The sequence below is a fragment of the Ixodes scapularis genome, unplaced genomic scaffold (assembly GCF_016920785.2).
Source record: "Ixodes scapularis isolate PalLabHiFi unplaced genomic scaffold, ASM1692078v2 PGA_scaffold3__209_contigs__length_174095766, whole genome shotgun sequence".
In the NCBI taxonomy this organism is placed as follows: domain Eukaryota; kingdom Metazoa; phylum Arthropoda; class Arachnida; order Ixodida; family Ixodidae; genus Ixodes; species Ixodes scapularis.
Window position 1 is genome coordinate 67,357,072 of NW_024609868.1, and position 72,089 is coordinate 67,429,160.

The window sequence follows — 72,089 nt, forward strand, 5'->3', positions numbered from 1 at the left end:
CGTCAGGATATCCAGCGGGCCAATAGATTTATGATGTGTCAAAGGTCAAGCCCAAAACTGAATCGCCTGTTTGGGCCTGTATTCTTAGTACATCTAAGGTGATGTTAGCGGAAGATCATGCTGCGTGCGGATCGTCACCGTTGGATATATGTTGGGATTAATTAGAATATAATCAATCACCTACGTGTTTGTAAATCAAATAATTCAATCTAATATAGCCTGTATAAATGGCAGAGATTTATAATAATACTGAAAGGCGACATTAAAAAAGGATGCAGCAAAAACTGTGTAGTCAGCAACACAAGTATTCAGCATAATCTTAACCCTGAAACAAGCACAAATAAAATAACGGACAAGACGTCACAAAATCTCAAACGCGACTGAGTCTACTGGCAAAGGAACAGGCCATTATAGCCGTCCAGACCGACGGGAAAAGGAGAGTACAAAAAACACTCGGCTGCAATGTTGGTGGAACTGAGCCAGACTGACTGACCTTCATCCGGACACCACACCTCCAGCAGACACCCGCCGCCAAGCTACCCGACAAGAAAATCCATGTCAAGTCTATGTGAACCAAGTGAGAGATCGCACTTTTACCCCCACCCCTTCCCCACATTCGACCAGCCACCCCTCGACAACAATAACTGAAAAACATCACAACAAAATAAACTTTCTCACGGATTCGTTCAAAAACATAGACCGCTGGCTCAATCAATTTACGTAGACTCCTATACACAAGAGTTCATTTAAAATTCCTTTGAAACTATCGCTTTGGGAGGAGACTTCAATTATGGGAGGAGACTTCAATTTTGTGTGAAGTAAGCGAAACTTTCAAAATAATTCTCAAAGGAAGCCATATATCGTGTATAGGGAGGAACCACGGGAGTTGTGTGATCCAGGCGTCTATAGGTTTGAACGAACACGTGAGAAATTTACTTCTATTGTGAGATGTTGTCGAGGGGTGGGTGGTCGGAGGGCCGGAGAGAGTGCGGTCTTTTGCTCGCTTCACATACCCTTGACGGGGATTACCATGTCGGATACCTTGGCGGCGAGTGTCTGCTGGTGGCTTGGTGTCTGCGTGGAGGTCCGTCATCTCGCTCAGTTCCGCCAACTTTACGGAGGCGTGCTTTCTGTCTTTCCTCTATCCTGTTTGTGTGGACGTCTTTAAATTGCTGTTCTCTTGAGAATAAACTCAGCTGTGTTTGAGATTTTCTTCGTATTTTCCGTTATATTCTTTCTGATTGTCTTGGGGCTTACATTACAATGTTTCCTAGTCAGCTCGCCTGCGTACTTTTGGTCCTTACAAGGATTCACATTAATTGTGCCACAAAGCAAGGAAGACGCAAAGTAATGTTTCTAATTAACAATCAACTTTACATGCAAGAGCTCGCCTGCATAGAGTGCAGGCGAGCTGGCAAATAATCGACATTTTGTACACCCTGAGATGGGGAACAACAAAAAGTTGTGTTCGTCCGTTTTTTTTTTATCGTTCCCCATCTCAAGGTCTACAAAATGTCGTTTAAATGCAATTTATTTGAAGTTTTGTATTTTTTCTAATTTGTGTGTCTCACTGAGAAACTTTGGCAGTTGCAAATTAGTGTACCACCTTAATATTAAAACTACTTCCGTTCGCATTAATCAATAAAATTATAAACTTCCCGTTCATTCTAAAGCACATTTTCAACTAAAATAATATATTAGCAAAATATTAATGATATATTTATTTCGTATAATTGACGTATATGCGTATTCCTTCATGGCTCTATTTTAATTGCCATCTAATCTCACACTAAAGCATCATTAGTACATGTTTCCATCTGAATTTCCATGCGCATTCACACACAGCTGAACTCACCGTTTTCTTCTTCTATTTAAGGTTCTGAAATACATGGTATCATCTGATCAGCAATACTAGGCTTTTGTCATATTAGAGTGTAGCCTGAAACACGTGACAATGCGTTGGAGCGACACAGTTCACTTGGCGTCATGATACTATTCACTTTGGTTATTGGCCAGGGCGGACAACTTTCAGAAACAATGTATACCCTCCAACCAAGATTCATCATGCCCTTCTGCCCCGCTTCGTTTGGCCGTGCGATTTGAACGCACACCCGATAGCGGCACTTAGATAATGTGTTTGCAGCCGTGCACCATGTCCCATGTTAGAAAGATGATGGTTAAAAAAAGATCAAGTGTAGTTTCAAAACTTGTGCTTATAAAACTTAAAGTAAGGTGTACATTTTTCAATTCTAAAGTTTTGGGTGAGCTGCGAACGAAATAAACCTCCAAAAGAAAACGACAAACTGCTTTGAAGGGTTTTGTAGTGGGGTTTTTACAGCCCTTCTAGCGTAGTGTTTGATCTTCTTGCACTAGTCGCCAGTTCTGTCATTAACAGTTATTGTTATTGCTCGAAGCAGCATATAGAAACAGAAACAATCTTTCTCACTTTTAGAAAAAACAATACATAGATTAATTAACTAGGATTATTTTCTGGTGGTATGCTTCGAGGGAAGGGGCAAGTTACATTTTGGAAGCTATTTCTAAAATAGCTTCCAAAATCATGTAGCTTCCAACATGCACTAGGTACCAAAACTGGTCCAGAGTACATGTTGATTTTTTAGGCCCCTTTAGAGAAAAAATGATCTTGGTAGTGGTCGACGCACACAGTAAGTGGATCGAGGCCGTTCCTATGAAACAGGCCACAAGCGCAAATACTGTGTCGTGTTTGCGAGATGTGTTTAGCCACTTCGGGATACCCCGCACATTGGTCTCTGATAATGGTACACCTTTCACCAGTGCCGAGTTCTTGAAGTTCACGTCGAAAAACAACATAACGCACATTGGGACCGCACCATTTCACCCTCAGTCAAATGGTCCGGCGGAACGCGCGGTAAGAAATATAAAAGGTGGGCTGAAGAAAATACAAAACGATGACATTACAACCAGCCTGGCTTCTGTTTAATTATAGACGGACACCATCAAGCTCGGGAAAGCCACCATCTGAACTGCTGCTCGGATATCAAATTCGCTCGCGACTTGACACATGTTTCCCATCACACTCCACAGCATCTGCCCAAGACACAGACTGGGCGATCCAACCTGGCGACCCGGTGTACGCCAGAAACTATGGGACCGGAAACAAGTGGATTCCTGGAAACGTCACGGCGACAACGGGAGCATGCATGGCAACCGTCGAAACTCCGTCCAAAGTGATAACACGCCATGCGGACCAACTACGTAAACGGCCGCCTGACAACAACGAGGTCATCCCGGCTCCTCCACGATCGTCACCAGGCCCATAAGCCAAGTCGAAGGTGCATGATGACTGCAGCCCAGAACAACCACCGGAGACCTCGAGTGAAGTCTGTGAAAGTGCAGCCCAACGACGCTCCACTCGCGTGCGGAAGCCGGTACAGCGCTTTCAATGTTAAGGGGAGAGGAATGTTATATACTAGTCGGTGTCGCGAGATCTATAATAATTACGGAGTGGGTCCTCGCGACAGATGGAGCCGCGGGAAAAATAAAGAAGAAGACTGCTGTGTTCTGAAACCGCTACACGTCTCGATATTGTCTCGTCGGCTCCGCAGTCTTGGTTTATAACATTTCCTCTCCGAGGGGTACCACTAGCACGTAAACAACTAGTTGATAAAAGTAGTGGTATGCAATATTCGCAACTTCGAATACTTCGCGAATAACGCTTGCTATTCCATACGATTCGCGTCGCACGACGTTTCGAGCGTCCGCCCGAGACATATATTCGCGATTTCGTACCTACAGTCAGTACAGTAGCCAAGGGGCTATGGATTCGGAAATGGATTTATGGCTGACCTCGGTGATCAGCGACATCTGGCTTGTGCTATTTTCCGCTGGATTTTCCGGTTCATCAGTTTGCCAGTATTCCTTTTGTTATTTATTTCTACCCGTTTTCAGTGGTAAAAGTAAGACTTGCTCCCTCCGCCAAAAAACAGCAACAACAACAACAACAAAACATATTCTTAATTTATTGTGTCTTTGTGGCGTCCTCTATGGACAGAACTGTTGCACGCGGAAATAGATGGTGCAAAGTCAGAGCGGCTGCGCAGCGGGATCGCACAATCTCCAACTTTGCTGTGACCTGTCGACCCGCCTCCGCTTGTGTACTTCCGTTTACGCTCACTTGGTTGCGTGTACGCGCGTAACAAAGAGATCGCACAAAGTCGGTGCAGCTGCGAGACGCAATCTTCGACTTTGTATTGCAGCTTGCCGACCCGCCACCGCTTGTATACTTTCGTTTACGTTCACTTTCGTCCGTGACGTGATCTCCGACTGCGTTGTGGTTTGCCGACCCGCCTTCACTTTTGCATTTTTATTTACGTTCTCTAACTTCACTCATTGAACTTACTGACTGATCTTTTTTATCTGTTTTTTATCAGTCCCATGTGCGACATTTTTCTTATTGCAATAAAAGTAACCTGTGATAAACGTGTGTTGAAAAAAAATTCCAGTTGAGTTTTTTGACTGAGCATTCTTGTTTCATTCGCATCAAATAAAAAAATATTTGTTTTCAAAAATCTTCTTATTCGAAACTACTATTCGGATTCGAAAATATTCGATCGATTCGGTTCGTAACATTTATTATTCGATTAGATTCGCTTCCGAAGATGTTGATATTCGCACACCTCTAATAAAAATATAAACGATTCTCTACAACCTGCAGGCGAGCTTTAAATTCTGAGTAATAAATAAAATCACAAGAAAAGCACGCGGTTGTAAAGCAAAGAAAATTAAACAAAAGGCAGAAAAGCTGGGAATTATGGCAACCACAAAGAAGTGTCCGCCTCGCCCCCAGCGATTGCGAACAATGCCCGGCGCTTGCGAACGCCGGCACAGGTAAATTTTGTCCCGGTCTTTTTAAAATTTATACCGCGTTGGTGATGAGTATTTTGCAACATCTTTATTATAACCATATTGCAAGTGTATTCAAGAGGTAGTTAGACAGGTGAAGAGAACAGCCGGAATGGTGAATGGCTCTTTTGTAGTGAGAGCGGACAGGTGCCTGAATACACAGATAACAGGTATGCGAGTGCTCAGTAACAGTACTTTTAATTAAAATATTTTAAACAACAACATCTCTTCTCAACGAGACAGCCAAACACGCAACTGTAGCAAAGCAGCGACATGTGCAAGCAGCCACATGGAATGGAGCAATTTGACGGGCTATTTGCCAGTTAAACCTTCAACGTCATCAAATGCATAACTTGTTATTTATTAGAAAAAAAACGCATATATTAACAAGAAAAAAATTATCATCACTCAAAGCTGCAAATTATATCGTCATTTAAATGGTTTTCACACCCGACGACTTAATTTTGCCTTAACCAGGAATGATCAAAATAACGTAAATGAATTTGAAGATTATTTCCAAATTAAGTGGAAACAACCCTTCCGTGCCTTCTGCGGCAAAGGCCGCCAACCTGGAAAAGCAGTAGGTTAGATTTTATATGATATGATGCTTCAACCATTGCACGAGGTGACGGTTTTTTACATTCACAATCCTTGTAGCGAAACAAGGGCGACTATCAATGCTGTCTTTAGAGTCATGAGAAGCGAGAAGTGTTTATCGTATAAAAACGCTGGTCCAATGGCTTCAAAACTGAACATTTCACTTCATCTGGCACGTGACTCGTTGGCATCAATTTTGAAACCCATTCATTGAGCCGCCTTTCTTGGCTAAGAATTTCAAAGGTTTTCGGGAACGACTTGGATGACATTCACTCTTTATTAGATGTGCGAATATTTCGCTCATTACATTCTTCGTAAAAAAATCTAACATCAGCGACAAATTTAGATACTCCGAACGTACCCGCAGTGAATTTGTTTAATGCAGATACATATGCCCTCATCAAAGCAGCGTAAACTTTAAAACTAGACTTGAAGCAGTTCAGCTACGTCTTTCGCATCTGCTTCTAACGAAGAATCTGCATACTAGCAAGGCACTCACGAGAAGCAATGCATAAGCTGTTCACGTGAAAGTGGCTGCCGAAGGTATGTTATTTTTTTTTTGTCCCTCGAAACTGATTATAATTTCAAATTTCTTCGAACTCAAGAAAGAGTACGAACGAGGGAACAAGAAATGTATGCCTCCGGTTTAAATCTTCTCTGGCCTGCCATATGCTATGTAAGAAGCCACCGAAATGTTGGAATACCCTCCACTTATTATAAGAAGACTTCAATCGCCTGAACAGTACGTACATTGTAGACACTTAGCGATAGTCGTGGGTAATTACATTTCCAAAAGGTACACTTCGCCGCCGGGTAAAACTTGAAAAAAAATCAGGTAATACTTTCAGAAAGAGGGAGGCTTGAACATGAAATTAAAGGCTCCGTCAAGTGTATAAGGTACGCTACATTTTTTTGATTTGAGTGAAAACCATAAGCATGATCGTGTTCATACAAACCCCAGAAGTCACCCACGCGCTTTACTGTCTCGATAGCGCACGGGGAAGAGCAGTTTGGCAGTAGGCAGCTGCTGCAAGAGTTTCCTTTTTTATTATTTACCTTTGTGTGGCTTGTTTACAAGAAACATCGACATGGAGTATTTCGGGGATTTAACGAAAGACGGCTCACTGCGTCGTTTAAAAAACTTTACTTCCTGGTCGATTCTTCGGTTGTGAACCTAGAAAAAATTGTGAGCTGCAGCAGAGGCTTTAATAACGGCGTTTCGAGCGGAGCCTGCTTTTCTTCAAGAGCAGAGAAATACAAGTTGCAGGATGTTTTGGAGATCAAAAGAGAGAAAGAGGGAAAGGGGGGAACCAATAATAAACAGACGCACGTCGACCTCAAAAACAAACTCACGCACATGAGGTCATGTTTGGCACGACACACAAACACGCTAAAAAAAAAAAAAAAGATCACTTGAACATGGCAGCTTCCAGGGAAAGCAAAAAATATATTAAAAGGCAGCGTTCTCTTTATTCTCACGCCCACCCTAAAAACAGAAATAATAAGTACATTAAAAACTATCCGGGTCGCCAGAAAAAAAAATAACTATTTGTTAAGTGAACAGCGAGCGCCCAGGATGATCAGGAGTCAGTGGAAGCCGTAAAAAACCTTCTCAATGTAACTGGACACGCGACGTGGGGCGGCATGGAGACAAATCGCAACTTGGTGGAAGCGATAAGTTCGAGTAAGTTCGGTCCGTTAGCGGAGGTTGGCTCAAGATTATGTAAAAGGTAAGCTCAACAACTAAAAAAAAATGTTTTCCTTTTCTCCTTTTTTTCTTTCCCTTTTATCTTTCTGTTCCCCTTTTCCCTCCTTTGCCCCCCTTCTCTTCCGCTCTCCCACTCCGTTTCCATCTTTCTTTTCGACGCGACCGGCATTTGCCTGAACCTACACGAAGACTACAACCTATGGGGGTTTCCCTTTGAGATGCTGATGCCAAGTGGAGCCAACGAACTAAATTTAACTTATAATATGGCTTTATTTTTACGTGTTATATCATTCTTAAAATTACTTTCCAGGACGGTAATTTTCGGATTCGTATTCATGTTATGGTATACGTTAGAGTTGAAGTGTTTAGCAACTAGTGTATTTTCCTTATTTACAATGTTTCGACTTGTGGCAATAGAATCGCTCCTTCATGGAATTGTTAGTTTTCCTTACATATTGCATATTGCGGAGCGTGTAGTTAATAGTATATATCATGTCGGGAGTTTCGCAGTCAATACGTTGTTTACTATTATTGAAAAAAAGATGTTCCGTAGCTTGAAATACGATCAGGGGTCAAAAGGAATGGTCAGAGCTAGCTAGCATCGGGTATTCCGACAGGGACCGCAGCCACCGGATGAATCGGGGCTTTTTGTATAAGATAGATATAGCATTCTCCCCAGGCTTCGATGCTTGCGGAAAGTGGCAAAGGGTGATTCAGGAAATATCTTTTTGAGTCTGTTGTCAGCGTGCATGACATTTAAATGCCTCTTCAGCATGGGCGCGCCGACTGGAGGGGGGGGGGGGGGGGGGGGCGCTTGCCTTCCAGTTCTCAGAGTGGGGGGCAAGGCATGTGCTTTGCACCCCCCCTCCCTACTCCCCAACCTGAAACAGCCGCCACTGGGCAGAACCAACACTGGCCGGCGGCGCGGATACCAAGGGCACCGCCCCCTGGCCCTGTGTGTGTGTGTGTGTGGGGGGGGGGGGGGTTCTGGTTTGCCGCCGCCCCCCCCCCCCCTCCCCCTCAAGAACCCAAGTTGGTACGCTTCAGTATAAAATATAGGCTTGATATGTTCGAGTAGTAGTTTATTACCAATGGTACCCCTCCTCGGTTGGAGATGAGCTGTTGCGAAGACTGAAGAGTGTGCCATGTTCTAGAGCGAAAGCTTTTCTTGTGGCGTCATTAAAAATAGAGATGGGATATTTTCTCTTGAGTAGCGTGTTTTTGACTGAAATGATATTCTCTCTGAAATTTGAGTCCTCAGAGCGAATACTTCGTAACCGAACGAATTGACTGTATGGTATATATCGTAGCGAAGAATCTAGCGTCTTTCTGTAGGCTTCCTGTATTAAATTATTTCCCAGTTTTTTTGTTTTTTTTAACGTTAACATTGAGAAATTTGTGGTGTTCACGTAACTGCAAGTAAATTTAATTGTGTGGTGACAGCGATTAAGATAATCCCGAAATGAAAAAAGTGTATTTTCTGCGTCATTCCAGACTATAAAAATATCGTGAATATAATATTTAAGCTTCACAAAACTAAGACTGATTTCCAGTTTCACTGTGTCGATCATCAAGTAGGCTTATCGACAAAGCTCGCATAAGGACCAAGCCCGTTTCATTCCCACTCCATTCAAGGCCAAAAGGGGTTTAATTCGATTCCCATTCCATTCCGAGGTCACGAAAGTGCGGAATGATTCCGGAATGATTCCAACTCCGGGGTGACAACTCAGCAACACTGATTACAATATATTCCTGCACAACGGGAATGAGGAAACTTTATGCAAAAATTATCCACGCGATGTTCTAACACTTCTATGGCGCACGACATACGACCAATTGTATCGTATCAGTGCAAGTAATTTGTGAGATCTCGGGTGATACACGTACAACACGTATTTTTTGTTCATCGTATGCCTAGTCAAACATGGCACACGCTGCGATTTTCCATTCATCCCCTACTACTCGGGCCACTTCTGTGCACAGCCACGTTGACGTCACATGATCACTAAGGTAGAAAAAAGGCAAGATGGCGGCGACGGGGGGGGGGGGGGGGGGAGGGGAGGCATTTCTGTTGCAGGCCGACTTACCGCTCTATGTTCACTCAAGCTCGTCGGTTTATCGATGGCATGGTTAGACTTACAAATTTATTTGCGAGAGGGGAAATCGTATTGTTCAGTGATCATTAGGCGGAATATACTGGGCTGGGTTTGTAACATTTAGGGAGCCAACACATCACGATTTTACTTTGAAAAAAACTAACACTGAAATAGTTCACTGCCTTTCAAACAAAACAATGAAAACTGAAAATAACAAATATGTTTGTGAAACAGCGTTAAGCTTATTTAGCTTGGAGCCAAATAAATTGAAGCATGCAACTGACACGTGCCTTTTCAGTTTCTTACACAACACGGTTTTATCTAGTACTATATATTAAATCAGATATATGAGTATATCTCACTTCCTCGACTTTTTTTTCTCGTCTATAATGAAGGTTTAACATGCACATTCTTAAAACGGTTAACTAATACAACATGCCTCATGTTTCAGCCTCCGATTAATGAACGTCGATTTTCAAACTTAATGGCCCAAACGTTTAATATCTACGCAATATCACAATTAATTTAAATGTTTCAATATTTTTAAAATACAGAAATGAAGACTTTTTGGGGTGTTAGTGGTTTCTCTAATTTATTTTTTCAGTGAAAAATGAGGGCCCCATAAATTATTTTAAAAATCACACTCCTGAATTGTGCTCTTAATTTGTGGGCATCTCTACACATACATGTTACGAATACCTTGACGTATATGTTTTGTTTTAATACGAGTGCAACTAAAACGCTTTATGCTGTTATGCAAACTGGGTCAAAACAAAATATAGAAGTTAAAATGTTTGGCGTCCAACCGAACAACTTAGCACTATTACAAAACATGTTTTTAAGCACCTGCGGAGTTATTTATCCACCCACAAAGAGAACAGCTGAAGCAGTTTCTCACTTGTACATTCAGAAGTCACTCCGCATTCAAATAATACTTTAATCTCAGTGGCCTAGGAAGATGCTATTGCTATATAAGTTCTCTATAAGTTTCGCTATAATGTGCATGTTTCTCGGTGAGGTCGTATGGCTCTCTTCCGTGCTTCCGACGGTTATTTGGTACGAAGGAAACTGTCGGTAAAGGACGACATCGACATGCTCGACTAACTTGTTATAGCCCAAAGCCAAGAGCTACTTAACTTGGCAGAACGATAGAAACTAATCTCTGTTCTGGAGTCGCCGACGCGCCGACGCTAGCGAGCTCTGACCGCGAAAAACCTTTCGCGCGCTGCCCGAAATATAAACATCCGTTCCCCCGCTTCGCGCGTAAGAAAGAGGCGCCTTTCTTTTATTTCGTTTTATATTTAATAAACGAGACGTCAGTCTTCGGCCTGACTCCGGCACGAAAGGTTGTCTTGTGTTCTCTTCGCCAAAGAACGTGAAACGGAACATGGTGTCAGAAGTGGGATCATCCCGCGAGTCCACTAATAATTAGTAAAGCGCAGGATCGACTACAAACGAAGGAACAATGGACAAGCCCTCAACTTCTGCCGACAACGGTGCTACCTAATAAACGGTAACGGCAACTTTTCGCATCTCGCCACCCGAGGCCTTCAGATTTACAACACCTAACAAATGGCTGGCGTGGAAGAAGAGATTCAAGCGCTTCCACAGTGCATCAAGACTGGCATCTCAACCATCATCACACCAAGTCGACGCTCTTATTTGCATCATGGGACCCCAAGCTGAAGATGTCTTACAGACCCCTTCAAGCTATCCGACACCAAGGCTCAAGACTTCGACGAGGTGATGGAGAACTTCGAACGTTACTTCATTCCTCGTCGAAACGTGGTGTATGAGAGAGCCATGTTCAACACGAGATCGCAACTAGAGGCGGAAACCGTCGAGGAGTACGTCACTGTTCTTCATGGATTAGCCACTACGTGCAACTATGGATCACTGAAGGAAGAATTGATCCGCGACAGGCTGATTGTTGGTCGTCGGGACAGCAGGACTTCGGAAAAACCTTAACTGGATCCTGATCTGGACCTGCAGAGGGCCATCGCTGCTGCGCGACAGTCGGAAGTGATTAAGAAGCAGCAAGCAGAACTCCGACCGACAAAAGAAAAGGATGCCGACGTTGACCGTATAGCAGCGAAAAATGGGACAACAGCAGGACCTGCTCAGCGAGGAACTGGACGTTCAAATGTTCGAACTCCTACTAAGAAGACCGCGACACCCAAACCAAAAGGCAAACCTTGCCGTTGGCCTGGTCGAGAAGCTCACCCGAGGAGCGTGTGTCCGGCGAAGAACGCAGGCTGCAACAGGTGTAAGAAAAATAAAAATTTCCAACAGTCTGCAAATCTTCAACTACCCTGAACTCCCTCGTACACGAACAAGGATTCGTAGGAGCTGCAGCTTCTCCTCAAACAGCAAAATGGGACATCGAGATATTCGTCGACAGAACTCCTGTTGTTTTCCAAATAGACACTGGAGCAGATGAAACGGTGTTACCAGCTGCCATCTTTCAAAAGGTCTTCGCAAAGTGCCACAAGCTATCCGAACCCCAACGGCCGACTTCATGGTCCAGATGGACGACCCCTTAAAGTCATGGGATCAGCTTGTATGAAGCTAAACAGCCGTGGGCAACAAGCACTCGAAGAAGTTTACATCGTGAAATGACTTCGCAAGCCTCTCTTGGGTAAGCCAGCTATTGAAAAGTTTCGGCTTGGCCCTCAAATCTGCATGACTGCGAACAAAGCTTGCGAACCGAAGAAAGAGTTTTCTCACCTGTTTCAAGGACTGGGGTCTCTCGAAGGTGCTCATGTTCTCAAGCTGAAACCTAACGCGACGCCGTTTGCTATCACATCACCGAGAAGAGTACCGCTTTCGCTGTATCGTGGAACGCAGAAAGAGCTAGAAATCATGCAGTCGCAAGGTGTCATCTCTCCAGTAGAAGAACCTACTGAATGGTGCGCGCCGATGGTCATCGTCCCCAAACCGTCTGACAAAATTCGCATTTGCGTTGATCTCACACAACTGAACAAGCACATTCAACGCGAATATCACCCCATCCAATCAGTGGAGCACACGCTGGGAAGGCTAGCGGGAGCCGAGATCTTCTCAAAGCTGGACACGAGTTCTGGATTCTGACAGAACCCTATAGAAGAGAATTTTCACGACTCCTGACGACATTCATCACTCCGTTTGGAAGATTTTGTTTTAATCGCCTACCATTCGGAATCACGTCGGCACCGGAACACTTTCAGAGACATATTACACAACTTCTCAAAGGAATGGAAGGAGTACTTTGCCACATGGACGATATCTTGATATGGGCGTCATCGTCCGAGCAGAACGAGCAACGTCTGCGAGAAGTCCTCAGGCGACTCTCATCAGCAGGACTCACGCTCAACGAGGATAAATGTGTCTTTCGAGTGACAAGAATCAAGTTCCTAGGTCTACAAGTAGACAGCGAAGGTGTTCGTCCAGACGAGACAATCGTCAATGCAGTGAAACAGATGCCCATACCGACTTCAAAGCAAGAAGTCAAGCGCATCATGGGTATGGCCACATACCTTGGACGATTCGTGCCACACCTGTCTGACCTACTGCATCCACTATCGTCACTGCTCGGTTCCAAAGTAGACTTCGTGTGGGATCATCCTCAGCATAAATCCTTCACAAAGTGGAAGGAAATCCTTTCAACCTGCTTCGTTCTCGGAATTTACGACGCCAACAAACGATCGATTGTATCGGCAGATGCGTCATCCTACGGCCTGGGAGCAGTGCTGCCTCAAGTGCAGGAGGATGGATCATATCGCATCATCGCTTATGCGTCCGGAACACTCACGGAAACGGAAAAGAGGTACGCCCAAATCGAAAAAGAAGGTTTGGCACTCACGTGGGCATGTGAAAAATTCCGAGATTACATTGTGGGAACACACTTTCTACTGGAAACCGACCACAAACCTCTCATTTCTTTCTTCGGATAAAGTGCTGCGTCAAGTGCTGCATCAAGTGCAGGAGGATGGATCATATCGCATCATCGCCTATGCGTCCAGAACACTCACGGAAACGGAAAAGAGGTACGCCCAAATCGAAAAAGAAGGTTTGGCACTCACGTGGGCATGTGAAAAATTCCGAGATTACATTGTGGGAACACACTTTCTACTGGAAACCGACCACAAACCTCTCATTTCTTTGTTCGGATAAAGTCATTGGACGACCTAATCCCACGTCTTCAGAGACTGCGCATGCGTCTAATGCGCTACTCATTCGAAGTTATCCACGTTCCGGGCAAGGAGCTTCAAGCAGCTGACTCGTTGTCAAGAAGCCCTCTTCCACAGCGGCAAGACAAAAAGATGCAAGAAGAAATCGATTGCTTCATTCGACACATAGAGACGTCCCTAACCACAACGTAAACGAGCCTCCAATGGATAACGGCAGAACAGAAAAAAGACAATGTTTGCCAAAGACTCGCCAGCTACAACCATAAAGGTTGGCCAAATCGTCGAGATCTCGGAACAGATTTTAAAGAGTACTACGTGTACCGTAATCACATTGCCGTGCAAAACAGCCTTCTCATGAATGGTTCTAGAATAGTGGCACAAGATTCCTGCCGTCCACATATCCTGCAACAACTTCATGAAGGACACATGGGCATAGGAAAATGCAAAGCACCGGCAAATGTATCGGTGTGGTGGCAGAGGATAAACGATCATATTGAGCGCCTCGTCAAGAACTGCGAAAAGTGCATTAAAACTGGCCAGAACCGAAAGCTCCCCCTCATCCCGTCAGAATTTCCTAGTCGACCGTGGGAGAGAGTGGCGATGGACCTCTCTTTATTCACGGAAAATGGTGGTTGGTCGTCGTCGACTACTACTCTCGCTAACCCGAAATCGTCCGACTGGAAAGCCTCACAGCAGCCTGCGTAATAATGCACTGCAAATCGATATTTGCGAGACATGGTATCCAAGAAGTAGTAGTGTCTGATAATGGTCCTGAGTTTGCGGGAACCACAGGTTCAGCATTCACAAAGTTCTCACAGACGTACAGATTTAAGCACATCACATCAAGCCCTCGCTACGCGCAGAGCAATGGGATGGCGGAGGCTGTGGTGAAGATCATAAAGAGATCACTCAGCAAAAAGAAGATACGTACGAGACACTCATGATCTACCGTTCAACGCCTCTGCCTAACGGATACAGTCCGAGAGAACTTCTCATGGGGAGAAGGATGCGTACAACCGTACCGATCGCCACTCAGCTCCTGGAACCAAAGCTACCCGACCAAAAAGAACTGCGTCACTATGAACACGAAAACAGGGACCGACAAAAGCAATACTTCGACCGCCGACACGGAGTGTCAACTATATCCACTCGGCTCTGGAGAGCGAGTTTGGCTCATTGACCTAAACCGAACCGGAGCTGTTCAGAACAAGGCCCATACACCACGATCTTACTGAGTAACGTCCGAGGGTCAAGAGATCCAAAGAAATCGCACGCATTTAATTCCTTTCCCCGATCAACAAGATAAACAATGCACCAAAGAGTTCCCCAAAACAACCACGAGGCCCGAGGAAACGTGTGCCGACACCTCCCACAAACATTCTCGGCACGGCCGATGTGTAAAAGAGCCAGACTGTTTCGGCACTTCTTCGAAACTCCCTTAGAAAGAGGGATGTTATGGAGTCGCCGACGCGCCGACGCTAGCTAGCTCCGACCGAGAAAAAGCGTTCGTGCGCAGCCCGAGATATAAACCTCCGTTCCCCCGCTTCGGGCGTAACTTGAGCGCCCCGTACCAGAGGCGTCTTTCTTTTGTTTTGTTTCAAATTTAATAAACGAGACGTCAGTCTTCGGCCTGACTCCGGCACGAAAGGTTGTCTGTGTGTTCTCTTCGCCAAATAACGTAAAACGGAACAATCTCCTACCGACTCGTCTTCAAGACAGCCCTAACTTCCAAACAAGTTTACCAGCTAGGAAAAGAAACTTTCCGGGCTGCACGTTTGCCCTGGCAAACGCCAAACTTAATTCGGCAAAACGAAAAAAAAAAAAAAAACATACAATCACAAGGGGTTTGTTAATTACGTTTCTGTTAAGTGGCGGAACAATTGCCCGACGCCATGGAAAGCACGTCGCGCGATCCCTCAAGCCGAAGAAACATGTGGCAAGACTCGACTATCTAATGAGTCGAAAACTTGATAACACACGCTTCCGTGGACGGCTACCATTTCTTAACAAAGCTTGTCGTGCCGTTAAAAAGGGGCAAAGAAGAAGAAAAAAAGTAGTCCGGTCACTTCTTTTCTTTGTGCTTTAAAGAAACTATAGTCCGTTGATACTCAAGAAAGTGGGGCGAGGGTAAGACGGGCGGGGAGGAGGAAGCAGAGGGAACGCAAAAGAGAGAAGAAGGTTTTCCCCTCTCTTCTCCAGCGTTCCGTCTGTTTACTCCTCCCCGGCCAGTTTCACCCTCGCCCAACCTTCTTGAGTTGCAGAGGATTATGGTATCGTATTTTTTTCCCCACTTGAACGATCACATTATCCGTTTAATTTAATGAACGTGCCATTTAAGCATGGGCTCTCTTCACACGAGCAAGCATTCACTGAAGATAACTAAAAAAAACGTGGAGGGAAAAAAAGCATTCATGCACATTCAAGCTTGGTGTTGGCACGACACATGGCTCCAACATACGCAATTCATCGTTTCGTTTGGAATAAAACGAAACAGTTTCATTCCATGAATGCTCTTCTTGTTACTTGTTCGCTACACAATCGTTGAGAGGAAATGATGCGATTTTACGCTTCCGTCGCCCGCTTCATGAGGTATTGATCATAGAAAAGTTTTTCAGTAAAGTACACAAACGCACCACTTTGCATGAGCCTGGTCAGCGAACCTTTAATACTATTTCCGTTCTCCCACCGTGTACTTGCTGGCAGAACATACGTATGGCGCCGGTAATCTGCTATCAGTACACGAAGAAAATACCGCGCCCACTCGCCAATACTTTCATTTCATTTCATTAATTTACATCATAAGGGCCCGCGAAGGGCATTACATAAGAGGTGAGAGATATTCAAGATTTATATGTTAGAGAAACGCCAATATATGAAAAACACAAAAGGAGACTAAAAAACTTAGCACACTTAACACTCTCAGGACTGCTCATAATTACACAAATCATAAAACTAGTAAGAAGAAAAATGGAGTTTAAAACAAAATAGAAAATTATTCGGTTCCAGACTAGTGACCATGTATGATGGGAGGCTATTCCAGTCGCTGATTGCCAGAGGAAGGAGTTATCAATTAAATGCGTTCATAGAGCCTAAAATACGTGTGATGGCACGTGCATTGTTAAAGCGCGATAATGCTCGGTCAGGGAGCGATAGCAACTCATTTTTAAGGTCTGGAATGTGGTAGTAGATTTGATGAAGAAGGCAGAGCTGAGAGACTTTCCTGCAGAGCTGCAAAACGGACATGGTTAGTTGGCTTTTTAAGGCAGAAACACTGTATGAAAGATCATAGGCAGACAAGATGAATCGGGCAGCCCTGTTTTGAACTGGGAGATTATTAATTAGGTAAATTTGATTGGGATTCTAGATGGTAGCGGCATATTCTAATTTAGGTCTGACGTATGTGTCGTATGCCAGCTTGCGAACAATAGGAGGTGCAGATGGCAGGCTACGTCTTATTAGTTCAAGGGTTCTTGATGAGTCAGCAGTAATGGCTTTAATGTGATTATCCCATGAGAGGTCTGGTGGTAGTCTTACATCAAGATATGTATACATAGTAACAGTTTCAATCAAATTGCAGTGCAGGTAGTAATGGTAGGACAGTACAAATATTTTCTAGTTAAGCGAATTAGTTTGCATTTAGAGTTGTTTAGCGACATCAATCAGTCATTGCACCATTTGATAATTTTAATTAGGTCACTTTGAAGTTGGTTCTTATCTTGAACACTTGTTAGTTTGTTATATATGGCGCAGTCATCTGCGAAAAGACGTATTTTAGACGAAATACTGCTAGTGAGGTCATTTATATATATATTAAAAACAATAGAGGACCTAAAACGAACCCATCATGAACACCAGAAGACACGTTTTGTTAAGGAAGATTCTTGGTCATTAATGAATGTTAGCTGCACGCGTGACAAGAGAAAGAAATGTAGCCATGCAGATGTGAGTAGGTCCAGACGAAGAGATGACAACTTAGAGAGCAGGCGTTGATGAGGGACACGGTCAAATGCTTTTGAGAACTCAAGAAAAACGACATCAGTCTGAGTATGACATTCAAGGTTTGTGTGCAGGTCATGAATAAGATCAAAAAGCTGAGTCTCGCAGGAAAGTTCATTTTGAAATCCATGCTGCTGTTTAAGGTAAAAAGCAATTACGTTTAAGGTCAGGCATGCAGTGGGAGTAAAGTATATGCTCTAGTAGTTTACAAGAGATAGAGGTTAAAGATATTGGGCGATAATTAGACACAGAAGTTGACTAGCGTAGTATATGCTCTAGTAGTTTGCAAGAGACAGAGGTTAAAGAAATGGGGCGATAATTAGACACAGAAGAGCGACTACCCTACTTAAAAGCTGGGATAACCCTGCCTATCTTCCAGTCGGATGGAGGCGGCATTCTGTTAGTGATTTGGTAAAGATCAGTTTTAAAAAGCCGCTAGAAATTAAGCTAGTATTTTTTTGGATTTAGAGTTGATAGTATCGGAACCATCAGATGATGTAAGCTTTAGTTTATCAATGAGATTTTTTATTCTGCCAGAGTTAACAGTGATAGGAAGCATGGGCTGATAGGGTTTATCGGGAAGCATGAAAACGCTGTCCAAACACTCGTTCGTAAAAACTAAAGAAAAGTAATCGTTAAGAACTCTTTGGCAGTCGCTATCCAGGATGGGGTCACCATTAGCGTTTGTAAGATGAGTTATACGGTTGCTACTTTTTGGCAAGGCCAAGTTCCAAAACTTGCTTGGATTACTAGAACTATGTTAGATGAGTCGTGGAAAGGAAAACTTTTTTTTAGATGGTCTGAGGTTACTGGTGTACACCTTTAGGGCAGCATTAGAAGCATCCCAAGCTTGGGGAGTGTTCGTACATTTTGCTTTTGCGAAAAGTCTTTTCTTCCTGTTACCTAATGACAGCAAAGTTTTGTAAAACATGGGTTTGTTGCATCAGAGCGTATATAAATGGTTGAAACAAACATGTGAACAAGATTATTCATTTTATTCTTGAATAACGCCCAGTTTTCATCTAATGATCTACAATAAAAATTGGAAATGAAATGGTCTTAGAAAACGGTCAACTCATGGTTAATTGATGCGTAGTCAGCCTTGTTATAGTCATGAACAGAGATGCCGCGAACTTTTTTTTGAAAAACCTAAGGTTGGAAGGTCAAACCAGGGGGTTCGAAATGTTCGAGAATTTTGCTTTGGCGAACTTTTGCGTTTAAAATTGTTTACATTTTGAACTTTTCAACTTCTTATGTATGAAAATTCGATTATTTTGTGATTGTTGCATTAAGAAATTTGCAATTTATAAGTTTTCGAAGTTACTAAATTTAAAAATTCAAAGACTTTCGACTTTTCGATCTCGTTTCTTGAAAATTTCGAAAGCATCATACTTCCGAATTTGCCATCTTCAAAAGTTCGACGAATCGCGAATCTAATCAGGATTCAAAATATTGCGCCGAAGCTTGTATTCGTTGTTCTTAGGCGGAGCTAGCACCCGAATTCTTGGCAATCTTGCCTGTTGTTGGCCAGCAGCGACTGGCGATTGCCCCGACTTCGTTGCTGCGCGTCGTGGTGTGCTTCGAGTTTGGTATCGCTTCGCGACACTTTGCGACTTTTTTTTTTACTTTTTCGGCGAAGGTCCAACGATCAAGCATGGAGCAGGCTGACATACATCCCATTAAAGGAGCTAAAAAGCCAACTCTCAAGATAATAAATCGTTCATCTACAGAGTTGTCTTAAGTGACTGAAGTGGGCTCATTTTACCTTTGCCTTGAGGGGAGATATCTGCAATGACTGTACTGTTTTTTTGTGTGCGCTATTTTTATCATACCTCAAAAAAGCTGCCTTCAAAAAGTCTAGATTTTGCAACCTAATTACACGCTTTATGTTTAGTTATTTTAAATGATAATCAAATATTTTTCAGAATTAAAAGTGTCAGTACATCTAAGCACCTCTTATCAGTTGTGAATGCGAAAGCATGCATGTCTTTCTTCCGCTTCGTTAGTTCGACTGCGGCGTAGTGGCGAGAACGACCATGTTTCCCCGACCGACGTCCGAGTGCGCGCTCTCGTGAAATGGCCATGCCACGCTGAGATCACCCGTGCACCCCCCCCCCCCCCCCCCCCCCCCCCCCCCCAGAGCTTGCCCGAGCGGGCTCTGTCGCCAGGCCAGCACCGCCGCACCGCTCTTACCGGCGGCCGGGCTCTGCGTGCGCTGCGCCGCCACAAAAAGGACTTCTCTAATGTTTTTTTTTTTTTTTATTATGCCGCACGAGAACCAAAGGGAGCCTCGTACCTTGATGACGCATCGGCCAATGGGACCATAATCCATCAGAAATCGGCCTCACTTGGCTTCATCGGGAAAGGAGATTTTAGGTGCCGTTTGGCCAACGTCTGGCGTGGTTTCAAAGCTGATGACGTCGGTTCGCTGCATTAGACAGTTAATGATTTCGCATTGAAAAGTAAGGCACGAAGTTTATAAATGCTATAAATAACTTTCTCTTTCAGTTCAACACACACAAGAATGTGAGCCCTATAAGAGCTCTAAAAATACATTGTGCATGAATGCAAACAAATGTGGCCATGAAGGAGGAAAATATTCTAGGTTAAAACGCCTGGCGTTTTGACCGAACTAAATGGCCCGAGCGTTACGACTTTGTTGAAAAATAAAAGGTAAGGAAATGTTAAAATCTTGCAATCAAGCTGCCCCGTTCTTCGGCAGGCACTCAGGGGTTGCCTTGTAGCTGATTCTTCTGCGCCCAGAAGCTCTTTATTAGCTATACGGTCTATACACCTTGAAAAGAAAGCCTCTGGAAGGTGCCACCTAGAAAGTTTGTGCGTATGGCGCGTGTTTTCTTCGTTTTCTCGGACGACGCACACACCAGACTGTGGAGCAGGACACGCTGGGCTGTTGCTTGGAATAGGGTGCCTCAGTGCGCTTTGCTTAGGGTGCTGACAACTGACCATTTTGTTTCTTTTTTGTTCCTGAGCGCGAGCAAGCGCGTCTCCCGACCGGCACGAGATCTTGGCATTGACTATGCTACGTTAGCAGTTTGTAACCGCTCGCTGACTTCCGCAGAGCTTTGGTTTTGCGTGCAGGCTTTTCCTTGCAAGGGCAGAAAAATTGCGTTGAAGGCGGAGTGGTGAATGGAATATATCTGGGGCGCCCTTCTTTCGAATGAACGGCGCGCGAGCCACAGCGCGGTGAAGGCTTTCGACTCTCTAGTCCGCTGTTCATCGCCGCTCCACCAGAGGAAAACGCGCACAGACTGACTAAGCGCTCAAGTTGGGAACCAAATTTCATAACAAGTGTTTGGGTATGTGCATTTAGGTTGACTGTACGCCGTTTAGTGTACATACAAAGCCTTGTTTATGTTTGAAGAAGTAGCTTAGAGATAAACAAGGTCAGGATGCGTCCGGGGGGCCTGTTGAGCCGCGTTTTTGGGGAACCTCGAGTTTAGTCTTTGAGTGCTCCTTGCGCTTTTCCTGTGTCGGCTTCCGTGTTGATTCTATTCTTGCCTTTGGCCCAGTATTTTTTCAGTCCCACGATCCATGGACCTCCAGAAAAATAGCCTGCCTTAAAATGAGCGTGGTCTTTCCCATAAGCCAGAGGTTGTGGCCAGTGTCGAGTAGTGCCGCAGTAGCGAACACTAAATTAAATAAACGGCACGTGTAAGATTCTAGTTAAATTTCCGGAGCTCAGCTCGCAATATTTACGAAAACTCCGGTCTTCGTGAGGTTCGAAGGCTTCGCAACTTAGCAAGCTTAGGCCCCAAAAAAATTCGATATTTTCAAAGTTTTCGGTCCTGAAGCTCAAACAAGTTCAGACTTATCAATTTTGCAAGCCTCAATCATACAAAAATTGAAACCGTCACATTTTCTAAACCTTAATCTTTAAAAAAAGAAAAAAAAATGGAAATTGTTCAGTTTAAAATTTAAAACTTCGATGACTTCGAACTTTACGAATATAATTCCGGGCACCTTCGAAAGTTCTGAACTTTGAGAAATCGAACGCCTGAGAGGTTGAAAAAGTTCGAAAACTGTCAAATTCCATCTTTGGGAGGTTCGCGATATCCCTAGACTCGTGAATGATTTTCGAAATGGGATGCCTCATGAGGGGGGAGTGACAAGTCGATGTGCAGAACTTTGTAATCACTAAGCACATCGCATTAGTGAATAAATTTGGCAAGATCTGATGACGTAGTTAAAATTAAGTCCAGAATGTTGTCTAAACGTGTTGGTTTATCAGCTAGCGGCGTGAAGTTTAAAGAGAAGTACATATATCTAAGGACAACTTTGATGCGACGGAGCCTCCGGGTGATAGATTACACCAGTCTGTTGAAGGAAAATTAAAATCGCCTAAAAGAAGCAAGTCAGCTTTCGGGAAACGATTTTTTATGTCCTAAAGCAAAAATCAAAATTCTGTATAAAAGGATAAAGCACAATCGGGTGGGCTAAGACATGCATTCAGAATGATTTTACTAGACGGTGTACAAATGCATGTACAAATAAATTCTGAGCCATGGTTTATTAAAATAATGTTAAAAAAAGAAATATACCTTTTTATTCCGATTACCACAACGCTGCCTCTCGGGCTCTGCTGGTCGTGCCGGAAACTGTTATAGCATAGATATACAAAAAACAAAAGTTTATTTTTTTATTTTCAATATTATGTTTTGACCAGGTTTCGGTGAGAATGACTATGTCAGACGAATTGTCCTCAAGAACGCTATGCAGCTCGTCTCGTTTTGGTATGATGCTGCGAATACTTGTTAAAAAGACAGAAAATGTAATATTCTTATCGCTCGTTACGGTATGAGGGGAAGATGACAATCCTTTTTTTTTACATTGTGGTTCACTCGACCACAACCAACCCCCGATCAAGCAGTGCCCCGTTCGATCCCAAGGAAGTCACCCAATACAACAAAGGAACGATGTAAGATGGTTTATACTCTCACATATTAGACTTGGCTCTCGTCCTGAAGCAGCAGGTCGCACACTCGCGCCCCTATCTCGCGCGGTTCTCAAACTGCCGCTGACAACTTCCGCACTCGAACCTTGAACCCCCAATACCGCGCCTTTGTGCGCTTATATTGACTTTGCTGAGATTTCCCGCCATCCGAGGAACCAATAAGATATTGCTGTCTTTAGACCCATGGGAGCCACGCGGTACAAAACAAACATATACAATACAACATTCAATTAAGAAAGGACACGTGCGCAGACCCCCGAAAGCTCCCAAAAACCTTCGCCCCAACCGTCGACCGTCAGCCGGACACCACTTCCACAAAAAACTTCTCGTCGGAGTGCAAGGACAGTACCGACGCTTCTTAACAAAATAAAAGAAGGCAACAAAACATTGAGGGGCTCCGCCGCGCCCGAGCGAGGCACAGCGCGTGGTACGCACCCAGAGCGGGAATTCTCAAGGAACAATTAAGACGGGGGACACGGGGGCCGCTCCGCGCCGACGACAAACCGGCCCTGGCGACTCTGCGCATGGGGCACTCGCGAAGCAATAAAAGTAGAAGTAAACAAATATATTTTCTTTCCTGAGTAACACTACGCAGCGCTGCCTAGCTCACAATTCGTTTAACAAATGAGATATGCGGCCGATTATAGTATATATACACCTGTATACACATCATACTTGTACGTAGTTCAACTACTCTACTAAAGTTGCTGTAGTTTAACTACTTTTCTGAGTAGTTTAGTAACTTTCAATTACATTTTTCTTTCGGTAATTAGTATTTTACTTTAATTACTTTTGTTAGTAACTTCTACTCAAGTTACAAATTACATTCGAATGTTTGTGGTTGTTTCGCCCATTAACAAACATTCCTGCACAAAGGAGATACCATGTTCGAAGTTTCGCTGATATTTGCAGAGGGGGAAGCATGTGGCTTAGGAAAGGGGGGGGGGGGGGAGAAATGGTTTAGAAATTCCAAACCCTCCCTCAAAAAAAATTATTTTTTTCACAAGCTCCTTCTCTTCTCCTTCGCCCCCCCCCCCCCCCCCCCCCCCTTTACTGCAACAACACTGCTACGAGGCCCGGGGAGCGAACAGACAGGACGCAAGAGAGGTCGAGTAACTGCGGGATTTGTGTCGAAGATTGGCGTTTCTCTGTGTTCTGAAGCTCGAGGAGACCCGGCCCTTTTGAAGAAAGGGCTGGTTTCCGCTTCTCTCCAACGTAGAAACTCCCACCCACTACATAAGGTGCACACACTGCATCCTCACTCAAAGGAGGCCACAAAATGCAGCACCTGCTCTGGAACTCATCTTGTGCTGCGGTAGTTTGTGCTGTACTCGAAGAATCGCGTGCTAAAGGACAACAAAAAAAGTTACCGTTTTGCGTTGCCTTTCCTCCCAAAACTCACAATATGCAGATTTCGAAAGATTCATAGATCGTTGGAGAAACCTGTAGTGATCCCCCAAAGTTTTTACATAAAAAATAGTAAACAAGCAGCGTTGGGAAGCACTCTATGTACATGCTACTTAAAGTACGACTGTTTAGAAAAATTTTACTTGACTTGAGCAAATTCTCTGAATATGTACTTGTATTTTCCGATGAAAGTAAAACTCCCGACTTCAATGCACAGTCCCCGATTTTGAAAACAAGAAATGTCGGTATCGTAGTGTGAAAGAGCGCTCTTTCGAGAAGTCATCTGGTCATTTCTCTGAGTGAAGTAATGGCGGCTGTAAGACCAATGGAAATAAGTGACTTTAAATTGATTGTATCAAATAGCTCGTCAGCGAGAGTAAAACAACCAATCTGCGGCGACTTGACCATATACAATATTTGCTGCCATTTCCGTAAAAACTGATGCACCTCCGATTACCCCTAAAGCAGGGACTGGGCAGTATCGCGATACAAATGCATCGCGATAGTCTTTTAGAGATACTTTCAAGTATCTTTATCTCTGTATCGAGATACATTTGCAAAATGTATTTGTATCTCAGTAGCGAAATACATTTACAATGTATCGCTTGTATCGCGATATTTAGCCCGACTTAGGCATCTCGTTACATTTGTTACCCTTTTTAACATAAATTTAAAAGATAAAAAAAAAACATTGTTCCGTGAAACTTGCTTCGGAATTTCTAATATGAACCTACCCTATAACGTGATCCATCTCAGTCACCAACAATAAAAAAAAAGAAAAATTGTGGTTTAAAGAAGGTTACTTGCAAGAATAACAAAATCAGGGCCTCTCACAGATAACGGGCGGTAGCTTGCGCTAGAGTCACTCTCTAGCTTGCGCTCTAGAAAAACAACCATATGAGCGAACGCTGTAAAGGAGTTGAGTGGAGAAAAAGTATGGCCCTGTTGTCCAATCTCCCTACACTATGGGTCACTCAGAAGCTTATAATATGACAGTTTGAGATGCGCCCTCACGGCAAAACAGGGTTCATTTCGGGCAGGCGCCTTTTGTCAAGCATGGTACGCAGTCCTTACCGTTCTGTAACTATCTGGTTAAACGGGGGTGACATGTATTTTAGCAAAATAATGATAGATAAAGAGTTCGAGGTAATGGGTAGTGCATAAAATGGCACAAAAAGAGGAGCACAAGCATAAAATACCTTTCGCATTCGCCAAGAACTGCTCCCTCTCCACGTAGCACGTTCGGCAACAAATCTATTTCTATGAGTATCTGTATCTCTATTCTGGAATACTTTTTCGCCATTATTGAGGAAGTATCTCAGGGATATCCCGTTGCAAAAAAGACAGATATGTATTTCAATATCTGTATTTTGGCCTTAAAGTTCATGTATCCCAGTATTTGTTATCCCGAATACTTTTGCAGTATCTCTGCCCATCCCTGTCCTGGAGCAATGCATACTAGTTAAGAAAACACAGCATAGAGAATGGAGGGCATCATAAAAGATTGTGTTAAAGTGCTTGTACTTCACCTTTAGATATATTGTATTTATATACGTTACTTCAAGTACATTGCACCTGGTGTACTTACCACTTTACTTGAAGTACATAACCTCTCATTTGCTTTGTACTTTAATTCAAGTACTTTCTAGATGTACTTTACGCAACATTGTAAACAAGCAAACACTGTCTAAAAAACCACGCCGAGAGTATTCTAAACCTCAAAGCACGAATGATATATTCGCAGTACATCATTGACAAAACAAACAAGAAAGTACAAAACAATTAGGCACGCAGAAGCAGAACTAGCTATTAAAGCATTTCTGTGAAAAAAATCAAGCCGACTCATATTTGGTTAGCACAATTTCGCTAACGGATCAAAACATCTGTACTTTATTTTTACAATAAAAAAGCATATAAAAGTAACTTCAAAGGTAACTTCAAAAGTAATTTGCTACTCTTTTACAGTAATTAGTAATATTCTCAATTACTTTTTATTTGACAATTTCTACTCAACTCCAATTACTTTTGATGTCGATACTCAGTGACTTAACTTAATTACCGTCAAACTGTATCTTAGGAACAAAAGATTTTTTATAAAAAAATGTATTTATGATTTTTTTGTTTTGTTTTTTGTAAAGCTAATTTGTTTTGTTATTGAGACATGACGAACACTTTCCAGGAGAGATTGGCAGAGTTCACGAGGCCTAGACTTTATTTCAGCTTCGGTCCGAGCGCGGCCGATGTTCTGAGCCAAAGAGCCAATCAAACAGCGTAAAGTGCGTAGGGTCACGGCGTGCTCTCTGCGCTTGATAGGACTAGCCGGCGGGTAGCACGCACAGAGAGACGGCGAGTCCAGGCTGGTCCTATCAACTGCAGAGAGCACGCCATGGACGCAGTGCCTCTTTCGCTGTTTGATTGGCCCTTCGGCTCATAACATCGGCCGCGCTCGGACCTAAGCTGAAACGAAGTATAATTCAAGTTCAATGTCACCCAGGCCTTTGTCGCAGAGCAGCCAATAACACCTAAAAAATGACGTCATCGTAGTGGACTGAGGCAAACAGACTGAAGCACTACAAGGGTCGCCGCAGAGCTGCAGACGCGTCAGTCCAGGCGTCACCGAGTGCTAGTGTCGCGCTTGGCGTCGGCTTGGCAGCGCTGCGTCTCAGCTAGTGGCGACTCCCGGGGGGGCAGGGGGGGGGGGGGGGGTCGTGGCTGTGCGCATAGTCTCCTGCATACTGACAAAGCCTAGCAGATCGCTACGAGAAGCAGCCGCCGAAATGAAAAAGGAGGAGCGGCAGATCACGGATGAGAGGAGAGCCACGTTGCTGGCGTCCCGCTGCGGCGAGACGCCGAAACACACTTCTCCCGAGCGAACAGGTGTGCTTCGGGTCCTCGCCGCTGGAAAAACTGTGCGCTGACGTTCAAGTACTCCGAGAAATGACTCTTTGATGCTCTGAGCTACCAGATCCTCGCGCTCGAAATCTGCGACCGGGCACTCTATGGCTCTGTCGTTGAACTGCCAGGCTTTGTGACTACAAAGGAGGCTATGCTGTGCGTTTTCTGCTATGTGGTTCTAAACACAGAGCGGCGATAATGAGACGCTGGCTAGCACGCCACAGAGAAACAGGAGCGAGTACGAATGGTCAAGTTGTCGCCGACAGCTCCCCACGACAACTTTCCAAGCCACTAATTGAAAGTTTCAGAAAACAGTTTGTCGAGAATGAGTTTGCAGTTGTGTGTTTCATGTGCTATACCGACACTTGGTGGTCGGCAGCTTACATGCCGCGCCTCCTACGTGTTAAGGTATAAACGTATGTACGAAAAAAACATGCTAAAATTTTACTTAAAATAACAATAGTTCCACGTCATTTTCAAAGTGCTAGGGGCTGGTATTTATTGAACATATATCTTAGGTGTACGTTACACAATAATATATCTTCAATGCCAGTACAGTAGAAAACCTGGATTCTCCACATTCGCTTAAAATGATTTTCGCACGTTCTCAATTTTCATGCAATTTTTCGTTGATTTTTCACTCAGTGCTTTAGCCTTTACAGCTGTTATTCCAGATCTCTTAACTGACCGAGCTGACTGGCAAGGCGTCTGGTGTCCGAGGGCATTTCACATGATATCTCTCTCGAGTAAATAAAGACTCCTATGTTTTTTTCCCAAATTAAAATCAGTTTACATTCACTTCTATACTCTTTCAATGCATTGCTCGAATTCGATGGACAAAAACAACAAGATGCTGGCCTTGTTCAGCAGAAGGATGCCTTTTGAGTTTGATCTTGGCGCACATGCTAGCTCCCGACTCCCGACCTCATCGCTAGCTCACGACTTTCATTTTAATTTCCACATCTGTTCGGCGCATTGAGTTTACCGCCCGTTTTTCGAACTTCGACTAAATTCAATTAAATACCATTGAGCTTAGAACAAATTAACTGCAACCACTTACGACGGCGGCTTCTTTTCCTTTATTTTTATTATTCCTGTTTTTTGCAGAAAGGGAATGCTTGGTAGGACATTTGGTCGGAAGTTACTTAAGCACCTCCATCCAGTGTGCATTCGCACGTGTCCGCGGTGCTTTTTGACCTTTAGACCCATCGGTCAAAATCAGAAGCCAGCATTATGGCCTGCTACTTGTCCCTTCCTTTGCAGCCGGGTTTGTTCCCCCTAACGTCTTCGCGATGCCCATCGACCTTCGAGGGAACGAGTGCACGTAACACCAATTTGGCTCGATATTCCTCGGGGGCATTCGTTCGCACAACCGTACTGCCCCGCCCATAAAATTAATTTCCCATATTTCCCTTCGCTCATTCTGGCCGAATCGCCGCCTTTTCCGATCCGCTTCCGGTAAGATTCTAAATCACTTCTTTGTTAATTCTAAGTTGAAATAAATTTTGGGGGACTCAGCAATAAGTGATCCGGAATCTCTTTTCGTTCTCACCGCCACCGGAAACTCAATCAGATCCTTGCTTCCAACTCAGTCGGATTTGAGAGCCAATGGGACAGCTCGTTCTCTCGAGTCCTCCCACTTCTCTTTCCGCCGCCAGCGTTTCCTCGGCTGCCTTCGATTCGGCGACTCCTTTATCACGCTTACCACCCTCAACGGGTATGGTGAAAGATTTGCACGCGCAGCTGATCCCTTAATGTCATGCGGACACTTAGCTACGCCTTGCCGTTTGCTAATTTGCTTCTTAGTCGTCTAATTTCTCAAGGGCACCACAAGTGATATCATAAGAACCTAGATTTAAGGGAGGGTGCAACTGAAACTATGAAGGGCTTTTGCAATTGTTTGGCGGACGCTGCCTGCTGCGAGTGGTTGCAAGTACGCCTGTTTTGCGCGATCGCCTGGCGAGAAGGAACGCGGGCGGAGAGGGGCAGATACTTGCAGAGGATCAACCCTTTCGCCACCTCCTCGCAGCTCGCGTTGCAAACCAGGGTCGGGCAGTATCGCGATACAAATGTATCGCGATAGTATTTCAGAAATACATTTTGTATCTGTATTTCTGTATCGCGATACCTTTTTTTCACCAGCATCTGTATTCCTGTATCGAAATACATTTTGAATGTTTCTTTGTATCGCGATACAATCAGGGTGAAATGTAGTTCGTTACATTTCTTGAGAAATACACCCCCTCCCAAAAAAACAGAAATAAAGGAAAAAAAACACAAATTTTAAAGCATTTTTTTTGTTTTTTTACTTCTGTGGATATTAGGGTCAAGGAGATGCTGGGGCATTCTTACGCTGCTGACCAAGTTTCCTTCCAATTCTCCAAACTAATTTTCTATGCGTCCTCTTCTCTCTTCTGAGAAGTGTTGGGTAGTCGGGGACTCGAACCAGGTGGCGTGCCAGGAGTGGAGGCAAAGAATCTTGTGCCGCAGGTCCTTAGGTAGGGGTTTCCTGAGTCCTTGTTTGCTGGCATCCAAAGCCCGCTGCTAACTGTCTCTTTTGCCTTAGCGTAGGCAGTACACCCAGCCGGCAAAGCTGATTCACAGTCCATTACAGCACGAGCCTGGCGGTGGTCGACTTGAAATAGTACGATCACTCACGCAGTGAAGTTCAACACATTTCAATGCTTCTGCGGCTGCGCCCGTAATATTTCACGGCTCAAGGGTACGTCATCAATCGACGTGAAAGTGACCCGCTGCTCTGGTGGTCCGAAACCCAGGACGGAGGTCAGACGTGGCCTCGCTGTGTCGACCCAGACTTCGTACACCTGCGACTCGTCTCGAGCGCGCTGTTTCTCAGAGAGCTCGCGCCTGTGCCGGCAATATCAGGTCGCGATCCACGAGGTCTCTATTTGGAGTAGGCAAGACAAAACTTGAGGACTGCAATCCATGCGTCGGTGGCAGAGGTTCGGTAGCAAGGACCTTCACAACTGGGATGCCATCGTATCGTTTTATCAACCGTAACAAAAGACATGTCTTCCACGATGCTTCAGAATGCTTCGGAATCAAAAACTTCCACTTCCAACTTCAAGCTTCATTTCATTTGGCGTCTCAAACAAATTAAAAAAAAATTTATTGCAGTATCAGTATTTCTGTATTTGTATTTCTGCCCACCCTAAAATGTATTCCTGTATTTGTATTTCCAAATACTTTTTGCCTCTATTTAAAATGTATTTCCGATACGTATCGTGATACACTTTTACAGATATATTTCAGTATCAGTATTTTAGCTATTATTTTATTGTATCCCAGTATTTGTATTTCCAAATACATTTTTGAGTATTTCTGCCCAACCCTGTTGCAAACACGGCCAATTAAACACGTGACCCACGATCCAGCAGTTAGAAATACTCTTCACTAGGCACATTAGGAATATTGCCAGATGGAGAATATTGCCAGGTTCTTATACCCCCTCCCCCCTCCCCCCCCCCCCCCCACGGGCATCTTAATGTTTAAAACAACATTTACATCCAACAAAGCTTTTTTTTACTATTTTTTTTTCTTTTTGCTTTGTACATACAGAGTGCTGTAGCATGAGGTGTCCCAGGCTGCGTTCAGGCAGATGTGGCACAAACGCCATGTGTAAAGGGTACGTTAAGTTGTTAAAGTAAGGCTGTTATGAATTGACGCATTACTCATTGCGGTTACGGAGCAGTCGGCTTCGCCGAAGGCAAATCATGCGGCATTTTGTCCCTTTCGGCTAGCACTAAACTAAGTCAACGCATGTTGCCGTTGACTGTACGTGAGCTACCCTTGGTAAAACTCAATACGGTAAAATTATAGCAATTTTTACTTTTATAAAACAAGCTAAGTACACTTGAAAGTATATTTTAGCATACTTTAAATATTCGAAATATGCAGGGTGTTCCACGTAACATTAGCCAAGTTCTAAAATTTTTTGACGCATTTTAGGAAGGCAAAATCAAAAAGTAATTTTGTTCATTGTTTGGAGCAAGCCGCGCTGTTTGGTATATCTTGCCCAATGAAATAGTTAAGGTTAAATAATGAACGTTTAAAATATTCAATTTAGAGCAAAAGTTACACTGACAAGGTTGTATAGCGTTCTTAGAAACATCCTATTCCGGGTTATTTTATCAAGAAACCCCTCATACGGCTCGTTTTGCCGGGCTTCGTAAAAATCCCGCGAATTACGAAAAAAAGATGCGACTTCGCGCTCGCGCGGTTTGTACTGTAGCGCTTTCCAACGTGGCTTGAACCAGACATGTACAAGTTACTCAAAATGTAATTAAATTAAGTTACTGAGTATTGACGTCAAAAGTAATGTGAGTAAAGTAGAAATTTCTCAAATAAAAAGTAATTGAGAAAATTACTAATTATTGTAAAAGAGTCGCGAATTACTTTTGAAGCTACCTTTGAAGTTACTTTTATATGCTTTTTTATGGTAAAAAGAAAGTACAGAGGTTTTGATCCGTTCGTGAAATTGTGCTAACGAAATATGAATCGGCTTGTTTTGTTCTTTTTCACAGAAACACTTTAATAGCTGGTTCTGCTTCTGCGTGCCTAATTGTTTTGTATTTTCTTGTTTGTTTCGTCAATGATGTACTGCGAATGTGTCATTTGTACTTTGAGGTTTAGGACTCCCTCAGCTTGATTTTTTAGACAGTGTTTGCTTGTTTACAATGTTGCGTAAAGTACATCTAGAAAGTGCTTGAAGTAAACTACAAATAAATGAGAGGTTATGTACTTCAAGTAGAGTAGTAAGTACACCAGGTGCAATGTACTTCAAGTAACGTATATAAATACAATATATTGCAAGGTAAAGTACAAGCACTTTTAACACAATCTTTCATGATGCCCTTCATTCCCTATACTGTGTTTTCTTAACTAGTATGCATTGCTCCAGGGCAGGGTTGGGCAGGGATACTCCAAAAGTATTCCGGAATACAAATACTAAGGTACATGAGTGTTAAGGCCAAAATACAGATACTGAAATACATTTGTCTTTTATGCAACGGGATATCCCTGAGATACTTCCTCAATAACGGCGAAAAAGTATTCCAGAATACATATACGGATACTCATAGAAATAGATTTGTTCCCGAACGTGCTACCTCGAGAGGACGCAGTGCTTGGCCAATGCGAAAGGTATTTTATGCTTGTGCTCCTCTTTTTGTGCCATTTTATGCACTAGCCATTACCTCGGACTTTTTATCCATCATTATTTTGCTAAAATACCCCCGCTGAACCAGATAGTTACACCCCCGCTTAACCAGATAGTTACAGAACGGTAAAGACTGTGTACCATGCTTAACAAAAGGCGTCTGCCCGAAATGAACCCTGTTTTGCCGTTAGGGCGCATCTCAAACTGTTATATTATAAGCTTCTCAGTCACCCATAGTGTAGGGAGATCGGACAACAGGGCCGTACTTTTTCTCCACTCAACTCCTTTACATCGTTGGCTCCGATAAATTGGAAAGAGTGGAGGGCTTTGTGAGAGGAGCTGATCTGTTACTCTTGCAAGTAACCTTCTTTAAACCACAATTTTTCTTTTTTCATTGTTGGTGACTGAGATGGATCACGTTATAGGGTAGGTTCATATTAGAAATTCCGAAGCAAGTTTCACCAAACAGATATGTTTTTTTAATCTTTTTAAATTTATCTTAAAAAGGGCAACAAATGTAACGAGATTCCTAAGTCCGGCAAAGTATTGTGATACAAGCGATACATTGTAAATGTATTTCACTACTGAGATACAAATACGTTTTACAAATGTATCTCGATACAGAGATACAGATACTCGAAAGTATCTCTAAAAGACTATCGCAATGCATTTGTATCGCGATACTGCTCAGCCCTGCTCCAGGGGTAATCGGAGGTGCATCCGCTTTTTTACGAAAATGGCAGCAAATATTGTATAAGGTCAAGTCGCCGCAGATTGGTCGTTTTACTCTCGCTGACAAGCTATTTGACACAATCAACTTAAAGGCACTTATTTCCATTGGTCTTACAGCCGCCATTACTTCACCCAGAGAAATCACCAGATGACATCTCGAAAGAGCGCTCTCTCACACGACAATACCGACATTTTTGTTTTCAAATTCGGGTATTGTGCATTGAAGTCGGGAGTTTTACTTTCCTCGGAAAATACAAGTACATGTTCAGAGAATTTACTTCAAGTAAAGTACAATTTTTATCAACAGTAGTACTTTAAGTACCATGTACATAGAGTACTTCCCAACGCCTGCTTGCTTGTTATTTTTTATATAAAAACGTTGGGGGAATCACTTCAGATTTCTCGAACGATCTATGAATCTTTGAAATCTGCATATTCTGAGTTTTGGGAGGAAAGGCACGCAAAACGGTAATCTTTGTGTTGCCCCTTAGCACGCGATTCTTCGAGTACAGCACAAACTACCGGAGCACAAGATGATTTCCAGAGCAGGTGCTGCATTTTGTTGCCTCCTTTGAGTGAGGATGAAGTGTGTGCACCTCCTGTAGTGGGCGGGAGTTCCTACGTTGGGGAGAAAGGGGGACCGGCCCTTTCTTCAAAATGGTCGGGTCTCCTCGAGCTTCAGAACACAGAGAAACGCCAGTCTTCGGCACAAATCCCGCAGTTACTCGACCTCTCTTGCGTCCTGTCAGTTCGGCCCCCGCGCTTCGTAGCAGTGTTGTTGCAGTAAAGGGGGGGGGGGGGGGGGCGGCGAAGGGAAAGAGAAGAGGCTTGTGAAAAGAGAATTTTTTCTTTTTGAAGGGGGGGGGGGGGGGGGGCTCGGACTTTCTAAACCATTTTCTCCCCCCCCCCCTTTCCTACGCCACTTGCATCCCCCTCTTTGCAAATATCAGCTGATCTTCGAACATCGTATCTCCTTTGTGCAGGAAAGTTTGTTGATAGGCAAAACAACCACGAAAGCTCCAAAGTAATTTGTAACTTGAGTAGAAGTTACTCAAAAAAAGTAATTAAAGTAAACTACTAATTACCTAAATAAAAATGTAATTGAAAGTTACTAGACTACTCAGAGAAGTAGTTAAACTACAGTAACTTGAGTAGAGTAGTTGAACTGAGTACAAGTCTGGCTTGAACGAATTAAGCCTGCCTGCTGACCGGGTGCGCTGCCGCTGCCGCTGCTAAAACAAAACCAAAAATGACCGCATCTCCACGTGGTGAATTATGTTGATTGGGGCGAAGCTCTGGTGGTGCTGATGACACTGATTTTGTTCATAGTTAGTACTGATGGTGCTGATGGTGCAAAGTTTAACGCGATTTATACGTATTTGACCGCAGCGCCCTCTCCTGTATAGACGTTGGGCGGCTACATGCAACGTTTCATCCATGACATCCCCAGCTCTTGAGTTACTAGCACATCTCAGAGCCCCCAACTCGTCCCGCAGTCGTGGCCGAGCGGTTAAGGCGATGCACTAGAAATCCATTGGGGTCTCCCCGCACAGGTGCGAATCCTGTCAACTGCACAAGCATTTTTTCTTTTTTTAAGAAGACAGATGGGATGGCAATTGATGTGAGCACGGACGCCGGACGGACAAGGCTAGACCCTAAGGAGCTTCGCCCCTAAAAGCAAGGCACTGATAAAGAGTCTTACCGTGAGATACGCGACAGCGAGTTGGTTCGTAGTTCGCCTGCACTATCAGTGCCTTGTTTTACAACGAAGCTTTATATGACTCGTTGGCCGGATTGTTTCACGTCTGTCGACAGAACAGTAGTCGACAAAATAATCGACAGAAAACCATCGCACGCTCCTTACCACCGTTCGCGCGCGCCTTGTCTCTTATCATGTGATTTTGACACTTGTTTCAATAAGAAAACCACAAAACAAGTGTCACAACCACGTGATAAATGATAAGCACGTAGCGTTCCCCACATGTGTTTCTCGGTAAAGATTGTGGTTCCGTAAGCTGCCGTGGTAACGGCTGAGTTCGAAGCGTGGAGTGATGTGACTATCCCCGCTAACAATGCGAAGCCCGTAACGCTCCCCGCATGCGTTTCGCGGTTAAGATTGCGGTTGCGTAAGCTGCCGCGGAAACGGCAGCGTACAAAGTCTTTCATATATAAAAAAGTTTTGGCACAGTGCATTTACTTTTCTTTCGTCAATCACCTGGGCAACCGTTTCAGATGATATCACAGCTTCGCTGTCCAATTACCGTCACAGCGTGAATTAGAACCTTAATTTTTTTTTTTCAGAGGCAGCGCGCTAGGCCAGCTGATTGGTTTAATTCATTCAAGCCACGTTTGATAGCTCTACAATGCAAGGCGCACCTGCGGCGCTCGATCGCTCAGTTACGCGTTTCTTTTTTTTATATATATATATATATATTGCGGGTTTTATATGAAGCCTGGAAAAACAAACCGTGTTAGGTTTTTTTTGATAAAAACCGCTGAATTTGTTGTTTCTAAAACCGCTGCACGACTTTGTCACTGTAACTTTAGCTCTAAGTATAGATATTTTAAATGTTCATTAATAAATCTTCATTACATTTTGACTGGGCGAAATTAAAGAATAGCCTAAATTGCTGCAAACAATGGACGAACATATTCATTTGATTACGATTTCCTAAAATGCACCGACATATTTTTAAACCTTGGCTAACATTACGTGAAACACCCTGTATGCTGAGTATACTTTTAGTGAACTACCTAGTCTAGCGGTGCACCCCACGCATCGACACATCCTGACGACTGAAGTATGTGTACATATTCAAAACATATGTTTATTACGCTATTAGCAAAACAAAAAAATTCTTCAAGAAAACTTTGTGAAATGAAGAAAGTCAAAAATAATTGAACGTACTCGTTGTAGAATATTTTTGAATACGGTAAATATATAATCAAAGAAAAGGTAGGAAGTTGTCAAAAATATCTTTTTCCACACCGACACACATTGTTGATCAATTTATGTTAAAGTAAGGCAAAGGGAAATTATATCTACTGTTTAGAGAGGGCGACACAAGTACCGTCTGGGTTGGAGGATGCAGACATTTGGACGCTTCATGAAATATTCTCCTTGGCTTTGATAGCACTCACGCTTGATCACCTTCCGTTGCTTCTCAAAGCAGGACGTTGGACTTTTGAACATGGACCTCCTGTGGCGGCAGTGGAAAAGTGCTCCTTTGCCTAAATTTGTTCCCAACGGGTCTTGCCTACGCCTCGGTTTGAGCAAGAGAAGCGTAAGACCGCGACTATCGCTTCCACTTGCACTCGTATGTCTTCGTCATCTTCAATCATCCCAATATTGCTGATATTTTCATGTATTCAGACGTCGACGTCAACGTAAGGGGAGCGGTTGACGAGTATGTTAATGCAGAGCATCTCCGAGCACGTGGAGCGAAAGCTGGCCCCACAGAGTCAGAGATGCTGGGTTCTATCCCCAACCTTGCCCACTTCGATCTGGTTGCGTGGTCATCGTAACGGCTTGCGCTCGTGTATCACTACTGCGTGATGCACGTTAAAATCCCCAGGCTTGTGGAGGTACTGCACTGGCCAGATTTCTCATCCACAGCAAAGACATACGACGCCGATTCTGACATACGAACCTCTCGATGTCTAGACTTACACACAATACTATGCACGTCAGCGTGACGAACCTTTACCTCTGGACCAGTATTTTGACTTTGAACACAAGAATCTTGCTCATTTTTATTTTTATTCACTGAAACGACTGTGTTTACTTTGTTCTTTGTGCGTTTTGCCAGTGCTATTTTAGAGGGTGGCAGCGTCTGCCAATAATGTTTACTGTGATTGGCCTTCAGGCAGAGCGATCGTGCGTATTGGTGGCCAATCTTCAGTGGGTCAGTTCGCGGCATGTTGGGTTGCTTTTGTGCTTTGGCGCTTTTTCCACTTTGTGTCGAATGGTTCGCTTTGTGTATATTTAATAGTGTTTCTAAGCGGCTCCGATGTAATCAATGTATCCAATTTTCTAAGAATGCTTCATTTTAGGTGTGGTTCGTTTTGTTTTAAATAAACTGGATACAAAAATGTCATTGATCCTGAAAAACTTGTTCGTTATAAGTGATATATTGTTATGTGTAGAATGTTTTGTTGTTGTTATGCCAAGCGTTTTATGTAAGCGTCAGTTATTTTGTTTTTCTTGCTAGCGAAGGGAAGTACATTAAACGCCCAATGTTTGACCACAGTGAGATTGATTTGCCAAAGGAAGACGACACTGGTTCATGCAGTATATGACAACCTTAGAGAACATCTACTATAAGTAGCAGTCGTATTCTATTCTAGGAGTGGTGGTTCGCTGAAACACTCTTCATTAATCCCTTGGTCATGCTTCCGTTATGTTTTAGTTTTTTGCAAAAAAAAAACACAAATACTTTAACGACTTGAGTATCTCTGGAGCTTTTCCTAATTGGCCTTATCATTTTATCTTTCTAGATACTGCAATATCTACAAGCAACAGAGAGCCTAATACGGTAAGTAACTCTCTTTAAAAAATCCCGTTTTCTTTTTATTCATATTTCATATTTCATATTTGCCTTTACGGCCCTAACATCGGTGTGCTTAGGATCTATGAAACTAAAAACAGTCAAAGCTAACACTCCTGCAGGAGAGAAACTCGTCTCTTGGGGTCGCGCAACCCTATAGCCTTCTACCTGTTACTTCGCGCATCGCCGTTTCCTCCAAAGAACACGGTTGTTATCTTCCCCCTCGCCTACTGCACACTCTCCCACCATACCAGGTGCGATCAAAAAGTTCCGAGGTTAATTTTGTTGCATAAAACGAGAGGACACCACGGTGATGCGCGCGCAGAAGTCAAATGCAGTTGCATTCCTGTGTCATTGTGCCAAAAGATCATCGTTATGAAAAAATTAAAACTGCACTACGCAAGTTTTTTTTTTTTTTTTTTTTTTTGTCCACGTGCGCGAGCACAATGGGGATTTCAACCCAGACTGCAAACTAGAACGAGAGTGAATGTCAATTTTGCGTCAAACTTCGCCAATCTTAGACAGAGACCTTTGAAATAGTTAAGCAGGCTTAGTTCAAAAAAAGAAAAAAAAGTGAATTTTGCGAAGTGTTTTGAGGCACTCGCGCTCCAAGGGTGGCATAACATAGCTGGAAGACAAATGAAGGTCCGAGAAGGTCGCCCTACCTCTCACCATCTTCCAGCGATGTCCTGCTATTCTTGAAGCGCGAGTACCACTCAAAATACTTCGCATAATTCGCTGCATTTTGACACAAGCCTGCTGAATAATATTAAAAGTATCGGATTAAATTTGCCGCGTTTGATGCGAAATTGGTGTTTGCTCTTTCTCTGGTTTGCAGTTTAGAGGGACATCACCATTGTGGTTGTGCAGGTGGCCACAAAAGGTCGTTTAGGCCAGCTCCAAATGTTCACAGAAGGATGCCCTTGGCATAACGAGACACAAAGGCCCCTGACTTCGACCCGACCGCTGCGCCCACATCAACGTACAGCCCTTTCCTTTTACAGTGGCCAGAAATTTGCGGCAGGCGCGTCTAGTCCACTTATTTGGCCCATCGTGGCATATTCACCTACAACTCTTCCGCCGTGTGCAAATTCCCGCCAAAGCGGGATGTGTGTCGAGTAAAAAATAAAAAAGACTAACTTCAAAGATAAAAAAGAATTAGATGCGGTTGCAACATACGGATAACTTTATAAATCTCCCTTGCCCTTTCATGACGATAGTGCGAACCAAGGAAGAACATTGGACCTTCTAAGAAATTTCGTTGAACTCATGGCACACATTTCTGCAGTTCTTAGAGGTAACTTGCAGCGCGATATAGTTACGTACGTACCTTCAGATATAAATGTGTTGTGACTGCGTATAGGGCATAAGACGGATGCTATTATTAGTGGTTGATTCCGTACAGGACATATTGTCAGGTTATGCATTTGAGGAACATAAGTTTTTACTCGTTGATTTATATCCGCCTTCCGCCCGGTGCAATAATGTCCTTCATAAAAAGAGCAGATAAATTCGAAACAAAAAATAAACCTTTAATAAGGCAAACCTCTCCTTACGAAACTAAAGAGAAAAGTTCCACGCTTCTTGCGTCGACGACAAAAGCGTACTGACCTGAAGCAGCGCGTTATTGCTGCTTTCATACACGCGGCACGTTCAGGAATGCACTTTTTTTTGTTTTCCTCAACGAAAAACAGGCGACTAACGCGAAATAAGTATGGAAGTTTGTTAAATCTGACAGAAAAGAGGAGGTTGGCATTCCCGCTATCTCTGATGGCCATAACACTTTTACTGAGGACATTCATAAGGCGGCGTGTTTCAACACATATTTTCAGTATATATTTCTCCGCCATATATCGAAGGTTTTTCATCTATAACGGAGTTTATTGTTGTCCCTATGTCTGACATTGTTGCTTCGGAATGCGGTGTGCGTTCTTTGTTCTAGAGCCTCAGATTAGGAGTTTCGAGCGGAACTGATGGAATTTCTAACCGTGTCTTGAATAAATCTGCTCTAGCTTTGTCGCCGCGTTAAGTTATATTGTTTAACAAATCATTAAAAGACAGTAGGCTTCCCTGAAAATGGAAAATCGCAAACGTTGCACTGATTTATATATCAGGTGCTAAAAACAACGTTGCTAACTTTAGGCTAATATCGCTCACCAGCGTATGCTGCAAAACCATTGAACATATTGTTCTCTCCAATATCATTGGACATCTTGAAATTAACCAGTTGTTCTCACCTCAGCAACGCGGTTTTAGATCTGTTTTTTTATGTGTCACATAGCTAAACCAGTTCTCCCACGACATTTTTTCTTCGGACGACGAGGGCTTCCAGGTAGACTCCGTATTTTTGGATTTTGAAAAAGCCTTTGATGGGGTTCTGCATGGCCTTCTTATACTTACATTATCGTCACTGGTGCTACCAACAGGTGTCCTTAGGTTGGTGGAACGTTATCTATCTAATAGAAAAGTATGTGTCATCATCGGTGGTGTTTCTTCCCATTACGTCAACGTTACCTGCGGGGTTCCTCAAGGCTCGCTATTGGGACCGTTGCTATTCTTGGTCCACATAAATGCCATCACAAAAGGAATTTAATCAAATATAAAGTTATACATGGAAGATTTCGCAATTCATCGAAATGCACAGGATGAATGTCGCTGCCTTGCAGCAAGGTGTAGATCCGGTATGATCATGGTATGAACCATGGGAAATGAGCTTAAACAAAAAAAAAAATGTGCTGTTATATTCGTTTCACTAGAAAGCGCAAACCTGTTTTGTAACTCCATCATTTAATTCGTCACTGGGTTGATAACGTTGCTCATTTTAGGTACCTAGGAGTTTTTTTTATTTTTTATTTGACTTGGAATGAACACATATAATATTTAACAAATAAAGCTAGAGGTGTATCACATTTTATCAAATGTAACTTCAAAACTTCCCCATTGTCTCTAAAGGAAATCATCGATGACCCAAATGTTCGAGCGATTCTCGAGGAGGTTTGTGCAGTGTGGAACCCTTATGAACAAAGTTTAATTTATAAATGGGAAGGTATTCAAAATCCTGCTGCTCTTTTTGTCAGTGGCAAATATAATCTCCGCTCCGGCATTCCCAAAATTAACCGTCAACTCGGATTGAATCTCCTAACCCAACGAAGGAAATTTTTGCGTTTCAAATTATTTTACAATAGCTTTCTTTATCAAACTGGCATTTGTAAAAACGCTTATATGAGGGCTCCACATGGTATATAAAAAATAAATGATCAAGAGATGAAAATTAGTGAGAACCTGAAACCAGATTCACGAAGAGCTTCTTAGTTTACGACAACTCCGCTAAGGAGTTCGTAAGTTAAGAACATCGTAAGGAGAGGTGAAATCGGTATTTACGAACGCGTTCTTAAGTGAGAGGAGGAAAGCGACGTTCTCGTACGGAAAAACTAGAACTCACCGGTACTGTTGCTATGGCGACGGCGACCTCGGCAGTACGAACGACCAACCGGAGAGCTCGGCATGGTTTGAGCCGTTCAGAGCATGTGGATTTTTAATAACAAACACAAGCGGCCTTTCTGCCACCGCTTGTCTCGGGTTCGTGTCCGTGCAGTGATATGTCGACGCTAACACGATTTAAACACGCCCGAATGCCGAGGCCGGGATGCGTAACCGCCTCCGTTGACTGCTACGAACTCGATCGCTACGAAGTCAACACAACTGTCATCGTTGGTAAAATACGGCCCATGTCAGTGGTTTGCAAAGCGACGTAGATGGAAACAAATTGCCGCGGCATTTTTCGCGGCCTCGGAGATTCAGGAGCGAGCCGACGTTAAAAAAGATATGTTTGAACTACAAGAGTGTCAGCAAGAGCAAAGTAATACCTGTTCACACTCGGAGCGGACGCGCCCATTTGATCGAAGTGCTGGATTCGCGCTGTTGGACCGCGAATTGATAAGCGCTTCGGGACCCATCCTTTACGACTGCAAGTCGATGCTGACGTGATACCCGGCAAAGAAAGGTTGGACCGGCATTGCGACCCACGAACTGTTATAGCGATTGACGGTGAGGTGCAGTCCTGTCATGATACAAATGGCATAATAATAACAAAGTGTACATACCGTATTGTGAAGGTAATCCATAGGGCATTTATTTGAGCTCTATATCAAACAAAACCAAGATAGAATCGATGAAAGTCCCTTTTCGATGACAGCGTTCGTCACCGCGGCCTCGGAAAACAAGGAGATGACACGGGGAAGAGATTACTCCTTAGTCTAAAATTGAGGTCAGTGATCAAGCTACAATACGGGAAGGGTTCACAAGGGTCGCGTGGGCATATTCCATTCAGCACACCAGCCAATCGTGGGCGAAGGACCGTCAGAGCACCGCTGCGCCGAGTCGGAGTGCCTGCTAGGCCTATCTACCGAGCTCGCTTTTGGTCAGTGGAATCGTGGCCGTTGGAGCTTTCCCCGGGTGTTTTTGGATCCAGCGTTCTTGTTCGTCGTGGTCTGTTTCAAATACTTCTTACTTTTTTCTTGCTGCTTGAAGTCAAAACGCGTGAGAAGCCCATGTAGAAAAATAAACGTGGTCGTCGCGACCAACAACTGAGCGACGCTGTCGGCCATATCGGAAGAAGTGTGTAAGACAGCTTCGGAGGTGTCGTAGGACTTCGTCGTAACCTGCGCAAAACTTAAAAAAATTTTGTTTCGTGAATACGAATTGGTTCTTAAGTTTTGTCTTACGCACATTTTTGGCGTAAGATCGTTTCGTGAATCTGGCCTCTGTTACAAAAGTGTTTTTGTTCATTCTTTCTTCCCCCTTGCCATTAGAGAATGAAACCGTCTGGACAGACCATTTATCAGTTCACCTCGTAACCTGTTTTTCTCGGTTTTACTACTATCATTAAGTGTCTAATTTTTTGTATTATTATTCGAAGCGTGCATTGTATTGTCTGTTTGTTTGCAATGTTGGAACCCCTCTCCATTATTGCCCCTGGGCGGTGTAGGTATATGCATAAAAAAATGAGTAAATAAATAAATGAAGAGGTACACTTGATGACATCCGAGAATGGACCTTATTCAGATTTGCGCGCCATTTCTTGAACGTTGCGCCATGGCCTCCGAGATCCGCCGAAGCGCACGAATGCTTCTCCGGCCGTCCCCATTCATGCGGAAAGGGCGTAATCAGACAAAAAGAAGGCGGCATCTCTCCGCGGGGAGGCGCTCCCAATCCAGTTATCGACAGCATGGCGCGAGGCAGAGGAGTCCGAGAAAGAATCTTGTTACGTCGAGTTTCTGCAACTTATACTTACAAATTTTTTGTGTGTTATGGTAGGACGGCAAGCAGCTGCTCTGGGGACGTTGATAGACAATTTGTGATGCTTATTTAATTATTTGAGATATGCATCTGGACATGTTGCGGCTAGCGCTACAAGCGCGCCTTTTGATATATTTGATTGCAATCTGTAGCATGTATAACAGTCCAGAAAAAAAAAAAAGATTAGCTCCGTACAGAAAAAAATTGTGTTTCCCTAACAAATAATAACCAGCTGCATTTTTTTTCATTTTTTTTTTATCCTCGCACGTTGTTTGGCGTAGCTTTTTGAGCCTGAGCACGACGTTTGATATTATATAGGGAGTATTCACTGGACGCCATATTCGTGGGTGCTGTTTAGAGCGCATGCTCAGAACGAGCTCACATCAATAGGCTGCTAAGACCGGCACTCTTGATGGTGCGGAATGCACGTTTCAAAAGAACCGTGCAAGCTCGCCATCAGCACGCGCCCAGCATTCGCGCACACAGCTATGGCCGCCAGTGAATACTGCCTATAGTGATGTCCGTGTTGTCCTTTTAGTATTTTTAATATTTATTACGCAATTCTCGCGGGTCGTATTGCGGTGTTTGCTTATACTAGAAGTACCTTTAAGCCGGGGTCACACTGCTTATACATTATACACAAGACAGTCTGCGGATATCAGTCACCATGATATCCATGGTTCAAATGCCGCGTGCCAAGTGCCTCCTTGAACTTGTTGCCGCGCGGCATTCGAAGCTCAGATCTCGTGGTGACTCGAGTTTGAATCTGTTTGCAGACTGTCTTCTGTATGATGCACAAGCAGTGTGACCCCGGCTTTGGGGAAGAACTTATGTCGGTGAGGTACAACCACCTCGCAATGATTTTGCTATTTTTGTTTTTATAAACTTCGTGATAATTGTAGGTACCGATTGAAAACGTGGGGCGATATCTTGCAAACGTCTAGTTTTTGGGACACGTAGCACAGACCATTGTATCCCGTAATGCACTTTGTGATGTAACTTTATTGATATGCAAACAAACAATGGGATCTCAAGAAAAAGAACTCTGGTTTATTTATAAATTCCAACCTTCTTCCAACCTGGTTTATTCGGTATTCCAACCAGGTATATTTATAGATTCCAAGCCTTCATTTTTAAGGTTAGACGCGAAGTACTTTGCGACGCTAAATGGCTTCAAGCAGTTTCTTTCGATACGCTACCCTGTCTGTCATAGTCATGCCTATGTTGACCAAGAACGCCCGTACAAACTTCTCTATAACAATCCTAGAATTTTTTTTGTCTCATGGTAATCTCTTGTAGCGCAAATAAAAAAATAATTAGCTTCGTACAGAAAAAAAAATTCCCTGAGTAGAAACAACTTGCTGCACTTATTTTTTTATCCGCACGTTGTTCAAAGTAGCTTTTCGATTCTACGCACACGGTTTGATATTACAAAAGTGCAGTCTTCGTGTCATCCTTATGAACATATTTTGTTATTATTTATTACGTAAATTATGCAGGTGATATTGTTTGTATATGCACGCAACTGACACCACCCACCCGCGATGCCTACGAGTGAAAGTCTGCACGGGCCGATATTTCGAAGTTCGCCCCAGCCCGGTCCGTTGTCTATTGGTCTCGGACTTGCCTGCGGTCCGCTATCCATTTCCGACAGCCGGCCCGGCAGGGCCCGAAGTCAATTTTCACGGGCCAGCTGCGCTTTATTTTAGCCCAGTATGAATAACTCACAAATTGCGCGGCATGGCAGCTCGCTTGCAACGGCTACACGTAAGTTGATTAAGGTACCCAATAGTAAATGCTGTAAGCACTTTTTGCTGCTATTATTAGTGGGACCAATCTGCAGGCATAGGCACCTTGTTAAGAAAAATCACCGATCTTCCTTTTCTGCGACCAAACACGCGTGGAAAGGGTGGAAAAGCAAAAATGACAAGCAGAAGTAAACAAATCCACATGTCACAGTTGGAAAGAAAGGGAAGCTTCGCGACGGGTTTGGACAAAAGACGATCAAAGTTCTTAATTAGCTACTCTCGCTGCGCACAACCGTAAAAAAAGGAAAACAAACAGCGTCGTCGTCTTTTGTGGTGGTCTGCGAAAAATTGTTCAAGAAACGTACCCCTCAGAGGAACCTCTTCACCCCTATTGGGGATGCAAGCACTCGTGCGTACACATGGTTTACGCCGGCGAGGGCGCGCATTGTGCAGGCGCGCGCGTGTATGTGCGTGTTTGTGGTGAGAAGCGATTGTATGATGGCGGCGCCGCCGGGGACGAAAAAGAACGCCGCGCCGCTAGTCCTCTGGAAAAGCTTTCGCTGCACACACCAAACCATACAAACACATACACCCACACACAAATGCTTCAGCATCTGTTTATCCCCCACTGTGGATCCTCTCCCAACCCCCAAACACGCTTCCAAAGAACATGCCGCTAAAGAAAAAAAAAAAAGTAATGGCCGGTTTGGCCCGCTTTGGCCCTCCTTGTTGACTTGAATACAAGGCCCGTACTCGGCCCGGGCCCTTCATGAATGTAGCCGTGAAGCCGGAGCCCGGCCGGAGGGCCGGGCCGGCCCGTGGCCCGCGGTCTGGCCCGTACCAGTGCAGATCTTTACCTGCGACGCTGACGGCTCGCCTCTCTGTTGTGACTGGCAGACAGCGCCGCCTCGCGGCGAGTGACGGAGTTCGCGCAATTACACTCTTCTGCTGGGGAGCGACTCGAATGAAACGGCCGGAGAAGCCTTCGCGCGCGCTTCAGGAATATCGGAGGCCATGGTTGGCCCCCCGGCCAACCTTCTTTCGTACCCTCAAACATGGCGATTCATGTTTGAGGTGACGGGCAGAGCGCTGCTATGGGGAAGCCATGCCGCACTGCTGCTGTTTCTCACTGCGCAATCAACAAAGAAAATAGAAGAAAACTAAACTAAATATACAGATTACGTGTTTTCTTTCTATACGAAATTTTTACAGTGAATCTTGGAATAATTGTAGAGATTTACTGGGGCTATCTGAGTGGCAAAATGGCAGGGCCCGCGCCGCCTGCTTCAGCTGTGGGCTTCGTTAAATAATCTGGATATATAAAGCGCCCCATCACTTTGGCTAGTTAATGCTGCTTCCGAGATTTCTGCCGCCCATGGCAACTAAAACGACATCAACAATAAAGACACCAGGACAACTGTGGCTTATGGTTCTATATTTACTTTTTCCATTGCTTGTCACGCTGTGCGCGGCAAGCAGTTTTCCCGTTGACTTGATTTCTGGTGCCATTTCGGTCATGTTGACCGAAACAGCACCGAAACGGTGGACGGTGGAGGAGCCTATAAGATGGCATGGACGATCGATAATTCACGCGTCCGCCGAGAAATGGCGGTCATACGAATAAGGTTCATTGGCTGGCATTTCTTAGAAGAGTGGAAAGTTTTTTAAAAATTCATCTTCCGGACCGATAGTGATTCGAACTTCATTTCTGAGCAGGACAGTCGCATTAGTTGCCAAAGCCGCCACGCACGCGGCAATATCGCCGATACTTCGTTACACATTTAAGTCCCGACACAGCTGGCGCTACAAAAAGGTGGCACCAATCAGACAGTGTCAAAAAACACCATCATGGGGTTCGTAATGTTTCTGTACGGATTCTACGATCGCTAAACCAATTAGGAGCTGAAATGGGCCAGTGACTCGCACCCTTTACGGTGCTTCATCGGTCCCATTAGCTCGTAACATCGGCTCCGTCTGAACTTACGATGAAACGAAGTATAGAAACTGTCGCTTATGCGACATTTAGACGACGTCCGATTGCACTGCACTATTAAATTGATTACATTTATAACGTGTATACAGGATGTTTACGATTTAAACGCCGTTTTTACAAATCCGTTAGACTTACACTAATCCAGAATATTCACGTAAGGGTTACTGCTAAGGGTACCTAGGTAATCGCGACGCCCTTGCTTCTTTCTTTTAATTAGGGGCTAATATTTTCAATAAGTTGAATAATTACCTAAAATTTTAATCATATTCATTAGTAAAAAACCCGACGCGCTGGTGCACTAAAGGTACCACTCGTGCAACAAGTGCAAAGATGGCGGTGCAAAACCGAGATTGGGAATTTTATTATATGTGTTCATCATGCTAAAACATCAAAAATCAATGCATACCGAATAGCATCGTGTCGAATTGGGGTTAGTTCGCCCGTTTATGAACATTCGTTCATCTTTTGAAATTTGGGCACCAGTGCCTTGCCAGGATGCTTCTTGAGGACAACCCAGTCTCCACCCCAAAAGTGGAATATAAAATTTTAGGATTCTCGTGCACACCCTGGTTTTATGACCAGTACTTCAAACTGGGTCCTTCATGAGGAAACCGGTCTCAAATGGAAGATGGTTCCGCCGTTTCTTTTACACATTCGTTCTGTTTTTCTTTCTTTTTTTTTTTTAATTCGGGCACCCGCGCCTTGTTAGGGGACTTCTTGAGGACAACCCAGTCACTAACTAAAAGGGGAATTTAGAAATTAGAGCCCTCGTGCACATCCTGGTAATCTGGCGAATACTTCAAACTGGGTTCTTTTTGAGGAGACCGGTCTGTTTCTTGGGATTCATTCTTTTCTCCTTTTTTTTTTTTTTTTTTTTTTTTGGGGGGGGGGGGCTTTCGCGCTTTACGAAAGAACTTTTTGAGGGCAACCCATCCCCCTACTAAAAGTGGAATATAAAATTTAAATGCCTCAAGCACATTCTGGTATTATAGCAAATATCTAAACCAAATATTTTTTTAGAAAACCGGTTTCAAAATGGGGGCGGTTCGGCCGCTTTGACACATTTGTTTATATTTTGAAATTAGGGCACCCGAGCCTTATCCAGGAACTATTTGAGAACAACCAAGAATGTAACTAGTGACGAAATACAAATTTTATGGCCCTTGACTACAAGCTGCTGCTAAGGCAGTTCCTTTAAATTGAGCCCAGCCTTGAGGAAACTCATCTCGAAGTCTAGATGATTAGACTATTTTCAGTGATTCGTTCATCATTTCGAATTCGGGCGCCCGCGCCTCATCCAGAAACATTTTGACATCAACCGAGTTCTTTACTGGTGACAAAATACACAATTTAGCGCTTTTGACTACAAGCTGCTGCTTTGGCAAATCTTCTAAATAAAGCCCTATTTGAGAAAGCATGTCTCGAACTGTAGTGGACATGGTGCCATTGTTTTCGGACATTCGTTCATCGATTTAAATTCGGGCACCTGCGCCTTGACCGGAGACGTTTTGAGATCGACCAAGTTCTCAAGTGGCGACGACATATAAAATTTAAGGCCGCGGAATACACGCCGGTGCTATTAAAAAATCTTGGGCTCCAACTTTTATGGAGCCATGTATATCAAGTGGAGTACATTACGCTCATCTCCCAATTATTTTATTTTGCTGTTTGTGTGCAGGTGGTTGTTATAATTAATTTAACGTAAACATTTAGTACGTGCCTAATTGTTACTTTTGACATGTGAATGTTTAGCTCACCAAGAACAATTATTCTCTCATAAATCGTTTATTCACCACAATACTCCGATTCCTTACAATAAAATTAACATTGTTCATTAGCAAACATATTTTTAACTTTGTCTTATCATTTTCGAATATTGTAATACAAAACAGTCCTTTGTTTTTGCTAGTTAATTGATGTCGGTACCAGGATACTTGAAATAATCGCAAACATCTGAACGTGAACGAAGTCACCTTATTTGACAAATCGGTCTCAGGAAGCCAAGAAAATAATTTTGAGAAAAAACGAAATGTACCCAGCACATTATTGATTTTTCTGGTTTACTGCAGTGGAATGGCAAATATTGCATTTTGTTGTATTTTTAAATTTTGATTTTTAGAAGTTCGTTGTTTTTCAAAAATGTGCGTGAGGTGCCTCCGAAATATTTTTTCTACATATGCCGCTTTGAGACTACGAAATTCGTCATGATATTGGGAAGCGATTCTATTTAATTTATACAATCATAGCGACATTTTTGTACCCAATAATCAACCGTACACTTCGATTAACTTGGAAACTACTGGTAGTGGCAATACATCAAAATCTTTGACTGTGGAACCTGAAGCTTACACGCCATCATCTTAAAATTTTGGCACAAGAATAGCCGTATATGATAGAATGGAGTAGTAGCATGTCAAATCGCTGAAAGCGCAACGTTTCGGTGTTATGGCCATTATTGCATATTAAATACATGGACTTCTGTGGGAGCGCTGCCGTAACCCCTTAATAGATGGCACAAGCCTACGATGGCACAAATAGCTGGGGATAACTACAAAATCGTTCCCGGAACTTTTTTTTTTTTTTTTGTATTGCACCTTGTAAGTGCGGGCACGCTCACTGACTTCTGGCGACATTTAAAACTCGCTTTACCCTCGTGCGCTGTTTGCGCAGTTGGTTCAACACCAAAATCCTCAACCAGAGGAACCCCCCCCCCCCCCCCCCCCCGCCTTCTCCCAAGGTTCGAAACTGATCGCCTGCATGTTTTTTTTTAGCGGAACCAAATTTTCAAAAAAAAGAAGAGCTGCGTTAGGGCACTCTTAGTTCTGCCATTAGCATACCCGACCTGGCGCCCACTAGGAACAAAGTATTTCTGGCAACTAGGCGGTTAATTAACGGAGATCTCTTAATTAACTTTTTAATTATTGTTTTAGAGGGCCTATTGCAATTACGAAATTGAAGCCCAACTTTAATATGCTCCAACCCCACAGCGAAATAAAGGCTCAAAAAATCTCTGCGCGGGTTTCTGGCTAAATTATTTCATTCCCGCATGCTCTTTTAAACCGAAACTGACCAGAACAAGAGCGTGAATGCGTCGATATCTTCGCCCTCGCTTGGCAACACAGCAATGACGTGATGCAGGCACTGTCGTCAGCGCTATTGCAATACGTTGCTCTCTCCTATAGTGATTTGCTTACCACGGCAGGTGTAAATCACGCGGTCCCAGCGGGCATCGTGACGCTACCCTTTCCTTTCGTTGATATGATAGAAGCTGCTCTGAAGACTTGTGCCAATGATGCTACAAAGTGACGAACGCTGCATCACTTCTGTGTTGTAAAACACAGGTTTGCACCCCTATCTTTGGAAGGACGAAGGCTACAAAAAACACAAGCGCTATAAGATTCATAGTGCTGTGCCTTTCCGTCTCTGGCTGTGGCAGGAAACACACCTGAATGGCGTCGCTCATTGCGACAAGGCTTTCGGTTGAAGAAAAAACAGACATAATGATCGCATATTTAACTATGCAAAATAATGCTCGTCATGCTGCGCAACTTAATGCCACTCAGCACCCAGGTCGCTTCGTTCCTGCCCACACTTCCTTTAGACGCGTTTTCAACAAGTTTGCATCAATTGGCACGAAGGTGAGTGGGTGAAGACAAAAAAAAATATCTCCTTAGCCGCGAACTAGAGACTGACGTTCTCGCGTACGTAACAGCTAAGACTGAAGCAAGCGTGCGCGAAATTGCGAGGTCTTCTGGGACAACGATCTCTAGAGTGCGGAAAGTGCTTGTGAAGCATCGCATGCATCCGTTCCACGTTAGTCTGCACCAAGAGCTTCATGGCAGTGACTTCCAACGACGACTGGACTTTTGCAATTGGGCCCTGATTGAAATGGACCGGGATCCTGGATTCTTGAAAAAAATTATTTGGAGTGATGAGGCTACATTCTGCAGAAATTTAACGGTGAACCTTCACAATGCCCATTATTGGGCAAGCGTAAATCCTCGTTGGCTCCGTCAGCACAAACATCAAGTGAGATGGTCTATTAACGTATGGTGTGGAATATTTAATGACAAAATAATTGGCCCATATTTCTTTGACGGCACACTGAACGTAAAATTATAGATGGAGAGAATCCTTGAGGGAGTCGTGGAAGAGTTTATTGCCGGCCTGCCTCTCAGTGTGCTGAAGGAGACGTGGTTTCAACAGGACGGCGCTCCAGCGCATTCTTCTTCGCGTGCTGTTCGATTTCTACACCGAAGTTTTCCAGAGCAGTGGATTGGACGCAGTGGTCTAGTTCCGTGGCCGGCACGATCACCAGATCTGAGCCCGTTAGATGTTTTTCTTTTGGGTTATGTGAAGAATGAAGTCTACGCCACGGAACCCACCAGCGTGGACAACCAGAAACAAAGAATCGTCGCCGCCTGTGCTGCAGCTCAGCCTGAAATGCTCACGTGCGTGTTGTGTTCCATGTGGAGCCGACAGATGATGTGCGCTTCTCTATATGTACTCCAATTCGAGCACTTGCTTTGAACGCAACTGTTTCCAACTTCATAAAATGGCCAGGCGGCGGCAAACGCTGGCATGCCAAAATCACTTTGCCTGCCAAGCTTTCTTTTTTTTTTTTTTTAAGTACCAAAATGCGCTAAGCCATATTTTTGCCTGCTTTTCTGGACGAACTAAAATGTTTCCGAAGAAAATACTGGTGCTGTGAAAAGTGCTAATTTGGGGCTATAAGTTAGACGTGACCGTGTTGTAAACTAAATAATACTGAAATAATAAGCAGAGTGACGGACAGTGGAATAAACAAAGAGCTGGACGGACAGAGGCATTGTTCTGTCCGTCCCTCTGTTTATTCTTTCAGTATTATTTGGGGCTCTAGGTGAGGCAATAAAACTTAGTTCTCAACAGGGCCCTGTTTGAGCTACACTTAGTTCTCAACAGGGCCCTGTTTGAGCTACACTGCGTGCCGCGCACAGCACATGACTACCGTAACGTGAGCCAGGACGCCGGTGCAAGTCTACTTCCTCATTTATTAAGAGCCCATAATGCATAGAACAAAGAAATATTATTGTGTTACACGCTGCAATAGTTTAACTGCCAGAGGGGTCAACGAGTAATATTACACAAGCATGATTTCTTTGTTCTTTAAAAAAGAACCTGGCTAGTTTAATGCATCAAAAAGCAAGAACTTAGAAATAAAGCAGCGGTGGCAAATAATAGGTAGCAGAAGTCTCCAGCATTGAAAAAAATATTTTTCCCAAATAAAACGCAGGAAGCTCGTCTAACGTTGCCGGCCGTTGGTAATGGATGCAACAGCATTTATCGTACCAACGAAAGCTCCGCGTCGGCCGCAGGTCACGAGAGGGTATGACACAGCACAGTTGACGCCGACCGCAGACGCCTAAATTACGCCTGCCGCGGTAAGCAAAACACTAAGGAGAGAGCAACGTATTGCAAAAGCACTGACGGCAGTGCTGTGACGCCAAGCAAGGGCGAAGATACCGACGTCATTGACGCTCTTGTTCTGGTCAGTTTCGGTTTGAAAGAGCCTGCAGGAATGAAATAATTTAGTCAAAAACGCGCGCAGAAATTGTTTGTGCCTTTACTTCGCTGTGGGGTTGGAGAATATTAAGGTTGGGCTTCAATTTCGTAAATACAATAGGCCCTCTAAAAACAATAATTAAAAAGCTAATTAAGAGATCTCCGTTAATTAGTCGCCTAGTTGCACAAAATACTTGGTTCCTAGTGGGCGTCAGGTCGGGTATGCTAATGGCATCACTAAAAGTGCCCTAACGCAGCTCGTTTTTTTTAAAATTTGGTGCAGCTAAAAAAAAAAACACTATAAATAACCACAACAAGAAGAGTTTCGCGAACAGAGGCCCATCATCATTTTTGGCGGTATTTTTAGTGCTGATTCGTTGGGGCATGCCATAAAACTGTGGACATGGGACTGAACATAGCGGCCGAGAGGGGAACCGAGGCGCGTTCGGGAGTATTAAAAAAGACGAGGTGGTGTGAGTTTTTCTTTTCGCGATAGTTGGGCGATAGGCTGGGAATGTCAGAATCTGATAACGGGATAGCTTCAACTAGACTGACTGCACGACGGTGATCTGAGCTAAATCCTTCGGAGGAAGGAAGAGGGTGACAAGCGAACGGCACTGTACAGCATGTGGAGATGATTAGCCGAGGTATTTTACCCAAGCCTCCATTTCGGCACGTGCCAATATGAGCGCAGCAACACCAGAAGCATGCCAAAAGATAGGGATAGTAAAATACAACCTTACAAATCTCAGAAACCCATACGTCAAGAGGCCATAGAACATGCGCACCTGTACACCTAGAAATGACGTTGCCAACCAGAGATTGAAAACGCAAAAACAAAAATACATTAAAAACTGAAAAAAAAAATTTTAAAAAAAGCCGCTGATGCAGAAAATCGCTCATACCATGATATTTTCTTCTATCGTGTCGATCAAAGAACACGCCGAATGCCACTGTTGCTTTGATGTTGTGCGCATCGCATAGTCTGTCTGTTGGAAAACTATAAATACACGCCAAAACAAAACATTTTGAAATACGTGACTCGGAATCCAACACTCGCGAATGTAGAATCACGCAGCTCCAGGAATAAAGTTGACTGGCTTTGGTATGCAAAGCCTGTTTTCAAGAATGCCAAACCTCCATCGGAACCAGGAGTGAGCGAAATATCAGTGGTGTGTATAACTTTTTATGGCGCTTCGCGCGCTGGACTTTCTCTTGTGCATTTGGCAGAAATGCTTCCCTGGCGTAAAACAAAATACGATATTATGTATATCCTGGAGGAGGATTTGTGTGGCATAAAAATTCTGTGGTGTATGCAGGAGTACTGACTTCAAGACGCATTAGTCCTCGCTCGTTCTTATAGATACTTCATTCGTTTAATTTTATGTAAATAGTAAACAAACATACAACCCAATCCTGAACACTAGTCTTCTTCCTGTCGCATGTAATTTGGTGTTCATTTGATATTTTCCTTGTTCACTGTAATATTTTCAACGCGATTATTTCTTTCCTAACAAAACGATAAAATAATAAAGCATTTCGAAGAAGCTGACACTGCGATACCTCTACCAGCACAAAAACGACGAGCACCTTCACTATGAGCCTTTAGCACTGAAGTTTCAAGATAGAAGTTGCGTCACTTCGCGCCATTTTACCAACCACCCCAATAGTACAAACAAATGCCATGACATAGCCCTAGCTTGCGATCAACGAACAACAGTGTGGCTTAACGTTTTCGTGATACTAGTAGCACCGTGGGGCGGTGCGTTAGTTAACGCCCAAAATTGAAAAAAAAAAAATGTCAAGGTAGAAGGCGGTGTCATTCAAAGAGCTGCTGCTCTGCCTGGTTAGTGCTGGATGCCCATAAGCCACAGGGCAGTGAAGCTAAAAAAAACATACAAATACAGACATGTACTGTATACTGAGAGTGTAAGGTTACGGCACATTAAGTTTGATTTATTTGTTGAGCCAACGATATTCCTTGCACAGGAAGATGACGAACGCCCAGAGTAGGGATTAGGCGAAACTATCGAGGATCGGTTCCCGATTCGTTTAAAATTTTCCGAACCTTTTACGACAATAGTTCGGGCGTTTAAGCTTTTCGCAAGGTTTTCCTTCAGGACGATGTATGTGCATTTTGAGTGGGGGGCTCGACAGCTACAAGATCGGAGTTCAAATATTAATTTTGGGGTCAGTTGGGAGTATATCTTATCAGTCGCGAAAACGACTAATACTTCGTTCTGTTTTACCCTTATTTTTTTTTGCCTCGTTTTATATATATATATATATATATATATATATATATATATATATATATATAAAGGGTGATGAATGTTGACAAATGCTTCCGTTGATATATGGGCAAAAGTGATGTGCGCAGACACAGCAGCCGTAGGATGAAAAGAATAAAATTCTAATTTAATGGCGAAAAAAAGTCACGCAAGAAAAAAGGGTGAAGTGCCGAAAAAAAGTTGTATTAGTTTACGGGAATAATGAAGACTAGGCACAAGAACGCTAATTACGTGGGAAAGAAACTTCTAAACAGGACGGAGTAAAAGTCAAAGTTAACACACAAGAACTTACAAAAATAAATTGTTAAATGAAAAATAGAATAAAGAATTGAAAATAAAAAATGAATAAAAATAAGAAAAGGGCCTGACGTCCGTCGACGTTTCGGCAGTGGCACTGCCTTCTTCAGGACGGGAGCCCATATGGCGTGGTAGGTTAGTTTTATAAAATATCTAGGGAGAGGGTTAGTTCACGCGAAAGTTCGAAGGGGTTTGTAGGGTAAGGGAAGCACGGGGGGGACGAGTCCAATTTTGTCGCGATGAGGGAGGCGGTTCTGGGTTTTTTTCACAGGTGCACTGGTGGTATGGAGGAGCTCGTAGGGAAGGGGAACACAGAGGGCAAAGTCCAATCTTGACGTGATGAGGCATCACGTCAAGATTGGACTTTGCCCTCTGTGTTCCCCTTCCCTACGAGCTCCTCCATACCACCAGTGCACCTGTGAAAAAAACCCAGAACCGCCTCCCTCATCGCGACAAAATTGGACTCGTCCCCCCCGTGCTTCCCTTACCCTACAAACCCCTTCGAACTTTCGCGTGAACTAACCCTCTCCCTAGATATTTTATAAAACTAACCTACCACGCCATATGGGCTCCCGTCCTGAAGAAGGCAGTGCCACTGCCGAAACGTCGACGGACGTCAGGCCCTTTTCTTATTTTTATTCATTTTTTATTTTCAATTCTTTATTCTATTTTTCATTTAACAATTTATTTTTGTAAGTTCTTGTGTGTTAACTTTGACTTTTACTCCGTCCTGTTTAGAAGTTTCTTTCCCACGTAATTAGCGTTCTTGTGCCTAGTCTTCATTATTCCCGTAAACTAATACAACTTTTTTTCGGCACTTCACCCTTTTTTCTTGCGTGACTTTTTTTCGCCATTAAATTAGAATTTTATTCTTTTCATCCTACGGCTGCTGTGTCTGCGCACATCACTTTTGCCCGTATATATATATATATATATATATGAACATTTACCAGTTAGTCTGTGCAATTACCCTTATTTCTATAATTTTTTTTCAAATGTAGGTTTTGAGCCATGTTCAGCTTCTTTTTTCTGATGATTCGTTGTGTTTGTCCCTTCCTTTTTTCTTGTCTCGTTTTTGTGTGTGTGTGTGTTTTTTTTAAGTATGAACGTTTTCCAGCTAACTGCGTTATGACCATTATTTTAGTCGTGGCACTCATAAATATCTAATTAAGGAATTTTGCAACAGGCCGGTGCAGTAAAGCAGCGTTTTGGTTCGCATTTCTGGCGTAAAGGGCTGGTGGTCGCATTGTCTACCTTGCTTTTGATAAGAGTTGGTCAACGACAGGTCGAATCCAGGGGGGCTGTGTTGGACAAATGTTTCGTTTCTCCTTAAATGAAACGGAAGTAACGGAAGTTACGATATCGCGTCTGATTGGTTAGAGGCTCCAGTGACGAAACTTCCCTCTTTTATTATTTGAGCCTCTAGCCAATCAGACGTGATATCGTCACCTCCGTCCCTTCCGTTTCTTTTTAGGACAAACGAAACGTTTGTTGAACATACTCCCCCAGGTGTCGTTTTTTTTTCCAAACCTGTGATATTGAAAATGTAACGTGAGTGCGTTCGTTATTCTCATGTTGAAAATTCACGACAACGATGCTTCTGTCCAGAATGGAAAAGTTAGATTTAAAGTGGATTCAAACCAGCGAATAGGCCCGCTTTACCCAAAATTTAATTATAATAATAATAGTTTTATAATCATTTTTATTTATTTTTATTTAAAGTGCCAAAACCCACCACAATGGTCTTTGGATTGACGCACTTCAACAAAAACACTATAAGTAAGAAACAAAAACACACATGATCATGATCACACTCAAGACACTTCAATACAAAAATAGTTCAAAAACACAAAAATGAAAATTAGTTCGTAAAGGCCGAATTATTCGACAGGACGCGGAACTCAGAGACTTAGGCAAAAATGTCGAGATCCGGATTGGCGACACTGTTGTACTACGAGTGAATCCAAGAAAGAGGTAAGAAGTTACATAAAACTTTAAAAGAAAGGTGGTTATTTACGCCTCGCCGACGTCTGCTCGAAATATTGCGCTTTGGACAAGAGAGCGCGAAACTCTGCGAGGGTTCAAGGGCCAATAATTAACGAACAAGTAAACAACACACATTACACGGCAATATATTATGTTGTTTATTGCTTTGCATTCTCATTGTCGTACGTCAATTTTGTGGCATATGCGCTCGAAGACAATCTTCATTATTACTTAGGGAACGGCGCTGAATATACTGCATCTTATTTTGCGTTCCAGTTGTACATATGCAGCGTTCTAAAAAGTACGGAGTCGAGGTTTAATGGTAAACAGAGAAACGTAGAGCTACGCTCCCACGTTCTTACATTTAATAAAACTGGACGCAGCCTGCTTGAGAGGGTATTCAGAGAGAACCTGCGACATTCTAGTGCGGTGGTGTCCAGACACAATATGAGCAGCACAAGTAGAGCGATCGATACAGAACGCACCGGTTCGGCCCTTTCTGAGCAACCCGCATTGCCTAGTTTGTCTTTCGGGGCTTTCGCATAAACAATGAAATTACATCCCCTACATCCCAAGCGTACAACAAATATTGATCACATTCAGATGTCACAATCCGGTTAAGCTGCGGTAAAACAGTCCATCGGCGCATGCTCGGCAGAAAAGAATGCTTTAAGCAGGTCTGCTGCTTCACCCCCATCGCCGCCTACTTCGACCATGAGCGTCGCAAAAACCATAAAAACAGGCACCACAATAAAATAAAAAAAACGCAATTCGAAGTTTCTCTTTCTCTGATCGGCTGCGTCGCGGGACAAACTGGATTCAAGTACATCGTCGACCGACCACCGTCACCATCGTCGGCGCGTACTTTTTTTTTTTTTTTAATAAGAAGAACATTATAACATAGTGTTTCCTTATGTGTCTCTTGGTTTGATATATGAAAGCAGCTTTAGATAGTTTCGGGACTGGGAATAGTTCTTCGCATATTCCAGACCCCCTACACGAAAAGTGATGGAGAGAACTCTCTGACGCACTGCATTTACTCACCTGGAATTAACGCATCACCGATCATGATAGAGTGCAGTTCCGTTGGTTTGGTTCACTCGCTACACGACGACATAGTGCTTTATCGCGTCCTTTCTTGCTGTTCTGCTCTCTTCTGTTTTGCCATCAGGAAGAGTGGGATGCCAAATGAATGAGCAGATACTCAATGTTTACAAAGAGCCTGGAACGCCAATATTAGGACTGATTCTCTTCTCGCCGATAAAGAGGCACTCGCTCGGGATTTGGGCGAACGGCGGGAGGGCCACTGTCGTCGTTTATCCTCGAAGCTCAACGCTCTGATCCCATGATTGCGGAAATATGGCGGTTGTAAAAATGAAACCGCTTTGACAGCCGCGGCCGGCTACGGCACGCTGCATACCAAGGCCAGGAAGTAAGTGAATAAAGCCTATTTTAATCAATTAAGTATGTTTTTTTTAGAACTTAGTTAGATTATGCAGTGTGAAAAGTCTCTCGTTGCAAAAAGTTGCAACACTCACAAATGTGGTCGGGCAACGCCCCGAAACTATCCGAGTCTATCCGAATCAATTCGTTTCCGGCTACTCTTCCAAAACTTTCGGCAACCCGTGTTTTGGAACTAAACGCTATTTAGGGAGACGTTTCGCCAAATAATTTTTTACTTTGCTGTCGAAAAGCACAATAACAACGAAATCAATCATGTCTTGCACGCAATTGCTTCTCTTCTTACCGTTTTTTTTTTTGTTTTTTGTTTTTTGTAACAGGAAAGCTTTTGATAGCAGCTGCGCTAGTTGATGGCATAAATGCTTCCAAAAATATGCATAAAAATGTTCGCGTTCTTCTTTATTTTTATAAGTTAATTCTGCTTTAGAACAGTGGTCCTCAAATTCGTTTCGGCGGACCCGTTGGGGCTCGAAAAGCTCTCGCCTCAACCCTCAACCCCCCCCCCCCCTCCCCCGCGCCCCCCACTCCTGTCCTTTATTGAAAAAAAAAAATGTTTTTGTTGACCCTGGCTAGGTGGCACAAGCAACCGCCTGTTATAGAGGGTACTGCCGTTATCATCTATACGTCCGATCATAATTTTACTTGAGGCTGCTCTTTTTTAGTCTTTAGCAGTAAAGCAGGCCCTTTTCACGCGGCAATTACTTGTCGTATTTTATACCCCTCCCTTCCCCAGCTGGCATGGGGTCCCCTATCACTTTGGTGGGTCCCCAAGGGGTCCCCGACACATCCATGCTTGAGAATTACTGTTCCAGAAGATAAAACAAATCCTTCAAGTCACGAAGTAAGTCCTCGCCATTAGAAATGTAAATTCTATATATAAAAAAAAGTTTCAGGTCGTTTCACGATTTTGAGACCCCAACCCTGACTCTTTTAGAGGTCGGGTTTGATACACGTGAAACGTAGGAAATGTACATAAGTATTACGTACTGCAATTCACCCTAAACGCACTAGCACCAAAATGGACAAAATTGAACATGATTGTTCCTTAACGCGCCACCGAAATGTCAGACGCACGACGGCTGAGATTGTTTTACACCTGGTTTTAGTTCGTCGATTTTTCAAAATATGCCTTCGAAATTACGCCCATTAGACATGAGGAAGATACATAGAAAGGGGGGACGGACAACGAAGACTTCCACATGGAAGTCTTCGTTGTCCGTCCCCCCTTTCTATGTATCTTCCTCATGTCTAATTACCGTTACCAACACGCTCGTTTTGTATTTAATTACGCCCATTATTTGTAAGTTTATGGCTGTAACTCTAAGACGATCACGAAGCCCGAACGATAGAAGCACAGAAATGAAAAGTTTATTTGAGTTGTCAACATAAATATTTACAAGGCTCTGACGAAATTATCACAACGTCGTTCCCAGTAGGGTTGCCAAATTTGTATTGCGCTCTGGTGTTCTCGAACGGGTTATTCGTAGATGTATGGTTATTCTGATATTGAACGTACTATATTTAGCGAAACTTTAGCCGTGATAAGAACATTAATTTTACTAACTTTATATATTTTTCCTAAAATAACGTGTAAATTCGTTCACCACCCTTGCCTCTACATATCGTTCTAACAGTGCTAAAATTAATATTCAAGCGCACGCCGAAATATAATGCAAAACCACAATGGAGACGCATGTACAACACCAAAAATAGTTCGCGCAACCTAAATATTTTGTACATTGAAATTTTAAATAGAAAATGTCATCCCCAAATATTTTTTTCATGTTTCTATTTTTTCGTTACATGCTAACTGAAGGACTACCTTATTTTAAGGAACCAAAATTAAGTCCCGTCACAAATGGCGCTGGAATCTTACATTGCACAGACGACAACACTTTTTCATTAAAAAAAACAACTCTCTGAAGGGAAAGCAAAAAAAGATATGGAAATATTTTTAGCATATACTGCGAAAGTGATCAGGCGAAGTTATCCTCAATTCCAAAGGGATCATTGGCCAAACGGCAATCGAAAAGTTGGGATTGAGAATCGATTTTTTTCAAACTCCCCTACGTGGCCTTGTTCTACGATGAATTTCAGTCAAAGCTACGGGCTTCCAAATAGCAGCTATAAAAAACAGGTACGTTAGGCTGCTTCAATGGTCTCTCAGCGCGCGAGCAATATACCCTGCGGCTTCAAATTGACGCATGATGAGACTTCGCGGCCCCGCATGTTTGGCTATAGCCCATCGTTGAGCTGAGAATACACATAGAGAATCGAGGGAAGGGCCAAGATACGAACTTGCATCCTTCTTCGCCCTTAGGAGCGAGAGATGATTGCCCCTTGAGGTATCTGGGTTTTCGATCTACCTGAACTCGGTAGATCACAAGTTCGACCTTGCTCTGGCAATCACTGAGAAAGTTCTGGGTTCGTTAGGAAAGGCGAAGGTGGAAAAGGGGGGGGGGGGGTATGGAGACCGCATTTGCGAATGTTACATTTGTTCGATTGGTTGAGTTCTCCAGGGAACTACCGGTCATCCGATGCAGCGTTATTTCTTTTTCACGCCTAATGATGGGAGCTCACTTCCGCAAATGGCATCGATTTAGTTTTAGTCAGTGTTTTGAGATCGAAGCCCAAGGCTGGAAGCATCATTCGCGCTGCTGACACGAGCCACTGATAAAATTCTGTTGGATATTTTCTTAGACAGCGGCAAGTTATCAACCCCAATGGACGTCTAATGACGCTTCTGTCAACGAAGTTTGCCAGTGCAGTACCATTGCTAGCCTGGAGTCCCTTAACGTGCACAACTAACTGGTTATACATGAGCACGCCTGTACGATGCTCATCTAGATCAAAACGGGCATGGAAAGGGATCGAGCCTAGGATTCCTGGATTCCGCAGGGCGAGCTTTTGCTCCAGGTGCTTCGAGGTGCGGTGGTCCACACTCGGCCACCAATCCCACGAGTCACTGATATACTCCGTTAACCCTTATGACAATTATAATTAAAAACACAGTTATTGCTATAGTGTACCGCCCACCCTCGGACAGCATGTTAGCTTTTTCTTGAATTCATAGATGAACTACTCCGTTATGTGGGTTCAAGCGGCGTCTCACTTATGACACTTGGAGACGTTAACATAAACACAACTTCTCAAAATACAGACGCGATAGAATTTAGTGAACCAAATATGCTTGTGTAAATCTGATCACGATACCTACTAGAATGATTGCTGAAACTGCGACTGCGCTTGATATCTGTCTAAAGTTCTAATTTAGAAGAAAAAGATACTACATCAGGTGTCTTCACTGAGAATATTACTGACCATCTGCCTATTTATTGTTTAAGCTGTGTTTCTAAAAGAAAAAAAACACAAAGGAACCATACTTTTTTTAGGGAAATAAACTCAGAATACTTAGCGAAATTCTATAATCTAATAAAAAGAGTAGACTGGAATGATGCATGTTTAGAGGGGAGTGCTGATGTAGCCTATTTAGTTTTGTTGAATGAGTTCAAAAAGTGTTATGATGAAGCGTTTCCTCTTAAAACAGCAAATCCCAGAAACAAAAACAGAGAAAACCAAGGGTCACTTCTGATATGTATAAAATAATAATGATAAGAACAAAACGTACCATGCATTCATTCAGACTCGTGATATAAACCTGCTACATGAATTCAAAAAGAAACGAAACAAACTGAACTCAACAGTTAAAAACGCCAAGCGTATATATTGTCAGAGCAAATTTGAGAGTATATATGACGACCAACGAAATATGTGGGAAACGATAAACGACATGTCAAGCAGAAAGCAAAAAGACAGCCTTATAGAACAACTTTTGGTGCAAGATAAGATTGTAACCGGCAAAGAAGCCGCAGATAACATGAATCAGCATTTCATAAATGTAGGGAAGTACTACCCACTAGTACAGATAAACACTACTGGCGAAAACTTGAGCATAGATAGCCTCATGGATTCTATAATGTTGGTCCCGGTATCACCTTCAGAAATTGATGAAATCATAAAAATCTAACAAATGATTCGGCGGCCGGTAAATATGACATTAACCCCAACTTATTAAATTTGTAGCGTCAATAATAACTCTGGTACTATCTAACATAGCAAATAAAATGTTACAAAGCAGATTTTTTCCAAACAAACTTAAAATTGCCATAATTCATCCTGTTTACAAAGGAAGGGGAGTAAACAATATAAACAACTATAGACCAATCTAGCCACCTCGGTGGCTCCGAGGCGAGAGCGCCTCGAATCCCGGCCGAGGTGCCGGCAATCTGACGGACGCTTATTGCGGAGAAGGCGCCGTGTAATCGAGCTTTCGGTTGCACGTCAAAAGATCCCCAGGCGGTCGAAATTAATCCTCAGTCCTCCGCTGTGGCGTGCCAGATGCCCGTCATTGGTTTGGCACGTAAAACTCCTAAATTTGTTGTATAGACCAATCTCTATTTTATCAATATTTTCAAAAATTTTCGAAACTACTATAAAGAATAGGCTGGAATGTTTTTTTTTAATAAACACAAAGTTATAACGTCTTCACAATATGGATTCCAAAAGCATAAATCTAGGGAGCAAGCTCTTCTAGATATCAAAGACAAAATAATTGCAAACATTGAAAGTAAATTATATACTCTTGGGCTTTTCCTGGACCTAAAAAAAGCATTTGACACTGTGCAGCACGAATTATTATCGCATAAACTAGGTAAGTACGGTATACGTGGAGACTGGAGTCGCACAAAAACTAGTAAAAAGTTATTTAACCGATCGATATCAATATGTAACTATTAATAAGATATCCTCTTCCCACTTGGTGCAACATGGTGTTCCCCAGGGATGAATTTTAGTCCGATATAAATGATCTGCCCAAAATATCCGGCCCGCAGGAAGTAAACATGTATGCTGGTGATTCTAACATATTCTTTAATGAAAAAAGGAAACAAAGTATTGAACTAGCCGCAAACGCATATCTCTTAAAACTGTCACAATGGCTTCAAGGAAATAGATTGCAATTAAACTCAAACAAAACAAAATACATAACTTTTAAACCACTAAATAAACTGGATGCTGATAGTATAAGCCTCACATTTCAAGGCTTGGAACTGGAGCAAGTAAGCGAGCAAATATTTCTTGGTGTTTGGTTTAGTGAGGAATTGTCATGGGGTACTCATATTACCGAGTTAAAAGGTGACCTGTTCAGAATTATAGGCACTTTGTATGAAATCAGAAATTGTATCCCGTGTTGGTTGCTTAAAAATATATATCACTCCTTGTTTCTTCCAAATTTAAGCTACACAATTTTGGTCTGGGAAACAACAGCGGCCTTAAAGGCGGGGGCTCAAAATTTTCTTCAGCGTGGCAGAAGATTCCCCCTCTTTTCTTTTTTTCCTCCTCCCCTTTCCTCCTCCATTTTCCTCCTCGCTTTTTACGGCCTTCTCGCACGAGTGCTAATGGGCTTACCGGCCCCCCGACAAAATCTCAGTAACCCTTCAAGGTTCTCTGCTTCAATCCCAAAAACCAGGGATTAGTTAGGCAGGCTGGATATGAGCTCGGAAGGGTTCGGGCTGGCTCGCTTTTCTTCTTTTCTTCTTTTTTTTTTTTTTTTTTTTTTTTTGCTCTTTTTTTTTAGTTCTAAAACACACTCAGATAGTCAACACCAACTAGCCCAACAACAAGTTCTTTTACATTCAGATACTTTCGCATGCGGCCACACACGCTACACCACCGCATATTTATCTCGAGTGAACGGAACTTGAACATCACAGCAGAAGGAAAAAAGATGGGTATTTTTATCCGAACTTTGAGCTCTACCCAGAGAGTTGAAAATTTGTCGTTCTAACAACGGCACACTGAAGAGTGATTGTGTCACTATTGTGTTTTTGTTTTTTGTACAAAGTAATAATCATGAGTAATTACAAGTCAAAGATATTGCAGTCAGAGGGACACAGTCTGACCATTTCTGGGGCATAATATATAGGTTCGTACTACAGGTGTTTTCTAGAGTGACGGCCGCCTCTTTGAAGCTACTAAGAAGAGTAAAAACAAACGTCCATAAAAACTGAAACGGTTTATGGTATATTTCATCTATCTTCAGCCTTTAAAAAAAATTTCTTCGTGGCCAAACGTGCATTTAGTTTCTGTCGACAAATGTAACTGAAAACTTGACACCCGACAAATATCTTGCATATCAGCAAAGAGAACGGGAAACACGGAGATAGAACCTCAAAATCACAATTTTCTTCGCGTAAAATAGTGCAACTAGCAATATTATGCCACTAGCAATATTATGCCATTTATTAAAAGACAGCAGGTATTACGAAGTTTTCATTCTCTTCTGTTCGCATTTGTTCGCTGATGAAGAAACGGAATGCCCAGATAGCCTCTGCAGCCTTTACATAATTGTTTGGGGCTTTGTCAGGGTGGGCGAAGGCCATCTCCAAAAAAAACCCGGGAGTTCGGAAGGTGTACTACCGCAAGTTTTGGGGCTGCTTGGATAATTTAGGCGTCTGGCGTTCCCGGCCTACTTAGAAAAGGAGTGGAACAGCGGTCAGCTCAACGTCGTCACCAAGCGGGAAATCATGCCGAAATGTGTCCTCGAACACGTGCGACATCTTTACCCGAACCCAGCCGGGATTCGCCACAATTAATCTACGAAAAAAATTATAGAAAGGGGTAGGCTTAAACGATTTGGCAGTTTTTGAATATAGTCATGCGGACTAACTGTCCACATGGACGGAAAGAAATGCAGTAGAGATGCAGAGCTCTATTGTGTTCTTTATGTCCATACTTGTCTTTCGCGCTGTACGCCAATTAAAATGAATTCTGCAATATCTGTAGATTATGCCTGGTTATGTTGTCTTTAAAAGAAAAGTAATCAAGCAAGTTCGGTATCGTGCCACAATTTGTGCATATACAATTTTATGTGGAATTCAAATTCAAAACAGTACTTCCGCGGGAAATAATGCATCCGTCGTTCTTCGTCTTCCTGAAGCTATGAACTACCGATCCCGGCTACAGGACTTTTGGGTCCACAAAATATCACGCTCAGTAGAAAATTCGCCTTTTCTACCGAAAGTACTTAAAATTATTTGTTTTTCAACCAGGTCGGGTGGTGATGCGTGTTTGAGTGTAGAACCGTTGACTGGGCACTGCTTTGCGACAAGAGTGCAGTGCTTCCTTTCATGCTGCCCGCTACGAGTGTTGAAATTTGAATATAGTAGAAATAAAATCAACTGACACCCTTAGAATTATTTTAAACTTGCGCTTTTTTCAGGCATTAAGATTTTTGTCGCACCTTTTATTCATTGTCGTCTTCGATGAGGGAACAACTTGCCGAGGAGGCCGCGGTGTCCGCGTACGCGCCTTGACAGATAAGGTCGCGAATGCTTTTCACGAATCTTTAAAGACCACGCATAAAAATGAAAGACGCAGCCACTTTACGCCAATGAATTAAGCCAACTTTATGTTTTGGGTAGACGTCTTGCGAGAGTTGCAGTATTTTTAAGTATGCCTAATAAATTAAATGTTTAGGACTAAGTACCAAACTTTTTTAGATGTATTAGGAACCAAAATGTCAATTGGAAAGTTCTAGAGCTGCTTGAGAAACACCCGAATTAGTTGTTTGCAACGTGATGCGGCTCGCGTGGCTTCCTTCTGACTAGTAATAAAGCTTATGAAACATGACAAAATACACCGTGATAAAGCGCCCGCCCCATCATAAAATCAATTTCGAATGTCCCGGGATTTGTTTTCATAGGCCGGAAAAAAAAAAAAAAGAGATGCATGCAAGACGCGTGCCCCACGCTTAATTTATATCAGAAAAGAACTGCCCTCTATTTTATATACAACGTTTATTTTATTTTTTTTCACCTACTAGATATTAGAAAAAAACGTGGAAATTAACGTTTTGTGGATGTGAACTAAACGGCCAGGCGAAGATTGGGTTCAAGAAAGAACGCAACAAAAACTGACTGATTACCTAACATTTGTTAATAAACTTTTTGATTATAAAAGAAAACGGGATAGTTGATTTATAAAGTTGTTGGGCGTAATCGAAAGCCACTAAATTGTCCAGTGAAAATTAGCGCCATTGCGATTTGTGTAGGTGACCTATACGGCCAGGCGAGGATTAGGTTCAATAACGAACGCAACTAAAACCGACCGATTGCCTAAAATTCGCTAATTAACCTTTTAATTAGAAAAGAAAACGGCATCTTGTATTTAGAAAGTTGTTGGCCATAATCGCAAGCTACCAAACCGTCCATTCTTAAAAAGATGTAACGCGCGTACACTATTATACGGCGTCCTCCTAATTTGGGCGCGAAAATATAGTTCTGATTTAATGTGGGCTCCATCTCCGCGTGGCACAGCCTAACGCCATGAAGCTAAAGCGACAAATCATGCGCATTGCTGTGACAACGCCACTGTAGAAGGGGCGAGGAGTGCGGTGGCCGAAAAGATTGCGGTAACACGATTCGCGTCCAAATTAGGCTTTTTAGGACGCCGTGAGCCACTTCACGTCCACTACATCTCTTTAAAAATGAATGATTTGGTGTTTTTGATGACTATAGATAAGGCACAAACCGCAATTGCGTAACTCTGACGTCTTTTTAGAAAAATATCTAGTCGTTAAAAAAAATCGCCCTGTATAAGCACGATTGTAAGGCAGTTCTTTACGTCCGGCGACATCATTACGGCATGGAAGTAGACGTGGACCACAGATCATACGCTGTGCATGATCTGTGGTCACTGTTTTTTTTTTTTCGTACGAGAATGAGCAAACATTTGATACCAAATAAAATAGATTTAGCATTCACCTAATTCGGCTTGTTTACTTTATTCAAATCGATATTTGGTTTGATTACACTTATTTTGTACCTGCACACGCCTACTTTATTCCCTAATGAGTTACAAGTAATAATTACATTGTTTTTTTGTATTTTTTTTTGTCGTGCGAGGTCATCACAATTAATTATTAACAATCGGAACTATGCGATTACGCGGGGGAGGCGCATTTGAAGATATTCAAAATTGTTCTGAATACACAAACAACTTCAAACGTCTTGCTGTTTGCGTCGTTTCCTACACGCGGGACCAATAATAAAGTCAACACCTTATAGAGGAGACTATTTCTATCAACTCAACGCGCAAACACGATGTGAAGCGTGTCTGCGTACGTTGGAAAAGAGATACTGGCGAGCAAACCATAGCGTCGAATGTCCATGCATCAAAATGTCCGTGCACCGAAATATCCGCTCACTGAAAAGTCCCACACCGAAAAGTCTTTGCAGCAAAAAGTCCGTACACTAAAATGTCTGTGCACCAATAAGTCCGCACCGAAATGCCCTACAGCAAAACGCTCTACACCGAAAAGTGCTAGACCCACTGCGGATCGGATCCTCTGTCACCTCTGCCGGTTTACGAACCATGATGATTCAGAACCACTGGTCTATGAAGCGCCATCCCTGATATACAGAAAACGCCGCTCGTACTTTCCGTTGTCGCCATGAGTCCGCCTAAACAACGAAAGATGCCAAATCAGATATTTATATTAAAATTGATACTTCAATGACTACTTCTTTGAGCAGAACAAGGCATTTGTGCTTTCACAACAGCAAAAAATTGTCTTCCAAACCAATGCTAAAAAAGAGCCAATGCAACTCGTTGGGAAGAGCAAGTGCCAAGCTCGCTCAAGACAGCCACTCGGTTGGTTCAGGTCCTTGTCGCAGGTGTGCCGGCTGGCTTCTGGATAATCTTTTCAAATCCTTGAAGCTTTCCTCCACCCCAAACTTGTAAAAAAAAAAAAAAAAAAAAAAGAAAAAAAAAAAACAGGCAGCTGGCAAAAAAATTACAAAAAAATCGGAAGATGGCGAGGAGGAAACGAGAGGCGATTTCCTCCTTTCACAGTGGCGAGAAGGAAAGTGAGGGTCGGGTTCCTTCTCTCTGCTTGCGGGCCGGCCTTTAAAGGCCGCCGTACAGTTCGCGCTTTCCACTTTTTTGCGTTTCCTCCTCTCCTGCCCTCCTTTCCTTCCTTCACCGCCCTCCGCCACCTGTTTACCGCCCTTCCCCGAGGGGACAACACGGAGAATGGATTAGGAGACGCCTCCGTTAATCCGGCCTAACCCGCCGAAGAGGGGGCCTGCTGCTTGACCAAAAATTATTTCGCTGCTCGAAAAAAAAAAAAAAAAGAAAAACGCCGCGGGCAGCGACTGAATGCGCTTTGCCGGATGCGCAACGCTCCGTCCACCTTGAACAAGCTTGTATGCACTGGACTAACATTTTTCGCAGCGCGGCAGGTTTAGTGTAGGTCCTATCATATGGTCCTGCAAGACTTCCCTGTCCGCCACAAGCTAGCCAATAATTCAAGAACATAACGACGGCAGCGTATTCAAACAGTGTAAAATGATATGTATATAATATTTATAAGAACACCGTTGTCTTCACTGCTTGGCTTTCAAATTTTTAGCGTTGCCAATAATCGTAATCAAACTATTTTTATGATAGAAGACCTCTCGTCGGCATCGACCCCAAGATTACGCTTACGTGAAACATGATTCTGCGCGGAAGCGGCTCGAGTCACCGTAAACTTTTTTTTTTTTTTTTTTTCAACGTGGATTTTGCTTTTTAATTTAGCTGAAATACCACTGGCAGAACACGAATCGCATACTTGGAAGGTATATACCGTCTGAAAACTCATATAGCTGGTTGAATGAATGCAATACTATCGCATTCGTTGAAGCTTGATTTGTTGATTCGAACTTCAACAAATCACACGCACCCATTCTCCCTATTCCTGTTTACCCAGTCATAGTCGTTCCCTCACGATGCAATACGTGTACAAGTAACTGCAGTTTATGCATTGTTGACGTTGCACAGCCGTGATCGCACGGTTTACAGAAGCGCTATAGAACGAGCACAAGCGTCGAATTCCACTACACTGATTGATTTCTGTCTCACCGCCGTGACGCCACACGAGAAAAGCGATTCCGTTCTGTCTGTGAAATTAGGAACACAAAAATCAAGCTATAATCCCGGTAATAAAACAAAGCGAAATGGATCTCTGTAGCCAAAATACCCAACCGTTTGCGAGGTGACTAGGCGAAAGCATATATTACCTCCGTACCTTTACCCTCTGCACACCGCCAGAGAGAGTCATACAAACTCCTTAGAGCTATTGCCAACACGATTGCGTTTGCAAGCCGGTAGTTTGACTCGGCTGGGATTCGTCCCTTTCATAGCTCTCTATGAAACCAGAAAGGTAGATACTTTTCTACATAGGGTGGGTTTGCCCGGGGCCTCCAGTTATTTACGGCCAAAATCACACTGTAGGCGCTTCAGCAATGTTCACTCTGGTCGACACACGTGCACTGTAAAAATGCCAGTCGTCTACTCTTTCCGAAAAGATACTTGACGAGCCAATCTTAGAGACCGACGGATAACGAGGCCGAAATTATGCTTATACCTCAAGAAAATTATAACACAAATTTGGCCTCGTCATTCCCAAACTGGTTGCCGGACGAAATTCTCTATGCGTATTGCAAGCCAGGGTTGGTAATAGTAACATAAGATACGTACGGCAGAATTCATTTCCATAAATAAAATTATTTGGCTGACGCCAAAGTAACGCGAAATGGGTGCAAAGAGTTTTGCAAAAGGGAGCGTAAACCGGAAAAAGGGGGAAAAAAAAGACAGAAGAATATGAGAAATAAGAAAAAAAAAATCTCTGGTGACGTGGCCAAAAAATTTTCTTTTCATGTGATTTTTATTGTCACGTGACCGAACAAAAAAAAAAAGCGAAATAAAAAAAGAACACGAGAAAAAAACCGTCCCCTGCCCGGTTTCGAAGCTAGGCCCTCTTGATCGTGAAACTAGCGCGCTATTCGTTGCGCCTAGTTGCGCCAACATAACTTTTTTTTTCTTTCTTTATTGCAAGTTGCGCCAACATAACTCTGCCTGTAATGCTCACGCATTCTCACACCATAGGAGAAACCTTAGGTGCCTTCGTAGTTTTTCACGCATGTGTTATTTTTATTTGTGTCAAGAGTTCACGTTCCAAAATGCTTTTAGAGTTTTGGAGCAAGACGAGTTTCTTCATCTGAGTCACCAGTAGACCGCACTGGGTCCTCCGGCTAATCAAGCAGCTATTTTCAAATTCTCTGACGTGCCCGTCCTCGCATCCGAGGTCGCCGTTTGACAAGCTTATCTTCCACCTGGTAGCCGGAACCCCCAGCAAAGCGCACATGAAGGCTCCCTACCCACGGCAGCTTTGTTCCGTCCCCACCCCCTCTCAAGAGGATGGCTCGCCCCGAGGCTAATCCCATTCTCTAGACGCCCTTTCCACCCAACGCTGGCCCTCTCCCTCCCCGTCCCCCAGCTTCGGGAGAGAAGGTTCTTCCCTGCAGAACGTCCCGTTTGTACAGCGGCCTTTAAACTATAATAAATTAATAGCCCTTCGAAAAAGAATTTTACGTATGCTCGAGGACAAAAAGGGTGATTACAGGAATCTACGTACGGAACCTCTGTTTTTAAAACATCACATGCTTAGGGCAAATCAAATGTATTACTTTAAACTGCTTCAATTAATGCACAGAAATAGAACCTACTTAACGTCAGAAAGTGAACTAACACCAGTGTACGATATTCGAAGACCGAAACGAAAAGTACCTATAATACGAATAAATTACGGACAACAAATTTTAGCCTTCCAGACTGCTACAATTTTGAATCGTGTCGTACTCGAATTCAACTTTGATGTATCAATATCCCAATTTAAAAGAGATTGTAAAACAAATTTACTGTGCAGTGCTCTCACATTTTGTTAGATACTGCTCGTCTTTCTTGAAACAATCATATTTAGTTAGCAATAAACTTACCTTTCTCGTGACTTCATCTTTTGATCGATCTTTTCGGTCTATACAAAGTTATTGTAAAGAAAATGTTATTTGTAATTGGAAATTCTTTCTTTTGTAGCTTCATGTTTTTCGACATAATTTTGTCAGACTATATGTTGTAGAAACTTGTGATCTAGACTATTGGATCATACCGCATATATCTATCCAATACTTATCTGTTTTAGTATGTCTAGGCTATAAAACTGTATATTTGGCAGTATTTGATTTCGCTATTGAACTTATATGAATTCAATGTATATGTACTTGAGATGTATGATGTGTTATATGTATATGATGTATTGTAGATGTACGTTGATGCTCGCTGTACACCAAGAGGGGGCTAAGGCCTTGTCAGGCACTCGTGCCTTTAGCCTTAAACCCCCTCAGCAGAACATGTACCAGCAGACACAAATAAAAAAAAAAAAATAACAAGTTGGGACAGCGGCCAATGCCAGAAGCACGAGAGCTCGAGGTCGCTGCTTTGAAACGTTCTTCCGCAGAACGAACACTCGCGCTAGAAATATATGTCTCAAAGCAAGGAGCTCGGCCTAGCTCGCGCTTGTAGCTTTGGCTGCAATCTGAGCTTAAGGGTGAACGGAGTAGAGCAAGGATTGGAAAACTAACTTTCCACGAAAAATCAGGATTAAAAAAACGAAATAGTGCCATTTTTTTATTCTTATCAAATTTTGCTTGTTTTAATTGGCCGGATGATAATAAGTAAAATTTTAACTCTGGGAACAACACATATTAAATAAAAAACGAAAAAGAAAGACACACAGACGATGATTACAATAGACGCTTTTCAAAAGTGGGCAACATTCAGTAGCCGCTGCGTCAGTTATCTGAGTCCGCAATTGTTTGGGCACGTATCCCGAGCATCTATTGGAAACAAGGATTCCATCAGCGTTCGGCGTAAGCTCCGTTCAGTTCGGATCGAGAACGAGTGCTGCGCCAACGCTTCGTGAGACCTCGGATCCATTCATACGCTTCGTCAAGCAACAATGGCGACCGCCAGCTGCCTCTGTAAGTTGCGTTGATTGGCTCTCCAAGTGCTGTGCGTGAAAGTAGACGCACAGACTTTTTTAGAGTGTACACACGGACGAAGAGAAAGACTGGACGACGCAGCAATAGAGTCGTCCAACGTCTCTCTTCGCCCGTCTCTAATACTTCCGTTCCATCTCTACACTCTAAAAAAGTATGTGCGTCTACTTTCACGCACAGCACTCGGAAAACCAATCAGCGCGACTTACGGAGGCAGCTCAGCGAACGACGATGCCGAAACATATGTTTAGACCAAGAAACGCAGTCTGTGTTGTGATATTAAGCAATGAAAAACGTCACGCTTGCATTGCTTAATGTCACAACTCAGTCTGCCTTTTTCGTCTAAATATATGTT